Genomic DNA, 72,089 nt, shown 5'->3' on the forward strand with positions numbered 1-72,089 from the left:
GCTGGGGTGGATGTAGCCAGGGTGGGCATGGCCAGCTCGACATCACTTGTGTTGGGGGCACCTGTGGGGGCCCAGCACTCTGCCAGTGAAAACGGGTTCCTGAGCTCTGTTTCCGGCTGCGATGGCCTCCTGCAACTCTCTGCCAGCGAAAACAGAGCTCAGAAGGGTTGCACACGGCCCTGCCAGGCTCTGTTTTTACTGGCAGAGGTACTGTGAGTCAGTCCTTCGCTGTTTCCAGGGTGGCCCAACAGGCCAGATCTAAGCACCTTGTGCCCATAGGCCTGAGTTTGACACCCCTAGATTAGAAGACCTCTGAGGTCACTTCCAGCCCCATGATTCTATGAAATTCCAACTTGATCCAATTTGGTTTCATGCTAAACTAGGCTTCTTAAAGGTCTGTTTGGCAGAAAGATATCATATATAGGACGTACGGGCTGCTGCTTACCTAACTATCTCATACTATTTGTTAAAGGGTTATATTTTACTTTCCATTTTGCTGAATTAACAGTTATCCCTTCTTTTTGAACTGGCAAAAAATTATACCAGAATAAAATAGGCTGTCCTCATTGCCAATAGTTACTGTCCTTTTGGTCGCCCTCACAGATGAATGGTGCTTCCAGATTATACCCATATAGAGCAGATACTGTATTCAGCAAGCTAACTGGATAGTTCCTCTGTATTTGCAACACTCCATCTTCAACATGTGATCAACTGGTAGAGAAACCCCCCTCCCCAACTGCAACATCGGAGCAGGAATGGACAGGTTTGGATGCAGAAGTCTGTCAACTCTAGATTCTTTAACATGTCTCCCATACATTTTGTCATGGTCAAAGATAACCAAAGATAAAAAAAATAAAAGAATGTGGAGCCACAAGGAGAGGTGATTCAGAAGTAGCATTTATTTAGGATTTTGTCTTCCCTTCCCTTCCCATTGGAATTCATGGTTGGAATGTATTTCTATGCAACAACTACAGCACTATTCAGCCAGCAAATGGCAGTATTTACCAGTTTGGATCCGTAGTATATACCCTATGCTCTTTTGTTCTGAGTAGAGTTTCCCGTTTCCTGTTACAGTTAAGTAGTTGAGCAGTAAAGCACATAGTGACTGTACACTTTGTTTGCCCTGTGTGGTGCTTTATATAAACCGAATTTCTAACAAGAACAAATGCCAACTTCCAAATAGCGAATTACATGCGCTATTCAAGAGGCAGGGAAAGAATTGATCCAGTCAGTCTGCTGTGACTCTAGTCCAGCCTTGCACTGAAATAAAACATAGTACTGCTAGAGTAGTGGTTTAATACCATTGCACAGTTTTGATAGAGCACTGTACAGGATTGCTATGTTCAGTTCTCCAATGAGACCACAGTAGAATATAGTAGACAAGGCTAACTGGGGTTGAAAAGGCCTTTCTGCTCCCAACTGCTACTGGTCATCCAACAGTTTCATGTGGTCGTACAAAAGAAGAGTCATTTGTGCAAAGGCCTCAATACAGTAATAGCTTTCTGATGAAACATCAGACCTACAAAAGCTCTGCTTCACAAGATCATTTAAACTACTAAAGGGTATTGATACTTGGTTCAAGCAAGTGAAGCAAAGTTGTATCAATACCACACCCTTTGGAGTTAAATAATTTTGTGAAGTGGAACTTCAGTAGGTCTGGTGTTTCATGTGAAGGCTATCCCTGTATGGAGTCCTTTGTGCAGCTAGCTCTTCTCTTGAAAGCTGAACTGGACTAGAGATCTCCTGGATTTTTATACACCAGATTGTGGAATTGTGTAAGCACTATGTATTAACATGGCGAACATGTTTTCATCCCTGTGGACTGTAAAGTTGAAATGTTACTATTAGATGTATTTTTCCATGATGTTTCCAAGTTAGGGAGATTTGATTGATTTGTAGTTCAATTTTAGGTATATCAATCAATGAAATAAAAAAGATCTAGTATCTTGGTAGATACTAGATTGAGGGTTGGAGACCAGGACTAGTTCATATGAACTAGAGATGCAAAATTGAATTCAGCCAGAATTGAAATGCAGCCCACTCTGATCAGAAAGAGTCATAGTCTAGATCAGTGGTTCTCAACCTGTGGGTCGGGACCCCTTTGGGGGTCAAATGACCCTTTCACAGGGGTCGACAAAGACCACCGGAAAACACATCTTTTCGATGGTCTTAGGAAACGAGACACCAATTTTATGGTTGGGAGGTCATCACAACATGAGGAACTGTATTAAAGGGTCTCAGCATTGGGAAGGTTGAGAACCAATGGTTCTCAAGATAGTCATAGTCATAGACTATTTTTTTTTGTCAAGGGGCGCTGCTCTAGCTTAAATCAAATGAACAAGAGCAGCTTGAAGGCCTGTAACAGATAAAACATTTTCTATGCCGGCACCAATTGTTTGTGTATTAAGATTCTATTGGAAATTCAAATATCTTGAAATAGCAGCTTTGCTCTAACAAATACAATGAGATCTAAATTAAATTCAGTGTTAAGCTTTCCAAAAGCTGTGCTTCCTTTTTCTTTTTTATGTTTAGAAAGAAGATGTTATTAGCATATGTGTTTTAAAAGCCAACATGGAATAGACTATTGCAGCGATGACTAGCTGTGGGCCGAAATTCTAATAATGCAATCCACATGCGACCCCCCACGTGCCCTGCCCCCGCACATGTGTGCATGACCACCTTGTGTGTGCCCCACCCTGAGCATTTATGTGTGACCCCCCTGCACTTCCCCACCCCCTGCACATGCGTGCACATGTCCTGCATAAGCCCCACCCACAGTGCATGCGCGGCAGAGACTCGAAAACCAGCTGGCTAGTGGGAGGTGCATATGCATGCACGGTGGAGTTGAGCTGGGCTGACGGCTCGTCTGCCCGCAGAGAGGGCTCTGCATGCCACCTGTAGCACGCATGCCATAGGTTTGCCATCGCGGGACTACTGTAAAATAAATGAATTCAGCATAAAGTAGGCAGAATCTCTTTAGCAGTATGTAATAATGGAGAAAGGACAAAGCTTGGCACTTGTCAGTGATCTAAGTTGAGCACATTATTAATAAATAAGAGCTCCTGTTTTCCTCTGTGAAATGTTGGCTGGCATGGTTTCAAGTGTCAGGAAAGAAAACCTAGTTTATATGCAGATGAGCACTAGGACAAATGGTTTCCATGGAAGTAGAAGAGATAACGCTAAATGCTAAAGATTAATGCTAAAGATTAAATATGGCTGAGGTTAGAGAGGTGAAGGATTTGATTTAAGTAAGCTAACACAATAATTATAGAATATGCAGATCAGAACTTCTTATTCTATAGTTTGTATCCTTTCCAAATCTTGCAGTAATGGACCTGTTGAAAACTGCATCAAAATGTATACATTAAGAAAATCTGTGAACAAATGTGCACAAACTGGCGAAATGTGTGTAAGAAAAAAAGATAGATTATATAATTTTGTGTTCTAAATGCATGGGTTAAAGAAATGGGTATGTGTGAATGCATGGCTAGATTTAACAAATTAAACTGGAAAGAAAAAATTGATGACGATGAAACAATACTTCATGTACAAGAAATTGTCATGGACCAGATGTAGGTTGATTGATTCATCTCTGGGAAGAGCATCAAAGATGGTAACACTGAAATATCATTCTAACCACACAGTATAAAAGGGTTGAACACTTCTACATAAGAATGTTTAATTCTTTCTTAACATCCGTTTGATTAGCAAAAAAAGTAATAGATTGTAGTTTGACAAGTTTTTTTCCTTAATTGTTTACAGTTCAAGATGTGACTGGTAAACTCTGTTTTCAAAACAACTTATGTCAAATCAAAGTAATTATGTATGGTTTTACAGTGTTATAGTTCTATACAAAGATTGTAATACAAATATGAAAATATAAGTGCTTTTACATGTACACTTTTAATACTGTTTCTACGTTGTTGGTATCAGCTTTATCTTACTGTATATAAATAATGTGCATGGGGAAACTGACGAATAATATAGGTAACAGAAGTATGAAGCCGTTGTAATTCCATAGACCTATTTTATGTTTACACATCAGATGTAAGAATTCAGTAATCCTTGGAAGCTTTGATAAGTGTATAATTAGTAAGACTGATGTAAAACAACTTTGAGACTGTGTTTTGTCCACACAGTGAAGTGTTAAAATAGCTGTGGTTCTTCAGATTGCTACAAATGCTCCATGCCGCAAACACATGTGGAGACAAAATGGCAACCTACATGATGGGTTTACTCATGAATCATCAAACAAGTTAGACTACGGCTGTCAAACTCATGGCCTGCAGGCTGGATGTGTCACGCGCTGGCCATGCCCACACCCGATTTAGCGAAGGGGGAAAAGTCGCGATACGTTACATGATGATGCCATGATGCCATGAGTTTGATACCTCTGGGTTAGACAGTTTTGACAGGTATAAGTCATTTGGATCATGATAGTTTTGTCAAGATCATAATGACTCATACCAATATAGGAAAGATTAAAATCTGAAATAGATCACTGGTACTCTTCCTCTTTGGGGATAAAAGGTCTCTAAACCATGGACTGGTATTTTAAAAAAAGAATCTTATCTGAGACCTAGATAAATCATTGCCATTTGCATTGGCATGGCTTCAGAGCCTGACATGTTAAGAACAGATAACAGAGAGCAGTAGCAATAGCACTTAGGCTTATATACCGCTTCACAATGCTTTACAGCCCTCTCTAAGCGGTTTACAGAATCAGCCTATTGCCCCCAACAATCCGGGTCCTCATTTTACCCACCTCGGAAGGATGGAAGGCTGAGTCAACCTTGAGCCAGTTAGGACTGAACTCCTGGCAGTCAGCAGAATTAGCCTGCAGTACTACATTCTCACCAGTGCACCATCATGGCTCAAAGTTGCCTTGAGAGCAAGATTAAAGCAATATAAAATATGCATAAAATTGAAACCATTGGGCAATATTGGTGTCATATTAAACCATCCTCTGTTATCTGGCACAAATTTAAAATCACAGAAATTTCCAAATTGGAACCAGGAACCAGAAAAGGAATGGACAATGCATTAAGTTTGATCAATGCAGCTAAGCATCGTCATGCACATAGAGTGAGCATATTTTTAAAGCATGAACAAGGAACCAGTAAGCTGTAATTTTTACAGCCCTAGGATAACACTGATAATACAACCTATGGCAGTCATATATTTGAGGCCGGTTTCTGCTTGCACCAAGAATACGTATTGAGAGAGAGGTATCACATCACTTGCAAAAACGTATACCTGAAAAAATACCTGAAACGGTATAGGGTTTCCTGCCTAGGCAGGGGGTTGGACTAGAAGACCTCCAAGGTCCCTTCCAACTCTACTATTGTATTGTATTGTATTGTAAAAACTTCACCGTTGCTTGCATTTTGGTTCTAAAATAGATTTTTATACTCTACACTGCATAATATTCCCTTTGTTCCATTATGAATGAAACGCTTGCTTCTGAATACGATATTTATTGTGTTATTTACTGTATCTAGGAATTGCTGAAAGCCTGTCATTTATCTTCCCCCCCCCCCCTTTTTTGTTTATATTGAGCTCTTGTATGCAATATCGAAAGGTTAGCTGTACATAAATTTAAAAAAAAGTCAATTGCAGATGTAAGGTCAAGCTGAAAAGGGATCCAGATAAACTAGCCTGGAAAATTTGGATATTATAATCAGGAGATATCTGGACACGAGCAGATTAAAGATTATAGCAGGTGAGTGCAGGTAGTCCTTGATTTGCAACAGTTCATTCAGCGACCATTCAAAATTACAGCGGCACTGAAAAAAAATGACTTTTGACCATTTTTCACACTTAGGACAGTATCCCCAGGATCACATGATCAAAATTCAGATGCTTGCAAACAGCTCACATGTATGATGGTTGCAGTGTCCTGGGGTCATGTGATTGGCTGTTGCCACCTTCTGGGGAGCAAAGTCAATGGGGAAGCCAAATTCACTTAACAACTGGGTTACTAACTTAATAACTGCAATGATTCATTTAGCAACTGTTGCAAGAGAGGTCGTAAAATGGGGCAAAGCTCACTTAACAAAAGTTTCACTTAGCAGATTCAGTTATGGTTGTAACTCGAGGTCTACCTGTATAGCAAAGAAGCACGCCGGAGGAATGGATATTCTTTTTTTCTACATCAGTCTAGTATGTCCTACCATGCACATCCGTGGATTGCAACACTGTGAAAAAATGACTCATGTTTCATCAGCCATTCCTCCCCTTATCCATAAGCTTATTTGTGAAGTTTATATTAGAATTTTTTTTATAATGGGCTTCATATCCCTGCGGGAAGAGATTCAAATAATTCAACTCTCCCAAGACTTGATTTGCTCAGTAGGAATAAAGTTTGCCTTTATCCAACAGATTCTCTGTGGTTAGGAAGTGGGATGTTCTTAAATTGTCTCATGTTGTGGCTAAGACAATGTTTTTTTAAATTGCAGCATGTTGCACCAGAGGTGGTATTTTGCTGGTTCGCCCCAGTTTGGGCGAACCGGTAGTGGCGGCAGTGGGAGGCTCCGCCCACCTGCTCAGACATCATCATGGACCCTCTGCGCATGCGGAGAAGAGCCGTGCATGAGTGAAGCAAGCATGCACATGTGCGTGCTCCCAGTCTGAACCAGTAGCAAAGGTAAAAGGGTTTCATGCCTGAGCTGCACGCCATCAAAATACACAGAAGGTAGCAGTCCTTATGTCCTTATGTCCTTTGAAGCTCCTCTGATTAAAATGTACTGTGACACGGTTAGACGTAGGGAATCTTGCCAGCTCTTGAATAAGGCGCTCCTAGAGATGTAGCAACAGGAAAGTTTGTGCTTTCCAATTCCTGGCCATAAGCAGGTTGTGACCCCTTCGAGAATCACCATTTATAAATGCAGACAGTACTAAATCAAATGAGCTAGCACAGCTTTCTGTGCTTTTCATGCCATTCGTTCTCTACTAGTATGCTTCTGGCTCAGAAACTGGATGCATTTGAAAGCTAATTAAAGTCTCAGTTCTAGTGTTCTTCTACTGAAGGACAATAAAAGCTCTTGTAAACACTATTGGCCAGAATGAAGGTATTTTACAATATAGAGAGGCAACAGGATTATGAAGACCAGATCTCATTACAAGATGCTGAGTGGGGTGTTTGAAAGGGGTCCCTGGGTTGCTGGAGGTCCATCAATGACTTCAAGAAGAAAAATAAAAATGTTGCCGCAATGACAATGAAATATAAACCCCATTGTTAGCCTTGGTAGTGGTGGGCTAGTAATGAAATGTTCATTACAATATTGTGATGAGCCCATCCGTATCTATTTGCACGAGATGTTGCAAAACAATTACGAAATGCGTTGTGATGTCATGATACACATTTCATCCTTTTAGCATCATCACATTTATGACAGGCAACTGTGATGGTTTGTCACCCACATGAAATGAATATTCACAATAGCTAGCTATCTCGTGGTCCATTTTAATCAACACTATTGTCCAACAGTGAAGAACCTAAACCACGGGTGCCCAACCTTGGCAACTGTAAGACCTGTGGACTTCAATTCTCAGAGTTCCACAGTCAGCCATGCTGGCTGGAGAATTTTGGGAGTTGAGGACCACAGGTCTTAAAGTTGTCAAAGTTGGACACCCCTGGCTTAAACTATAGTAGTTGTTTATGTTGACCTTTGATTTGAGAAGGTCAAGATACAAGTTAAGATTCCCCAATCAGCTGGATAATAGTGGTGAAATTCAGCAGGTTCTGACAGGTTCTGGAGAACCGGTAGCGGAAATTTTGAGTAGTTTGGAGAACTGGCAAATACCACCTCTGGCTGGCCCCAGAGTGGGTTGGGAATGGGGATTTAGCAATATCCTTCCCCAGGAGTGGGGAGGGAATTAGGGATTTTGCAGCATCCTTCACACCTACCAAGCCATGCCCACAGAACCGGTAGTAAAAAAAAAATTGAATTTCACCACTGGTTGTAACCTCTGGAAGGGAGAGAGAGAGAGACTCCTCAAACTCAATCATAAAGAAGAATCATTTACAAGAAGAGAGACTGAAATGAGCCAAGAACTTGCCAAGTGGAATATGTGCCAAGCAAGCAATAAAGAGCATTGCTGGAGCTTTGATTAGAAAAAATCACTTTGACATGGCGGAGCTGCTAAGAACCCATCACGTTGCTTCTCCTATTCTCATGATGATTTGCAATAACATGAGAAAGGAATAAACTTTTATAATTTGTGACTTTTCATGAATATATTTTATGAACAGAAAAAAAGAGCCAAATTAGGTATAAAATTTGGAAAAAATGTGGGTTGTATGTATGAACCATGTTTGTTATAATTCACATCAAAATTCAACCTTGATTTCACATGTATTGGCATTTTTTCAGATCTACTTTGGTTTTCGCTGAGGGATACAGAAATTTTTACTTTCCTTGAAATCCATATGCAAATAAACTACCGGTAGCTAAATGAGATTGAAAATAGAAGTATTTTATATCAGATATGCAATCTAGTTGATGAACTTTTTTCATCTGGTTTACTACAATATTAAAATGAAAGGCATACTCCAAAATTCAACTAAAAGATAACTTGTAATGGCAGCCTAAATGGAAATTTGATATAATTCCTTTCTAGTAACTATTACTGAATACTTGGGATTTGCTTCAGAATAAAGATGCACTTGTGTGACCCCCTTGGATATTCAAACTATCATTCCAAAATATTTTTCATTTTAGTCCAAAAAATAATTATGAATTCTTAGAATGTATTTGTCTTCAGTTCTGTTGTCATATTTTAAGCTCAGATTTTTTTTTGTCTTAAGATAATGGCAGAAACATTATTTTTAGATTTAAAAAATGATCAGTTTCAAAACTCAGACAGAAAACTATACTTTTTAATGGCAGAGTTGTCCACTACTTCTTAGAAACTGTTCATTTTTTAATATGTCTACTTAGAAGCAGGTCCCACTGAATTCACCTCAGCTTATTTTTAGGTGAGAAGTTATAGTTTGTTAATCAACAGTGGTACCAACCCAGCTCTAAGTTAATTGCACTTAAAAACACAAATTTCAATGTGTTGATATTGAGAATAAGACTTTTTGAATTCAATAGGATGAATGCCTACAAAGATATGTATAGGACTGTGCTCTAGATTTTGTTATTGGTTGTGATGAGTGCAGATGGCTACAACTTGATTTATCATTAAGTTAGGTTAACTGCTGAGTCAAACTTCAAGTGACTTTAAATATGTTTTTGCACACAATATGCTTCTGTAAAAAGGCAAATTAAGAGAAAAATGGCGCTAGGGGAGGAAAATGGAAATAAACAATTAAAGAAGTAAGTATGTTTGTGTGGCCCTATCCTCACTACGTGGGGGATCTTGCCCAAGATCAGCCTCACATTGGGAGCAAAGTTGTAAATGCTTTCGCATCTTTTCTACCCTATCCTCCTAGAATTGTGGCAATCTGGCTATTCCAATTTTGTAGCTACACAAAACATTTTACAACAAGAAAATCAGAAATGTAATAGCTTCACAACTTCAAAGATTTTTCCACTCCTAAAAGTGTAAAGACTTTGAAGTTATGAAGCTATTACAAGCAATTGCATGCAATACTACTACTAAAAGTATTATTGAAAGTGGTAATTGTTGAAAATTGCCATCAAGGATGCATAGAAATACCGTACACACCGAGAGACAGACACACCTCTGAAAAAGTTTTCTTTCCTTTCTAGTTATGGTAATTTTTCCCCACTTTAAAGGCTTTTTTAAAAAAAGTACAGCACTGCCAACCAATATTTACCTTGCTAAACTAAAGCAAAGAACTCTTGCCATATGAAATGATGCCTTACCATCAATTGAGAATAATTAAGGGTGACTTATAATTAACCTGGAATAGCTCCTATTCCAGTCACAGCTTAAGAAATGAAAAAGAGATATTTAAATAAAGCTGGAGGTATGTACTGTATGCATGTACATGTAAATATATATTTAAATATATATATATTTAAAAGGCTCCATAACCATCATTACAAGTAGCTACCGCAAAGGCTGGATAAGCTTCATAAGCTGTGTAGGTTGCCAAATCTTGTCCTAGATTCACTGCTTGCTTAAGCTGGGTAGCTGCGACAGTGGCAGCTGTGTTAGCAATATATCCTGGAGAAAAATTCAGAAAGAAAACTTTTTTTACCAGAACGGTAGAGATTGACACAATCCTTTATGCATAATTTTAGTCTACAATAATATTCACACCAAAACATTGTTTTCAAAGCATGCTTTTAAAACCCAACGTATGGATGTGGCCATTCTTGGCTAATCAGTAAGGAAATAAATCATTACAGTATCAGGCTGGGATGTAAAAATTCAGATGCCCATTAGTTGGCAGCGAAGATCTTTTTCCGGCCGTTTAGTGGTCATCTGGATTTTTCCACCCTAGTTTGTCAGTCCTACCTACAACTCAGGCAAGAAATCCTCTTATCTTCGCTACCGGTTCAGTAGCGGGAGCGCATGCGCAGAAGGTCCTTGATGATGTCAGTGTGTGTGGGCGGAGCCTAGCACCACCACCACTACCAGTGGGGAACCGGTGTGAACCAGCAGAATGCCACCGCTACTGCAACTCCTACTTTATCTACAGCAGTGGTGGGTTCCTGCCGGATCGCACCGGATTGCGCGCTCCCTTTCGGCGCTAAACCCGGAAGTACGTTCTGGCCCCGCCCCTGGCAACGCGACGACGCTTGTCTGCGCTCCACCAGCTCGGCTGGGAACGGAGACGTTTCTCTGCTCAGCAATGTCTTCAGTGGAGTGGTGGCAGCCTGGCAGGCTGAGCCTGCGTCCCTTTCAGGCGCTCCGCTCCACTGAGGAAACGTCTCCGTTCCCAGCCGAGCTGGTGGAGCGCAGGCAAGCGTCGTCGCGTTGCCAGGGGCGGGGCCAGAACGTACTTCCGGGTTTAGCGCCGAAAGGGAGCGCGCGATCCGGTGCGATCCGGCAGGAACCCACCACTGATCTACAGCAATGTGCAATATTGAACTATGTTTGCTTACTAATTATGTTCCTCTGTAGTGATACACACAGTACTGTTATGCTTTTTCTTCAACAAGTCCCAGCACTTTTACTCAGCAATGCCAATATAATCCAATGCTATATGTGTATAGATAGCCCTCACTTACTGACTGCCCCATGTAGCAACTCAAACGGCATAGGGCAAGGGTGTCAAACTCAAGGCGCGTGGGCTGGATCTAACATGTGAGGTGCTTACATCTGGCCCATGGGGCTGCCCTGGAAACAGCAAAGGACCAGCCCATGGTGGCTCTGCCAGTGAAAAAGGAGCTCAGGAGGGCCGCGTGCGGCCTTCTAAGCTCCATTTTCGCTGGCAGACAGTTGCAGAAGGCTGTTGCAGTCAAAAAACGGAGCTCAGGAGGGCTTCATGCGGCCCTTGCAAGCTCCATTTTCTCTAGCAGAGGGTTGCAGGAGATTGTTGCAGCCCAAAACGGAGATCGGGAGCCCATTTTGATTGGGTCCCCACAGGCACTCCCAACACCCCCTCCACCGGTGCCCCTGAGGTTAAACACAACCCTGATGCAGCCCTCAATGAAATCAAGTTTGACACCCCTGGCAGGACTGACTGGTATGTATACTGTGTTTCCAGTAATGTAAGAGAGAGAGAGAGAGAGAGAGAGAGGGAGGGAGGGAGGGAGGGAGGGAGAGAGAGAGAGAGAGAGAGAGAGAGAGAGAGAGAGAGAGAGAGAGAGAGAGAGAGAGAGAGAGAGATATTAAGTGCATGTATATATTAAATAGTATAAATGGGTACAAAATAATAAGTATAAGGAATTTAGCAATTGGCTCTCTAACAGATTAACAGAGCTGGAAGGAACCTTGGAGGTCTTCTAGTCCAACCCCCCTGCCTAGGCAGGAAACCCTATACCATTTCAGACAAATGGCTATCTAACATCTTCTTAAAGACTTCCAGTGTTGGGGCATTCACAACTTCTGGAGGCAAGCTGTTCCACTGATTAATTGTTCTAACTGTCAGGAAGTTTCTCCTCAGTTCTAAGTTGCTTCTCTCCTTGATTAGTTTCCACCCATTGCTTCTTGTTCTACACTCAAGTGCCTTGGAGAATAGTTTGACTCCCTCTTTTTTCTGGCAACCCCTGAGATATTGGAACACTGCTATCATGTCTCCCCTGGTCCTTCTTTTCATTAAACTAGACATACCCAGTTCCTGCAACCGTTCTTCATATGTTTTAGTCTCCAGTCCCCTAATCATCTTTGTTGCTCTTCTCTGCACTCTTTCTAAAGTCTCAACATCTTTTTTATAGTGTGGTGACCAAAACCGGATGCAGTACTATTCTAGGTTGGTCTTACTAGGACTTTATAGAGAGATATTAGTACCTAACGTGACCTTGATTGTATCCCTCTGTTAATGCAATTTAGGATTGCATTGGCTTTTTTGGCTGCCGCAGTAGACTGCTAGCTCATATTTAGCTGGTTGTCCACTAAGACTCTAGGATCCCTCTTACGGTCACTGCTATTAAGCCTGGTTTCACCCAGTTTATATGTGTACTTTTGGTTTTTCTTACCTAAGTATCGGACTTTACATTACATTTCATTTTGTTAGGTAGGGCCTAGTGTTCAAGTCTGTCCAGATCCATCTTCTACGGCCATGATGGCGAACCTATGGCACGCATGCCACAGGTGGCACACAGAGCCTTCTCTGCGGGCACATGTACAGTCACCAGCTGGCCTTTGCAGGTGCCAGAGTGCCAGAAAACAGCCTGAAAATGCCCCCAAAACAGGCCATTTTCAGGCTATCTTTCAGCTGTTTTTTGGACCAAAAATGGCCTGGAAAATGGCCTGAAAACAGCCCCAAAATTGCCTGAAAGCAGCCCAAAAACTGCCTGAAAATGTCCTGAAAAACTGCCTGAAAACCAGCAAAAACAGGCATGCACATGCATTCCAGTTTGGGCACCCAGTGCCAAAAAGGTTCACCATCACTGTTCTAGGGTGTAATATAACCCTATATTACCTTGTTTTCTTTAACATAGTCAGCAAGGTAATTTTAATCCTACAGTAATTTTCTATGGATGCGTCTTCTCCATCAAATCATTCCAGGTTTTTAGATGGTAACATAAAGGACCAGATCCCAACATCTGGGACATCTGGGAGGGTTTAAAAAGTCATGATGGCAGCCTTGACTGTACAATGAGAGCTGTCATCTTGGCTTTTCACCTTCCCTGCCTCCCCCTACCACTGCTCAATAACTTTCTGAGGATTACAGGCAGTCCTCGACTTACAACAGTTCATTTAGTGACCAAAGTTACAACGGCACTGAAAAAAAGTGATATGACCATTTTTCACACTTATGGCTTTTGCAGTATGCCCATGGTCCCGTTGTTAAAATTTAGATGCTTGCCAACGGACTCATACTTATGACAGTTGCAGTGTCCCAGAGTCACGTGACCCCCCCCCCCCTTGTACGACCTTCTGATGAGCAAAGTCAACGGGGAAGCCATGTTACTATCTTAACCTTGGCAGGGATTCACTTAACAACGGTGGCAAGGAAGGTCATGGAGCAAAAGTCACTTAATAACTGTCTCGCTTAGCAAGAGAAATGTTGGGCTCAATTGTGGTTGTAAGTCGAGAACTACCTGTAGTTATATATTAGCATTAGAACTATCACTTTGTCCTGATTAATGTATCTATGGATCAGTGGTGGGGTCCGGATCCCGTTCTAACCAGTATGGCGGAAACGGGCCCAGCGTTGCCCACATGGACGTGCATGGCGTACACATGCATGCAGCGTGCACATGCGTTGTAGCTGCAAACAACGCTTCCCCAAGCCTCCGCAATGCTCCAGCTGCTCAGTGGAGCGTCGCGCAGGTGCTGTATGCCCCATGCGCGGAAGCGCCGAAAGCTTTAAACACAGTAAGGAGCTCGGGCGTGCAGGTGGGCCCTCCGGAGCACCATACCGGAATGGTATCCGGTGCTCTGGGCAGGCTCCAGTATGCCCCGTACTGGGGCATACCGCCCACAACCCACCACTGGTATCTATTTTTGTATATCTATGGCTGTAAGGCTGCAAGGGGTTGCTGTTCGGTGGCCCTGGTCCACAGCATGCCAGCAATCGAGCCACGTGAACAAGTGAAGCTGCATCCGTGGAATGTAGGCAGCATACAGCACCCGCCCCTCTGGTCTGCGGAAAACTCTTTCGCCATGAAACCAGCCCCTGGTGCCCAAAAGCTTGGTGGACATTGCTGTTGGGGGCTGCTATGTGTTTCTATACCTTGCATTCCCAAATAAGATTCCTCCCTCTCCCTAGTCCTAGCTAGCTTTCCAGTAATTGTGAAAAAAATTGTAACTGACTCAAAGCTTTGTGTTTATCCATGTTCCTCTGTTACATTTCTCAGGCTTTATTGAAATCATTAAATTCACTAATTCACTCCGAAAAAATAGTGCCCTAACACAGAAACCGTTGTTTGCATGTCAGCACTCAATTCTTATTTATGATCTGTGTAATTGTGTCTTACAAAACTGGAGAATGAGTGAATCAATTTACACCCCTCCCCCAAAACAACAACAACAAAAAAACCCCACACCCATACTTTGTAGGTGTTATTGCCACTGGTTGCCAAAATTTAAAGAAAAAAATGTGTGTGTGATAGCAAAAAGGCCATTTACTAGAATAACCCCAAAGTGTTAATTCAAGCGCTGAATTTCAGAGAGGTTGTATACATTCCCCTCCTCAAGACTTATTTTGATTACGTGCAGTTACTTCTATTTGTAGTTGAGTACGTAGCAGCTCAGCTAAGCTGTTAATTGGCAAAAGAAAGAGCGATTTTTAAAAACGGAACTATTGTAATGAGAAGTAGCTAAATTCTCGCAAAGGTGCAAGAATTCAATGTGACTGTGATTTTGCTACCTTTAAATACGTATTCTGACTGCAAACTTGTACCCATTCTTCTAAAAGCAAACTCCTTTAGAATTTTCTTATGAATAGACAATTTATAGTATCACATTTAGTTACCCTGAGAGGGGGAAATGTGTAGATTGTTACATTCCCCAAAAAGAAACTTTAGCATTCAGTTCTTTTCCTCATGCCCCACCATCCTGTAATATTCAGGAGTTACCAGCGTTTCAGGTGATTTTATGCAGGGGCTTCTTTGCTAAACTTTGTTAGTTTAATTTAAGTTAGTCCAATGCAAAACACAACCATTACATACCAGGAAATTGTACATTAGTGGCAGAGTTTTCTGCTCCTTCAGTGGGAATTCCCAATGTCTGAAGAGTATGTTCTGCTGCATATGTTTTGGCTTCGTCCACATATGCACTTAGCTTTGGTGGTGTGAAGGGATGCCTGTAAAATAATTTAATATCATCCTATATTAATCAATCATGCCAGCCAAAGAAGAGGATACAGATACCAGCTTGTCAATGATTTCACCATGAAATGTAAACATAATCTTTTATATTTTTATCTACACTTTTGAAATGTCACTAAGGAAAGGGAAAAAAATTTTTTTCCCCTGAAATGCATTGGATTTTAGTCAACATTGGCACTTTTGGTAAGTGTTTCTCTTCTCAGTGTTGGCTGCTTTCAAAGCCTTTTTACAATACAATACAATAGTAGAGTTGGAAGGGACCTTGGAGGTCTTCTAGTCCAACCCCCTGCCTAGGCAGGAAACCCTATACCGTTTCAGACAAATAGCTATCCGACATCTTCTTAAAGACTTCCAGTGTTGGGGCATTCACAACTTCTGGAGGCAAGCTGTTCCACTGATTAATTGTTCTCACTGTCAGGAAATTTCTCCTCAGTTCTAAGTTGCTTCTCTCCTTGATTAGTTTCCACCCATTGCTTCTTGTTCTACCCTCAGGTGCTTTGGAGAATAGTTTGACTCCCTCTTCTTTGTGGCAACCTTTTTGTTGTGGCTTTTTTGTGAATCTTTAATTTAACCAGAGAAAAGAGTTAGTGGGAACGGAATAGTATGTCAAAGCTTATTTTTCACCCACTGTGGCTTCTGCATCTGCTTTTAGAGTTCATTGTATGATATTTTAATCATAAATGTAGCATTTAGTGGGATTAGGAATTGCACCGAACAGTAAAATTAGATACAAAATAAGATGGTATGCCAGAATCCCAACCATGATGAGAAAAATTCCCCGTTTAGGTAGCAGTCTTAAACGAAGCCATTATTTCTACATAAATAGCCTTGGAGAACCCATATGGCTCAGTTTATTAGGCTACAAGGCACAGATACCAAACTATGCAGAATTAGTTTAGCATTGTAGGATTCTTGGCACACCGAGAAGCCATTTGGCTGTGTAGTTTTTAGATTTTATGGGGAACATATGGACCGCCAGATATCAGTGAAATGTAAGGTCCAAAATCCTTCATCTTTGGCCATGTTGGGCTATTAAAAAGCACATCCTCTTTGGTTTATGTTTAAATGTCATTTATATTCTTGTCTAGTCTTCTAAGCCTATATGTACCATGTTTCTCCGAAAATAAGACAGGGTCTTATTTTCTTTTGACCCCAAAATAAGCGCTTGGCCTTATTGTCAGGGAGGTCTTATTATTTTTGAGGTGCAGGAGGCAGCGAGCATGGTTACCTTATGGCTGTTGCTGTGTTGCAATATTTTTGGGTAGGGCTTATTTTTGGGGGAGGGTTTATTTTAGTGCATGCCCTCAAATGCCCAATGGGGCTTATTATCCGAGGAGGTCTTATTTTCAGGGAAACAGGGTATGTATGTACACAACACATTCTAGGTACATGTACGTGCATCAACGTTCCAAATTTCATTTTTATTTCTTTTGAAACCTAAACATCAAAAATCTTTGGTCTTTTTCATGGAATTTCAATATAGAGGCTACTGCAACTGCTTTCCTGCAGCCTTCTCATTCTTCTGCAATTTCAACAATAAGTATTGTTATGGCTTAGTTACAAAGCCCCACAACCCCAGTTAAGCCCTGTGGCTGTATTAGCTACTTACATTGTAGGATTTTGAGTGACAAGGGCAGGTATAGTGATTTTATATAAGAAGAGTTGTCTTTGGTTCTGTCCAACAGCAGAATAAAGTTGGTAAACAGGTTGTCCCCAGTTATTCTTCTGGCAGATTTCTTCTAATATCTATAATGATAAAATGAATGTAATGATATTTCCATATGTGCATAAGCATCTCTTATGGAGTGACAGTATGCAAATCACAGAAGTAGTGAGCAATAGACATTCCAGGCAAGAGATAATGGTAAAGGTAAAGATTTCCTTTGTCCAGTTGTATCCGACTCATCTCCATTTCTTAGCTGAGGGAGCCAGCATTGTCCAAAGACCTTGCCGTGGTCCATGTGGCCAGCATGATTCTACGTTGAGGCGTACTGAAGAGGTGCCTATTTATCAAATCACATTTGAATGCTTTCAAAGAATGGTGCAGTGGCCTAGAGGTGGAGCTCTTGCTTCATAATCAGGAGTCTGTGAGTTCAATCCTAGCTTGAAGCAGATATTTTTCTCTCTGGCCACAATGAGAATATATCTGCTGAACAAAGGTTCACATTGGCAACAGGAAGGGCATCCGGCCATGAAATGCTCTGCTAGCTCCATTCAGTTGCCCATACGCTACCCCGCAAGGAATTATGGGGTTGCTAAAAGATGATGATTCAAACAGCTAGGTGGGTAGGAGCTGGGGCAAATAACTGGAGCTGGCTGATGCTCAGGTTTTGAACTGGGCTGTCAGCTTTTCAGCTGACAAGGTCAGCATCATTAACCACTGTGCATCTTTAATCATTGTACTCCCTGTATATAAAATTATGGAGAAGTGTACTTGACACTATATTCTCCCATACTTTTCTATTTGTGCAAGCTATTCTTCTTCCAGGTCATCCATACATTGATTCATACATTGCTTTCCAGCTCTAATCAATTCTGATTCCTTCATATATTTGCTTGGAAATTCAAGCCTCAATCATTTTCTGGTCCAAACTATTTCAACCTGCTTCTCTTGTACTGATTATTCTCTTCTGTATTCCATGTACTTTCATTTAGGCCTTATTCATTCGGGGCCTCATTTTGTTTTATCACATATGTTTGCTAAGACCCCCATGCCCATCTCATTTCTCCTGATACACCCAAGATTCACTTCCATATAACAAAGGGGGTAGAAGCATGCATTTATTCCTAACCGTGTTAGCATTCCTTCCACACAGAAGTCTACATACTGTCTGCAGCCTATCAACCTTCTTTAAAATGTCTTCATCCATTTTCTCACCTTTAATCAATATTCTGTCAAGATAACCAACTTTGCCTATTTTATTTAATATAGCTTATTTATGTAGTGGCCCATCTCACAGTGAAGTGACTTTAGGTGGCTTACAATAAAACCAATGAAAACATTTTAAAAATACAGTTAAAATACATCACTTGCTTTAAAGACACTTCCTTAATTTTAAGAGATAGACTGGTGTGTTTAAGACTAGGAGGGGAAAGACTCAGGGGTGGGTTTTAAAAATCGCTGGGTTCTTAGCATGGCGTTGTGTGCACAGAAAACGGTGCATTTTCATAGATGACTTCCTATAATCCGACAGTAAATCCAGCATAATCTCATTGTGCCACAAGTTCATGAAGGCAGCTGTGAAAAAATATTACTAATGTAGGAATGTTGTTTTGTGTCAAAACTCCATGTAGTGAAATCAAATAGAGTAAACAACAATAACAACAAAAACAGCGCCCAGTCTGCAAAGATTTCTTATAGAAACGGGTTAGGCAGTGAACAAGAGCTGAACTGCTTCCTTTAGATCTGTTTTACCCACCTGTGGAGCAAGTTTAATTCCTTGTGGCTTTAAACTGACGTGGCTCATTGGCGTGAGCTCCATCCCCGGCAAAAGATCATAGAGTTTGTCCTCCCCTCTTTTTTCTCCTTTAAGCTGGTATCCGCGACCCAGGGCAGGGTTAGCCAAGTAGCCTCGACCGCCTACTCCTCTAATTCCAGCAGCCCCTACAGGTACATTCATGTAAATTTCTAGGAATGTAAGAAGGCATTGAACTGAATCAAATCACAGGAAAATCTTCCCGATTCTTACAGTATGGGAAGGCTTGATTGCACACGCAGGCTTAATGTGGAGTTTTGATGTGAGAATGAAAAGTCACCTTTTGCTGAGTCTCAAAGAGGCCAGGAGAAGAATCAAGTATCTGCAACATCAGGCAGCAGGTCTATAAACTATTTAGACCAGTGTCTATGGAGATTTTCAGTCATCCAGGTCTGTCTCAAAGGCACTTTTTTCAAGAGCCAACTGGACTTTCTGGTTTTTCTTTGAAGACATTTAGCTTCTCATCCAAGAAGGTTCTTCAGCTCTTTAGAACAGTGTTTATTTAGACCAGTGTTTCTCTATCATGCCAACTTTAACATGTGTGGATTTCAAGTCCCAGAATTCTCCAAGGGAATTATGGGAGTTGAAATCTATCTATCTTAAAGGTGACACCATTGAGATACAATCTGATGCATATTTCAAGAGAGCAAAATTCTGCAGAACACAGCAGAGTTTTAGTTACAAACCATTTGTGTGTGTGTGTATGTGTGTGTGTGTGTTTTCCAGCATAACTCTGGAATGCCTCAAGCAATTTCAACCAAAGTTGGTACACAGATGACTTACTCTCTGGAAACAAATATTGGGGGGGGGGAGACATCCCTAACACCCCTCGGTGTGTGTGTCGGTGTGTGTGCGTGTGTGTGTTCCAGCATAACTCTGGAATGCCTAGGCCGCTGAAATGAAAGGCAATGAATTATATCTATAATGTCAAATGACAGTACTTTTGACAATGATAGTGTGCATTTTGGATTCAAGTTCTGTTAGGATACAGCCTGTTGTGCCTTAAAATGGCTTCGCCTGTACAGCACAATGGAGTTGCCATGGTAATGGCTTCACAGTACTCCCCAAGGGGTTATTCATCCATTTATCTCTGGTAAGGGTGATTGGTTCTTAAACAAACAAAAAGCAAGGGGGCTCCCTCTGATAAGGGGGATTTGTTCTGGGCAACACCCGCTTATCAGCTAGTCTACTATAACACTGAGAGGTTCAGCTCCTGACATTAACATTTCTTTAGCTATGTTAATAGAATATACTTCATTAAGAAGTAGCAGTACACAAAGAACAAACTCTGTTTATTGCCTTTGAAATGAAGAGTGTTAATTCACAGCGATGTGCACAGCTACCAATAGGATTTTATTGTGAACCGGGTCCAGAAGGAATCCTGTGGGCTTCTTAAAAAAATTAGTATTTGGAAGTTCACTTCACGGATGTTGGGTTTCCTAGGTTTCTAGGAAACCTAGAAATCCACTAACAAAAAAAAAGACACAGAACTGGGAATTGCAAACCTCTGCAAGGATCAATCACAATATAATTTTATACATTGTACACTTTCTGCATTGCATTCTAATTATGTCACTATTCATGCAACACAGGCCTTCCCATTTTCCATTTCATTAAATGCCTGAAGAAGACTCAGTGACTGAATATCTTCTGCCTAGTTCTAAATCACTTTCTTCTCTTCTTTTTTTTCCTCTGCAGTTATTATTTTCAATTCTAATTCAGTTCTAGAAGCCAATTCTAAGAGGATTATCATTTATAGGTAAAGAGCAGGGGCTCCAAAGCCACAATTGCTATAGAGACAGGCATTTATTTTTTAAAAGAGGCTTTAAGGTTAAGCTTTTCAGTTTTAATGTATAATTTTGACACTATAGTTTCACCAACCTCATCCCAATCACACCTCGGAATTAATTCATTTCTGTAGGCATTTTAGGATGGTTCACACATCCATGGATATCACTTTTGATATTTCCTTGCTGAATTTATTAGTCTACGGAAAGAGCCGTGTCTGCTGAAAACTACTAAAAGGAGGCTCAGACAATCTCATTGTACACATGTTGTACTCTGACAATAAAGATTTGAATTGATTTGAATGCTGCACTTGTGAAGCCAATTATAGACAGAGTTGGTTTCACACTGTGGGCCCTTTTTAGTTCCTTAAGGTTTCCATCAAAGGCAAATCAGTAGTGCTCTTAGTTCAATACAGAACAGTCTGCTCCATTCCTTTATGTAAGAAAAGAGTCATGCTCTATCAAATGACCCAAATCTAAGAAGGAGCCCCGGTGGGGTAGTGGTTAAAATGCAGTATTGCAGGCAAACTCTGCCCACAACTTGGAGTTCAATCCTGATGCTGCTCAAGGTTGAGTCAGTCTTCTATTCTTCTGAGGCCAGTAAAATGAGGACCCAGAGCGCTGAGGGAAATACGCAAACAATGCTTCAACATTGCTTCCAGAGAGTGCTGGAAAAGGCCTAAATCAGGGGTGTCAAACACGATTTCATTGAGGGATGCATCAGGGTTGTGTTTGACTTGAGGGGCCGGGGTGGGTGTGGCCAGGCTGGGCATGGCCAGCTTGACATCACTCATATCGGGGGCACCTGTGGTGGCCCGAGTACTCTAGCAGCGAAAACGGGCTCTTGAGATCCATTTTCAGCTGCGATGGCCTCCTGCAACACTCTGCCAGTGAAAATGGAGCTTGGGGAGGGCCACACGTGGCCCTCGCAAGCTCTGTTTTCACTGGCAGAGGCACTGCCAGTCCTTTGCTGTTTCCAGAGCAGCACCACGGGCCAGATCTAAGCCCCCCACCAGTTGGAACCGGCCCCCGGGCCATGAGTTTGACACCCCTGGCCTAAATACAGTTGCTACTTGTTTGTAGAGTTGCAAAAGAATTCTGTTATGAATTCTTTTTTTTGAAAAAAAATGTTTTTATTTTTATTTCTCATACATACATTCAGAAATATACAGTCTATTATTAATACTGCGTGTTATTTTAAAACATTTATAACAATTCATTTCTCCTCCTAAGATTAAAGATATAATCGAGATTGCTTTCCTGCCATCCCATACACCCACCTAGTTTTGCAACTATCCTACTTCTTCTTCCCTCCCTTCTTCTCTTCTCTACCTTCTTCTTTCCTCCTCTCCTTCCCCTTTTCTTCTTCCCCTTCCTCTCCCCCACTGTTATGAATTCTTCATGGACTGGATTTTCATTCAATATCCCTGTAAGCAACATAACTTATATTCTGAATGATGAATAGGTTGACAATGAAAATAAATGATAAGGAAGAACCGGAGTACTTCAAGACATGGGGAAGACTTTATGATTGGCTAGCGAAAGGAAACTATAAAAGAAAGTAGGGAGAAGATATAGAACCTAGACGATGCACTGTTAAATGGAAAAGGGAGGGGGGGAGGGGAAAATAGAAAAGAAAATATTAAATATATAAGAATGTATTTAAGAGCGAAATATAAAGGTGGGGGGAAACATAGTTAGGGTAGATTAGCAAAGGTAATGGAATAAAAAATGATACCAAATTATATTTGGGTTTGGGGAAATACCATCCCAAGGAAATATAAACTGAGATCTGAGACACCTACAACAATAGAAAAAAAAGGAAGAGAGGAGGGGAGAATGAAAGGAAGACGGAGGAAAAAAGAAAGATGTAAGGAGAGGAGGATGGAAGGGAGAGGAAGAGAAGGAGAGAGGATAGGGAGGGGAAGAGGAAGAGTAGGAGTAGGAGAAAGGGAAGGGAAGAAAGAAGGTGAAGGAGAAGAGGAAGGAAGGAAGTAGAGAAGGGAGGAAGGGAGAAAAGAAAGGGAAAATAAGATGGTGTTACAACAGGAGGAAGGGATGGTAAATAAAGCAACCCAAACTGTATATTATAACCTATTAAATGAAATAATAAATGTATAAGAATGACAAATGTCAAGAATAATAATAATTATGTGAATGTATACTTAAAATGGTATGTAAGAGAACAAAAATAAAAAATTTCTAGAATAAAAACATACTCTGAATAAGCTTTTTAAATCAAATTTCAACCAGACATTTTAGCCTTCTCTCTATAATTTGTGCCTTTGTGCCTTCCAAATATACTGAACTGCAACCCTTATTGATTGGAAATCTGGGAGCTATACTCTAACATAGTTTAAATATACCAGATTGGAGAAAAGTCATAATCACATCACCTAAGATTCTTTTGGCCATATATTTCATTCATATACATGACAATTAGTCGGGCTAATTTTATTTTGAAGAGCAATGCAGGTTTCATTAAATATTTTTAATTAAAATGGGCAAGAGAACATGGCTATTTATTAAAGTGACCCATTCCATATCAGAAGAGACCTGTCCAAAAGAAAAATAATGCACCAAGTCCAACCAAGTAAGAAAAGTAAGAACACTGACATACTCCGCATTGCTCAATAGAATTACCTCTAATGGTTGAAGGTCTAATAATGCCTCTGTTGGTGAGATGACCTTTAGCAGCAGGGAAATGAAAGCCAGGAATGGCAGCATAGGCTTGTGGTGCATAGAAAACTGGAGCTCCTAGGTAAGCTGTGGCAGGATCGTAGACATGGCCAAAGGTGTAGGTAAATTCTGGCAACGCTGCTGCTCGTCCTCCTGTACCTCTGGTGTATCTAACATAGCTGTCTTTGTCAACCGGCTTTGCTAAGGTGACTTCAATGGGAGAGCCATCCAACACCTTGAAGATGGAAGAGGACACATGGAAGATATATGAGATATCATCTCTTCTTCTTCATCACCATCCTAGCCATTGTTTATCCACTGCAGGGTGAAGGCCTCTTCTGCATCTTTCCAACCAATACTTCTTGAGCTATATCTCATCCTATATGTATATGAGATATAGGATGAGAAAAATAAATAATTTATAAAATACTAACGAACCCATGAGCCACCGCGTCCTCTTAACGCTGAGCTTGTCGATCAGAAAGGTCAGCAGTTTAGTGGTTCGAATCCCTAGCGCCGCATAATGGAGTGAGCTCCCGTTACTTGTCCCAGCTTCTGCCAACCTAGCAGTTCGAAAGCACGTAAAAATGCAAGTAGAAAAATAGGAACCACCTTTGGTGGGAAGGTAAGAGCGTTCCGTGAGACTTCGGCATTTAGCCATGCTGGCCACATGACCACGGAGACGTCTTTAGGCAGCGTTGGCTCATCAGCTTTGAAACAGAGATGAGCAGCGCCCCCTAGAGTCAGGAACAACTAGCACATATGTGCGAGGGGAACCTTTATCTTTACCTTTAACTAACCCATACATGCACATCTATACCAATTGAGCCCAAGATTTTTTTTGCTAAGTGAGACGTTTGCTAATTTCTAATTAGCAACCTTTCTTGCCACCGTTGTGAAGTGCATCATGGCAATTGTTACATTAGTAACATGGTTGTTAAGTGAATTTGGCTCCCCCATTGACTTTGCCTGTCAGAAGCTCACAAAAGAAAATCACATGACAACGGGACACAGGAACGGTCGTAAATGTGAGTCAACTGCCAAGTGAATTTGGATCACATGACCATGGGGATGCTGCAATAGTTAAGTGTGAAAATGGTCATAAGTCACTTTTTTGTGTCACTGTAACTTCAAATAGTCATTAAACAAATTGTTATAAGTCAAGGATTACCTGTATTATAAATTTGGATTTACTGGCATAGAGTTTTGGTATCCCTGTATGAAAATTGTCTACACAAGTGGGGAAAACTTGCATAGATGTTTGAAGACCAGCAGGAGAGGTTTATCAAAACCAGGGGTGGGTTCCTGCCAGTTCTAACCTGTTCTATAGAATCCAAATACAAATCTACCGTGCCGTTTAGAACCGGTTCCAGCTCCCTCCCCCCGCCCATCCACCCATCATCAAGATGAAGAGCGAGAGGAGGAATTCTGGGAGTTGAAGTCCACAAGTCTTAAAGCTGTCAAGTTTGAACACCCCTGGGTTTTTTTTCTAAAGGGTTAGGGGTGCAAAGGTCTTGCAACTTGACAGCTTTAAGACCTGCGTGCTTCAAATGCCAGAGTTCCTGAGCCAACATGACTGGAGGAGGATTTCTGTGAGTTGAAGTCCACAATTCTTAAAGCTGTCAAGTTTGAACAACCCCGGGTTTTCTTTTTCTAAAGGGTTAGGGGTGCAAGAATCTTGTAACTTGACAGCTTTAAGACTTGCATGCTTCAAATGCCAGAGTTTCTGAGTCAACATTTTGATTGCTAAGCAAGAGAGTTGTTAAGTGAGTTTCACCACATTTTACAAGTTGGCCACGCCCACCCAGTCACATGACTGCCAAGCCACTCCCACTCGGTCACATGGCCAGCAAGCCACTCCCACAAAGCAGGTCACACCTACAGAAGAGGTCCTAAAAAAATTTGAAACCCACCACTGATCAAAACACACACACACACACACACACACACACCACTTGGTATTTTTGAAAGCAAATTGCGCACCATTAAAACTGACTAGTTTAGACTGGTATTTTGCTAGTTGAACATTTATGGGATTATAAATAATGCAGTTGCTTTTGGTTGACTCTGATGATTTATCCGGCAGTTCAAAATCCAATCAACAATGAACCACGTATTTCATAGCAGAAAAACTGCTGGAGTGCAAAATGAAGCCATTCCCTTCAAACTCTTTGCCAGGGCTTTTATAGGGCACATTATTTGATACACACATGCCTCCACCCTACCCCAATAGCAGCATCGCAGGTACTAGAACCAACATTGTCACTGCGTTAATTGTTTGCTAGCTGAACTGAATAGTTACTGAAGAGTTACTGCGCAGGTCATAGGTCCTTATCAGCAATGATTTACTGCGCATGCTTAACACCTTTCTAATACATCACACATTCCAGAGACTTCTTTTTTTTTGATCTTCTGTTCGTCTGCCAAGAAGGTGGGCGACAAACTGCTCTTGCCAAAATGTAACAATTAGATAGATTTGTTTATTTTCTTATTTCTTATTTTCATATTAAAAGTTTGTTTTAATTAGAACTTGTTACTGGATCTTACTTTCGCTTTCTTGAAGATATGCTGTTTGGAAAAGCCGTCGGTCTAAGACCTCATTAGCTCAGGGTGAAATTTCCCCTGACAAAAATTACGAATCATATTATGCAACATGCATGCAACTCTTGGACTGCCTTCCAGCAACTTCAGAACTAATCCATCATTACCTTCCCGTTTAAGATTTTCATGGCCTCCACCGCATCCTGTCGATTATTAAAGTGCACAAACGCATAGTCTCTAATTTTCTTCACCCGTTCCACTGAACCTGCAGAAGAGATATGGAGGATAAACGTCCTCATGTGCATATTTGTATAATAAAAGGCATAGCTTTATGCTTGGCTTTTAAGTTTAGATCTCACACTTTAATTTTAAATTATGGTTTCTGTGCTGCATTAAATCCGAGCAATATAAACCCCATGTCAGGCCTGCAGTCATATTCCTTTTAGGATCTTTGGCCTACCACACTTTCTATTATTTTTACTATGCTGTTTCATTAGTGGGGAATAGGGAGCGGGGAATAGTAAGGAGCAGAATGTGTTGTTGTCAAAATAAACCATTCCTTTTGAGAAGCCCAAGGTCATCTTTTGTCTTTGCACCTCTGCACCTGACCGAAAATAGATGGGTGGAAATGCCAGCATGGCAGAGGAAGATTGGACCATGTGATGGATTTGTGGGTGTGGGGGCAAGGTTTTGAACTTTCAACTGGGTGGAAACCCAGGAAGCTCTCAGATTCAGGTTTCCACAGTTTGTACCAACATGTCTCTCTTATTAAATTGGAACTTTGATGAAAACTATGCCTTGAACTCTGATTTAATTCTGGATGATGTTTGGAATGCTGACATTAACCCGAATCTGATGGTCTCTATTAGTTTAAAGGTATTGTAAAAATTTCTCCCCCTTTGGTGTATTTAGCAGTGGCTGCCTCCAGAAGGGGATTTCCTTCTGTGTGTCCTGTTCTGCATAGTAAGAAGCAGCATGCCATCAAGTGAATCCTGTTACAATTAGTCCTTGACTTACAACCATTTCTTTAGTGACCGTTCATAGTTACAATGGCACTGAAAAAGGTTACCTATGACCATTTTTCACACGACCATTGCAGCATCCCCTTTGTCACATGATCAAAATTTGAATGCTTGTTGGGGAGGAGGAGTCAATGAGACGACGTGCGATCTCAATGCTCTGAGATACTTTTGCTGCTGGGTGGTCCAAACGGACCTAAACCGTCCTGCAGAGACGGTGAACAGGAAGAATACGTCTTGCTGATCTCAGGGACATTGCATAGTCCCTGATCGATCCAAGAGAAGCTCTTCAAGCCAGCGACAAAAAATCCAGCCATTAGGCTGATGAAGTCGGGGCAGCTCCAAAACGGAAGGATACGGAAAGAGAAAGTGTTCCAGCTGGTGAGGAATTTTTACCGTTTTAAAAGAGACTGCCTATAAAAAACTTAAAACTAATTTAAATTGGAGAACAGAAGAAATAAGCAGTGGAATTAAATTTGGAATGGTTTTGGACCATTTTGGCTATGGAATTTATGCAAGCCTTTTAAAACGAATGGATTAAGTTTTCTTCTTCTATTTTTTTCTTTTAGTATTCTTTGTAACCTATGGACTAAAATTCTCCTCTTTCATTACTGTGGGTGTTCTTCTAACTCATTCAAGAATCGGACTTTTTTTAAAACTTGAAATACAAAAAAGATACAAAAAGTAACAAAGAAGATTGCAACAATAACACTACTACTTGGAGGCTTTAGGTTTGTGTATTGGAAATGAAACACTCTCACTTTTCTCACTGATTATCCTGGTTTGGCACTCCAAGGTCTCACTGCTTGTTTATAGAGAGTGATAAGAAGAAAAGCATACAGGTGTTCCTTTGAAGTATATTTTTAACCAGAGAAAGGTGAAAATAAAACGTTATTGTGAATCTATGCTTAATCTTGTTAAAACCTTCCAAGCTACAGCAGCAGTGTTTGTTAGCTGGAGATAATGGCACAATTTCAACAGCAGAAAGAAAATTTAAATCTGCAAAAGATATTCTCAGAAATACAGAAATTATCAAACACATATGAGAGGATAGAGAAGAAGTTGGAAGACTTAGAGTATTTAACAGTAAAATATGATGAAGAAGTTGGAGAGGTTTATCAAATGGAAAAAGTGGTGGTTAAAATCCTAAAAATCGAAGAGGAAAATGAATATAAAAAAATTAAAATTGCTGATATTTATGGCGATTGGTTTGTCTCTGAAAAGGGAAAGAGTGGAATACTGAAAGAGGAATTAAATGCAGGGGAAATCTACCCCAGATGACAAGATACAGAAGAAGAAAAAACAAAAGAATTTATGGATTTAAAGACAAAAATTTTATTAGCAATATCATTGATAACACTACTGACAATCAAAGATAAAATGATTAAGGAAACAGAAGAAAGGCATCGAAATTACATGAGAGATTTTATAAGCAAGGAGTTGCTAACAGGAGTCCATACAAAGTTGATTAAGGAGATGATTAGAGGACTGACACCACAAATGGCAGAAGATATGAGACTGTTTTGCTACTGGAAAGATACAGGTTGATAGATGAAGAGTATAATTTAAAACTAGTTAAACTTAGTGAAATTTAGTGATAATAGATATAGTTAAATAAATAATTGATAATGATAATAATGTATACAATGTGTGGTGCTTTGATAAGTAATAATTGGATATGAATATTGAATGGTACCCATGAAAGGAAGATTAGAAATACTTTTGGATTATATATAAAGGTTAATAAAAAAGAACTAAGTTAGATGCAGTTAAGTCTTGATCACTAGGGGGAAAATGTTATGATGCAGGATATAATTAAATAAAGGAGGGATAATGATAACAATGTATATACAGGTATGGGTACAACATAAGGAAACTCGATGTAAATTGTAAAAGTGATTTGGAAAGGAGGATTAGAAAACTTTGTTATTAAATATTATGGATGTTTAGCTAGAATAGGATATAAGGATCCAGTGTTATTGGAGGATTTTAGAAATAGTAAATGAAACGCCAGTAGGTGGTTATGTATTAAATCTTGGTATATTTTATGATGAAGGACGTTTAAACAATTATAGTCAAATGAAAATGGAGGTATGATGATGGTAACATGTATAAATATCTGAGTTAAAATACTTGAGTTAATATGAATTATGTTTGTTGACTGTGGAAGAGATGCACGAAAGCCTTTTTGTAACCAACTGATACACTTTCTATAGTATGTAAAGAAGGATGTGTTGTGTAAATTATTTAAAAAAAAATTGAACGCTTGTCAACTGACTCATATATGACAGTTGCATTGTCCCGGGGTCATATGGTCAACCTTTTGCGACCTTCTGACAAGTAAAGTCAATGAGGAAGACAGATTCACTTCAGAAATGTGTTGCTAGCTTCACTGCAGTGATCCACTTAACAATTTTGGCAGGAAAGGTCGTAACATGGGGTCACATTCACTCAACAACTAGTTAGTTAGCAGTGGAAAGTTTGGGCGTGGATTGTGGTCACAAATCGAGGACTACCTGGACATATAAATTATGTAAGCCATTTCTGTACATGTCACGGATGGGCAAGCTTTTTTCCTTGTGGAATTCCTACTTCTTGTTTTTGTTAAGGAAAAGTAGCTCACGGAGTTGTGACACAAGTGGAGTAAACTGATTGCAAATCTTTGACCTCTTTTTTCATTTTTTTTAAAAAAAGTTTTGGTCCGTGTTTAAAAATGAAAATGTCCAATAGGGATTGTTTCCCCCTGTAAACATCTCTGTCCAAATGCATAAATAATGCCGTTTTAGGAGAACTGTGGTCGTTCAACGGTTTTTCTAATGCCTTCATCCTTTGCAAGTCTTAAAAGGCTTGTAGCATCTTCAGTACAAATTCCCTAGTCAAAAATGTTCCACCTAGTCCATTTTGACATTTGGAGTCTGTGGATGCCCATGGAGACAAGCTTTGGCTGTCTTCATTGGCTTCAGTGACTCATAGTGATCTGAGACTTAAAGAAGGGCAGGACTTAATGTAAAAAGAAAATGCATTCTATCTATCTGATAAACATTTTAATAGTATACCACATTGTAGGATAAAAGGAAAAGAAACATGGTATGAGGATTTGAAGCTTTGCAGAAGGGTGATGAGAAGTGACTTCAATGGATACTTCAACGATGTGATCTTGATACTAGCCCAAAATTAAATATTAGCTCGATTAGATTAGGGGATTGGAGGATAAAACATATGAAGGGTTGCTGGAATTGGGTAAGTCTAGTAGTTTAATGAAAAAAAAAAGGACTAGAAGTGACATGATAACAGTATTCCAGTATCTAAGGGGTTGCCATAAAGAAGAAGGAGTCAATCTATTCTCCAAAGCACCTGCGGGTAGGACAAGAAGCAATGGGTGGAAACTAATCAAGGAGAGAAGCAACCTAGAACTAAGAAGAACTTTCCTACAGTTAGAACAAATGCCTCCAGAAGTTGTGAAAGCTCCCACACAAGTTTTTAAGAAGATATTGGGAAACCATTTGCCTGAAATGGTATAGGGTTTCTTGCCTGAGCAGGGGGTTGGGCTAGAAGACCTCCAAGGTCCCTTCCAACTCTGTTATTCTGTGATAGAATTAGCAAGTCATATAAATAAATAAAAATTACACTGAATAATTGTACATGCATCTTTGGGAAAACAAAAGTTAAAACCAAAATCTTTTGAGAAAAGCTATACATTTAAGCCAAATACATAGATTTTTAAACGAAAGTCTCTCTATATTTCTGCTTCTCTGTTTAGGCTCTGGGACTGTGAAGTTGCTAGATAATTTGTAGTCTGAATTTGCTGAAGCAAACAGCTGTGCTCCTTTTTAATGACCAAGTCCAACTGCTGGCCACTGATCAATATTTTATTAAATGGTTTAATGAGATTATTTTGGAGACTATCTTCTTTTAAAATGCCAGTTGAAGTAGTGGTCTTATTCCCCCAGAAAAATATAGTTTTTATCCATGCACCAATTAGATTAATTTGACTGTTAGTAGGTCTATTTAATACATTTAAAAGATTGTTTTAATGAAGCTTATGCAAATAGAGAAGTAGGTTACACCCCCCCACACATAATAATATACAAAAAACAGTAGGAAAAGAGTAAAAAAGCAAATAGATTTCTGGTTATACCATTCAAGTATTTACTGTTATTGGCGGCAGGAAAATATGCTGTTCCAGATGTAGTCTGAAGATTGCTGGTAGGCCAGGGGTGTCAACCTCGCGTCGTCATGGCAGCATCATATGATATTTTGCGACTCCGCCCCCTTCACTAAACTGGGTGGGGTCAGTGCACTACGCATCTGGCTCATGGCCACGAGTTTGACAGCCCTGTGGTAGGCGACGAAATGGAAGCAGGGCCATCCCAGGGGTGGCACCTGTTTTATACAACAGGTTGTGCCTGTTAGGATAGGCAATTGTTTTGCATCATTCACACAATATTAGGAGCCCATAAACAGTATTGCATTTGGAAATTTTTTCATCACTTTTGGGGTAATTTTTATTTCCAGAAAAACATCTAATAAAGGTGGAAAGAAGGACTCCTGTAGTTATACATGACAGCTTTCTGATAACGCTAGGAGCCCTTTATGTGAGAGAAACTTGAGTAGAAGCAAAAGATTTATTGATTTCTGACTTAGGTGGTTTAGAAATGTCAGAACTTTTCTGGCAAGTGATGGACAGGAGAGGTTAGAACTTGATGCAATCCATATATTGATCGCAATGAAGTTTAAATCTGCATCTGAGAATCTTTCAGCCATTCTTGTAGATGTCAGACAGCACAGTGTGCATAGATCTGAACTCTATATAACAATAGTCCAATGAATGAGCAAAAATCACCCAACATAACTACCTTATAATTACTGGCTTATTCTGTTGCTTTTTCTTTCCACCTTTTGAGTAACAACAAATTTCCAGGCAATTTACGCTTACCAGCTAAAATTGGCACTTCCCCCATATCTCCCTCACTTGTCTACTTTTATTCAAAAGGACTCTGGTGCCAGACATTCATTAAGAAATGCTTGAAAAGTATTGGCATCGGTTAAAAAATGATTTAAAAATTATATCAATATCTATTGGATTATACAATGGTGGAAGAGCAGGTAAAGGAAACCATGTTAGCATGGAGTTGGAATTTTGGTTACAGCATAGATTTGGACAATTGGCAATACCTATGCGAAAGAAATAGAAAGTTAACTTTAGCCACCTTGTATAAGGAAAACACATACAAGATGTTCTATAGGTGGCACATCCCACCCACAAGATTAGCTAAAATTAATAAAAACCTATCGCCACGATGTTGGAAATGTAATGCTGCACTAGGGACCTTCTACCATATGTGATGGGAGTGCAGGAAAGCTAGGGATTTTTGGCACCACATAAGAAAGTATTTGGAAGAGATGCTAAATCAAAGGATGGAGTTGAGGCCAGGATTATTTTCATTAGGGATCACAAAAGAAAAATATGGCAAAGGTGGACTATATTTAATGCTGCATATTTTAACAGCGGCAAGACTGACTTTTTGCACAAAAATGGAAAAATAAAGAGACTCCTCGGAACAAGAAATAATAAATAAGATACTGGCTTGCGCAGTAATAGACAGACTGAGTCTAGAGCTCAAAGACAAGAGTGAGACGGAATATCACGAAATCTGGGACAAATGGTACCGATGGTTAGAAATGAGGGGAAAAGGCCAGGAGAGAAAACCACAGACAAGTTAAGAATTGGAAAATATGGTATTAAGAGGTAGGAATTGGATATGTATTTGTATGGTTAGTAATTATATAAAAGAAAGGATCAACAAGTAATCTGTCTGACTACACATATATATGTAATGGGTATAAAATGTAATTATTATAAGATCTAATCACTATATGGAAACATTTATGCCAGAAATGTCACACTATATCCAATGTTTTTAATGTTTATCTAATTAAACACTTTTTTTAAAAAAAAAGAAAAGTATTGGCATTGGATCTTAAAAGTTTCAAATACTCTTAACTGTTGTGGCCCAGCAGGAGCCGTTGGAGCTGCCACCAGACTCTGACAGCGAGGGTCCCTATGAGTCGGCTCTGGAGGATGTGGAGGACCCTGGGCAGGGTTCTGACTCCGAGCAGGGATCAGAGAGGCTGGTCGGCCACCAGGAGGCGCCTGAGGCATGGAGCAGTGATGAAAGCCAAAGGGAGGGTGCTCCTGATGTCATGCCTTGGAGCAGTGGGGAGGAGTCATGGAACAGCGAGTCAGACATCAGCAGTGAGTTATTAATGCTCGTTACCGGCGCACTAAGCGGCGTCAGGAGCAATTGCGCAGTTACTGGAGGTAATTGCGCTCAGCTGATGATAATTAGACTCCTCTCCGGACTATAAAAGGACTGCTTGTGCACACGCCCTCTTGCAGAAGTCAACGCAGGAACTATTGTGGGAGTACAGTCTTGTGAGCATGGCAGGCTGGATAGCTGCTATTGCGTATCAGTGCCGGATGGTTCTGAAGGTCTAGTCGTGTTGGATTGCTGCCAAGGATCTGTCTGTCTGTACAATAAACCTCGTGAAGTATCTTTGGCTCGGAGTGTGTCTGTGTTGGCAGGGGAAGAGGGGGGTCAGAACACTTAACTGTTGAAAATTTGTGGATATTCTTTAAATGTGTGAATATAAGGAAATTCCTTACTTGATGCTTTTGAATTCACAACATTATATGACCATGTGGCCAGAACACTTTCGTGTTTCTAAACTCTGTGAATGCAGGCCTCAGAATTAGGTTGCTATGTAGATAGAGGTAATTACAGGGAACCAGGTTAAAATTTAAATGCAGATAACAGAGTTGAAAGAGAGCTTGGAGGTCATCAAGCAGGAGATTCTATATCATTTCAGACAAACGGGTGTCCAGTCTCTTCTTAAATCCTCCAGTGAGGGGGCACCCACAACTTCTGAAGGCAAGCTGTTCCACTGCTTGATTGCTTTCACTGTTAGGAAATTTCTTCTTAGTTCTAGGTTGCTTTCCTCCTTAATTAGTTTTCTGCTTTTTGGTGCTTTGGAAAATAGTTTGCCCCCCCTTCTTTGTGACAGCCCCTCAAATATTGGGATATCTTGTCTATCTTGTCTCCCCTAGTCCTTCTCACTAGAGTAGACACAACCAATTTCTGCAATCATTCTTCATATGTTTTAGCTTCCAGCCTCCTAATCATCTTTCTTGCTCTTCTCTGCACTCTTTCCAGAGTTTCAACATTTTTTGTATATCATGGTGAGCAGCATTGGATTCAGTATTCCATGTGTAGTCTTACTAAGGCTTTGTAAAGTGGTACTAATACTTCATGTGATCTTGATTCTATCCATCAATGAAGCCTCTAGCAATGCATCTTCTAGCAAAAGCATTGGCTTTTTTGGCGGCTGCTGCACATTGTTGGCTCCTATTTAATCCAAGTGGAGAAAAATGCTAAAAGAAAGACATACTTCCAAGGAAGCCTAAGAATGCGCATATATTGTGCAATCTGCAGTATTGAGTGCACTTATGGTTCACTCTTGTAAACTTCGGCTTTGTGGGGTGCACATGCTTCTGGGTGCAATTCAAGATGTGTGTTTTCAGATGTGAAGTCCACAAGGTAGGGAGTCAGTCAACTATCAATTATCTCTGATACTCTCTATCCATCTAGCTAGATGTTGCATCCCCAGGTCCCCTTAGTGAAACAGTGGTATCTGCTGAGTCCCAGGAAGCATCTGGTATCTGCCCTCCAGAAATATGGAGCCTCAATCCTGTTTTGGGGAAGTCCAGGAAATCCTACATCTTCCTTCAGGTTTTAATCCTTGATTGTTCATTATGGGCGTTCTATACCAGGGGTATCAAATTCAATTTCATTGAAGGCCGCATCAGGGTTGTGTTTGATCTGGGGGGGCCAGGGTGGATGTGGCCAGGGTGGGCATGGCCAGCTCAACGTCACTTCTGTCAGGGGCGCCTGTGGTGGCTTGAGCGCTTTGCCAGTGAAAACAGGCTCGCAAGCTCCATTTTCACTGGCAGAGGGTTGCAGGAGGCATGGCAGCCTAAAACGGTTTTCTCTGGCAGAAGCATTGTGGGCTGGTCCTTTGCTGTTTCCGGGGCGGCCCCATGGGCCAGATCTAAGTGCCTTGTGGGCCAGATCTAGCCCCCAGATCTTGAGTTTGATACCCCTGTTCTATTTGATCTGAGATTTTTTGGGGGTGTGTGGGGGAGGCTTGACTTATTTCTTTGGGTTTCTTTTGAATGGATTTTATAACTGGTTGTTTTTATTATGTTCACTATCCAGGGTTTCACTGTATATATGAGCAACCGTAAAAAAATGATTCACAAATAAAGCATTTGTTTTTTTGAAAGTGTATCTGCCCATACAAATTCTGTAGCATAAGGAGATTTCCAAATTGCTTGAAATCGCATGCCTCTGGCTATGCTATAGTTCAATCAGTGTGGACTGACTTTGATACTATCACTTATCACAGCATGACCTGGACCATAATTTTAAGGATTTGGGAAATGTACAATAATGCTTATTGAGTGACAGCTTGATTATCTATTCTTCTTGCAAGAAACTCAATACAATGCACTGGTTTTTTTTAATGCATACAACATGCCTATGAGGTTAGTTAGAGTAGGAGATTATCTGCGGTTGACATTTCCCAGTGAGGGAGATTTGAAAGAAGAAATCATGTACACCATTTCCTTGGTGATGTGGCTGGTTAATGAACTTCAGTTTTGCAAAGTGAAATTGTGGTTTGCTAGTCTTCAAGAACAGATTTATTTAAGAATTCTGAAATGCACCACTTAAAAATTGGTTTTGATGTTCATTTGAGCAAACACTACTGCTGCTTTAGATCAATTTTAAATCGTTAACTGCATTCCGAGCCTGTCTTAATCCAGATATCTTGGACTACCTATTACCCACAGTCAGTATGTTCAACTAAAGGTGTAATTTATTTCAAAGCAAATATTGTTTGTGGACAATAAATTGGTTTTTTTCTTACTTTTAATTTTTTTGACATTCGTGCAAATTAAAAATATTTCAATTGGAATTAGTGGTTTTTTTTTAGATAAATGGTGGATTAGTTTATTAAACCATTGAGCTTACTAAAATCTTGACATTTTTTTTACCTGGCTTAATGTTGTTGAATTCTTTTTCAATTGTTTCTTCATCAGTAGTTAACATAAGATTTCTCACGTAGAGGATTTTAACAGATGACATTGTATCTTCATCAACCTCAGCTTCTGGTTCTGCCCAATCTACAGCAATCGGATGCCCCCATAATTGTATCCGTCCTGCAATGTAATTGGAATGAAAATAAATGTAAAAAGTAATGGCATCTTTATGGAAGGAGGTAAGAACGTTTCTGTTGAAGAGATGCATTGGTAAACTGAATTTATCGTATTGTAAAAGATACTGTTGATTTTTAAAAAACCTTTCCTTATAGTTTACAGTTTAACCATCAATCTGAATCTTCCAGGAGTCCATACAGGACTTACAACCATTTGTTTCAAAATTATAAGAGCCATAGTAATGCAGTGATTTGAATGCAGTATTGGAGGCTAATTCTGCCGAATGACAGCGGTTTGATTCTCACCGGCATAAGGTTCACTCAACCTTCCATCCTCCTGAGGTTGGTAAAATGAGGACCCAGATTGTTGGGGGCAATATGCTGACATTGTAAATTGCCCAGAGAGTGCTGTAAAGCAAAATGGGGCAGTATATAAGCCTAAATGCTGTTGCTAAGTGCGGCAATGGCACTGAAAAAAGTGACTTATGGCCATTTTTCACACAATCATTGCGGCATCTCCATGCTCATTTGATCAAAATTTGGACTCTTCGAATGTATTTATGATGTGATCATTTTCTGAGACCTTCTGACAAGCAAAGTCAATGGGGAAGCCAGATTCACTTAACAACCATGTTACTAACTTAAACAACTTCACTGATTCACTTAACAACTGGGGTAAGAAACGTTGTAAAATGGAGCAAAACTCACTTAATGTCTCAATTAGCAACAGAAACTTTGGGCTCAACTGTGGTCGTAAGTCGAGAACTACCTGTAATATTGTTTGAAACAGTTCTGCTACTGTGACTCTTCACCTTGTGAAGCTTGGGAACTGGATTTTGATAGCATATTGCTATTCTAATTGGCTTCACATCTTACGTTAAAGCAGGCGTCAGCAACTCATGGCTCTGGAGCCGCATGTGTCATTTTCATCCCTCTGCTGCGGCTCCCTGTTGCCAGTCGGCTCCACAATTGATAGGGCTTTCGGGTGGGACACGTAGAGGAAAAAGGATGCCGCGCTAGGAAGAGACTATAGTGGGGGAACCGGACTTCCGGTCAGCTCTAGAATTGAATGGGAAGCTTCCAGTTAGGATCTTTGTGGTTCTTTGAGTGTTTAATGTTGCTGACTCCCGCATTAAAGGAAAGTGTGATTTCCTTGAATCAGATTTAGCATCCAGCTCTCCCTCATCACTGAGATACCAAAATTCAGTGGGAAAATGGGTGTGAATTTTGACAAGATGATTTCAAGCTGTTACCAGGGCTCGATGTTTTCAAGATTGGATGGGAAGAGTTAGTCTCAAAGAGGTTCCAAATCCGATTCTCACCCACATCTCAGTAACATCAATCACATAAACAAACTGAACAGTTAATCCCTTTTCCAACTGGTAGTTCCTGGACATCCTGCTGGGGATCTCCAAAGTATCAGAAGACTCTTTGGAGCTTCTGACCTTCCGAATGCCTGCCCATGTTTACAATATAGAGCGGTGTCATTCAACCTAAGCAATGTGAAAATGTGTGGACATCAACTCCCAGATTACCCAGTCTGGCTGGGGAATTCTGGGAATTAAAGTCCACACAATTTCAAGTTGCAAAGTTTGAGAAATGCTGGTATAGAATAAACTCAACCTTTCTAGTTTCTTAACCATTTTAATGGTTGTGAACGTATGGCTGTGAAGGTTGGCTATGAAGGTTGGACCATAAGAAAGGCTGAGCGCCAAAGAATGGAGGCCTTTGAACTATGGTGCTGGAGAAGATTCCTGTGAGTTCCTCAGACTGCAAGGTGATTAAACCGGTCAGTCCTAGAGGAGATCAACCCTGACTGCTCTTTAGAAGGCCAGATCCTGAAGATAAAACTCAAATATTTGGGCCACCTAATGAGAAGGAAGGACTCACTGGAGAAGAGCTTAATGCTGGGAAATATTGAGAGCAAAAGAAGAAGGGGACAACAGAGAATGAGGTGGCTGGATGGAGTAACTGAAGCAGTTGGTGTGAGCTTAAATGGACTCCATTTAAGGTAGAGGACAGGAAAGCCTGAAGGAACATTGTCCATGGGGTCATGATGGGTCAGACATGACTTCGCAACTAGCAACAACAATAATCATTTTAATAATGCTTGTCCTGTCCTTAGTGTCTATTCTGGTCAACTTCTCAGTTCTCTTAAAACCCACACAGACTTTACACCCTTTGTCAGAGGCAGTCAAAGATGCAAAACAGCTAGCAAGCTGCCAGGCCATATTGAAAAGAGGGAAGGAGGGTCAGAGGTTTTCCACTGTTGAAAATGGGGGATTCTTTTTTCCTGCCTCAGGTGGCAAAATAATTTGATCAGTGGGGAGAGTTCTGCACACTGAGGAGGAAGATAAGGGAATAAGGATAACTTTGTGACCCCTGTCTCATGTTTCTTGCATGAAAAGCTTGACAAAAGCCTTAAGAACTGGAGATCAATCTTTGGGGTTTTTAGTTTTAAAGTACCATATTTTTCAGACTAAAAGAGTGTGGAAATGTTGGTGCGTCTTATACACCAAATACAGCTATTTTTGGCCTCCTGAAGCCTCTCCCCACATCCCATTTTTGTGAAAAACGGCTGGTTTTGCCTTCCCCCACCCCTCCAGAAGCATTCTGCAGGCTTCAGCAGGGCTGGGGGAAGGGAAAATTGCCTCCCCCCAGCCCTGCTGAAGCTTGCAGAGTGTTCCTGGGGGCCGGGGAGGACAAAAACCTTTTTTCCCGACTTCCTCTTTGAAATCTTGGTGCATCTTATACACAGGTGTATCTTATAGTTTGAAAAATACGGTAACTACTGGTATTGGGGATAAGCCCTCAGACCCCTTAGTAAAATCAATAAGTAACTTGTAATTTGCTGCTTTTTCATTACCCCTCCCTCCCAATTGCAGCTTGAGGTTGGTTTGGCTACATGTTAGGGAATTTTTTGGGTCCTACCTGGGAGCAGTTTTCGTCTTGCCATAGCTGCTGCTCGATGGCTTCCATATTCCACAAATGCAAATCCCCGGTTTTTTGCTTTATCGGCTGCACTGGGGTACACAATGACATCGATCACACCTTCGGTCACTTTCCGCATCTCGGCTAAAATTTCTTCCCTCTTCTTGGCTTTTGGAATTCCTCCCACGAATAAGCGGCAGTTGTCCACACTGGCACAAACGCCGAGTAACCGACCGTCCCTGTGTGAAAAGAGAATTTCATTGGGTGGAGTGAAACTCCTTGGAAAATCCTGGCTGGGAATATGATGTAGAACCTATGTTGTTTTGCAAATGATGTGAGTAACACAAATAATCAAATGATCAGTAAATGTCTATGGAGATTCTCAGTGTTTTTTTTCCCAAAAGGCAACTGGACTTTGTTTTTTTTTCTTTGAAAACGTTTCACTTCTCATCCAAGAAGCTTCTTCAGTTCTGAACTAAACTTCAATTTTTAGAACTGAAGAAGCTTCTGGGATGAGAAGTGAAATGTTTTCAAGGAAAAAAAACACACAAGAAAGTCCAGTTGGAAAAAGCACTGGGACAAGGGATCAATAGTTTACCAAATGCTTCATTAACAGTACAATGAGGCTTTTGTGGGAGAAATGACTATTTTAGCTCTAGCGTAATGAACACCTATTCATGGATAAATGGATAAATGGCAAGGGAAAGTTTTACACAGATGCTTATTTCATTTCTTCTTTGTTAAATTAAAGGAATTTCTAGATTGATGGTTCATAGTGCTATCACTAGGAGACATCTAGGAGTATAATTCCAACATCCTCTCTTTAAATGTATTTCTTGTGTAAATTTTAAAAAAGTGGAATTAATGGTAGGTAACATAAGAAGGTTGAAAAGGTAAGTTTTACCCTCTTCAGGCAAGCAATTGCACAGGAAAACCAGAGCTGGTTTTGATTCTTCAGTACCAAAATGGTGTATCCAATAAAGTGTTACTTTTGGGAATTCAAAGTACCTGAGAGTGTTTCTTTTTTTTTGGGGGGGGGGGGGGAATTCACTAGCTGGACAGTTGACAATCGTTCTCTGTCTAAAATTATTAAAATTAGGTAGGCAACAAAATGTTAAATTCTAGAGTATGAAAAAAGTCTTTGAGGTCAACCTCTACCTTGGCTTCTCAAAATCTCTTTCTCACAAATATTAGTTCCTCCCAGCCACGTGCATATTGTTTTCAGGACTTGATCTGGAGATTTTAATTTATTGATCCTTGTTGTAAATTTGTTCATTTGTATGTTGTTTTAGAAATGAAGATGATGTGGCTTTGCTAATACTGACTTCAATATAAGTTGCATGCTTCTCACAAATCAGTTTATATAACAGAAATGTGGTATAAGAGAAATTAAGTTCAAAAATGTGGTTTCAGCTGAGGTGTGTTCAGTCAATTCTTACTTTTTTTGTGAGAAAATAACAAATTACTGAGAGGAAACAGGAATGAGGAAAGACATGTGAAATGAATACTAACTCCAACTGTTGTTTATATATTTGGAATTCTGTAAAATATTTGGAATTTTACCTAATATTTGGTAAATATTACCTAATATTTGGAATTCTGTAAAATAATTGGAATTTTTACCTAATATTTGGTAAATATTGCTTAATATTTGGAATTCTATAAAAGTCTTATATTTTTATCATTCTCAGCAGCAAGTTGTAGGAAGGCATCAGACTTACAAAGTCCTATTTGAAGAAAAATATGGTCTCGTTTCATCCATCCATTTTTTTATAGATGTTGCTTTATTTTGTGTTGCCTTGTTTCCAGGTAAAATACCAACCCATTAAATAGAAATGAGCCAAGTCAGCTTACCGAATTTCATAATTGTTCAGTTGCTTGATTGCATTCTTTGCCTCTTGTTTGTTACAGAATGTTACAAAGGCATATCCTCTGTTATTTCCATTGAAATCCATCATCATCCTCATCTCATAGATTCTACCAATCTGGAAAAGTCAAGCACAAAGTTCCTTAGGTTTTTGGTTCTTTTTAAAGAAAAGGAATTATTGCCTGCATAATAGTTTATCAAGGTGTGTTGTCCTCACAATTCTGAGTGCATGCCTGTTTCATTTTAGGACAAGTTACCTTACAATAAACTTTATTTGAGATCTGTTTTCTGACTCACGTATACATTTGAAACAAACAAACAATCAAACAAACCAACAAACCCAAGAGGCATATGCTGAAGCTCCAGGAAGTTAGTAAAGATCTTTATTAGCAAATTCCAATTATAATAGACTTGTTTCAGGAAACCTCTGCGTTTCTTAAACATTTTTCTCTCTCAAGTTTCTTTCCCACTTTTAAAAATTACGAATGACCCCAAAATAACTTTTGTTTGTGTGGGTTGTATTATTTGACATTTATTATATTAAAAATTATTACTAACCCTTTTGTTGCTGCTATTACTTATCATGGTTGGTAGGATTTTAATGTGGTATTATTTTTCTATGTAGGCTGGCAAATAATTTTGATTTTTGAGGGCTCCTGAAAAAATGCGGGACCACCCCCTTAAGAAACCTTAGAAACACTGATTCAAATCTACCCGGTTTCCCTGAAAATAAGGCCTCCCCAGATAATAAGCCCAATTGGGCTTTTGAGCGCATGCACTAAAATAAGCCCTCACCTGAAAATAAGCCCTCCCCAAAATATTGCAACACAGCAGCAGCCATGAGGTGACCACACTCACTGTTTCTTGCACCTCAGAAATAATAAGACCTCCCTGAAAATATTTCGGGAGTCAAAAGAAAATAAGACCCTGTCTTATTTTCAGGGAAACATGGTAAGAAACAGTTATTTAAATTTAAGTCATATTATCTTGAATGAATATGTTTCTTCTTGGTTTTTAATTTAAGTTGTAATAATAAATTAATGAAATCAATACTAAATTTTCATTATGAATATGCTATAAAATGTATGGTAATATTATTACAGTGAATTGTATGCATTGAGAAAAATACTTCAGGACAAATATGGCAGAAAAATAGCTCCCTAGTCAAGGCAGTACAAGTAAAAGGGTTTTTTTTGTATTTAGACTTTTAGACTTAGAATAACTTTATTGTCATTTTGAATGTACACTAATTGGCATATATTAAAATGAAATTTTTGTTGCATATGAATGTGGGAAAATATTACTATTATTCTTCTCTTCCTTACTAGCATCTATCTCTTCCAACTTATTACTCTAACCATGTTGCTTGTATCTTTCAATTTATATTGTTTTTATTTGTTTCCTAATACAATTTGATAGCTTATTAGTAACCTTGACTATCACTAAGTGTATCTTTTTATACTTGATGAATATATTTTATTCTCCTTAGGTACACTGAGAGTATATACACCAAAGACAAATTCCTTGTGTGTCCAATCATACTTGACCAATAAAGAATTCTATTCTACTCTACAAGCTGAGGATAGCCATTTAAAGTTGGTTATGGATGAAATGACATATAAGCCTAAGGAAAATAAATAGACAGGTGGCTGCTTTTGTTTACTTAGCCCTCACTGAGGCATTGAGTATACTCTGAAGAATAATTTTCTATCTTCCAATTGCTATCTTCCAAATGTGTTTGATTTCAATTCCCGTATACCCTAGCCAGCAGTGGCCAATGGCCATGGTGGTTAAAATTATTGGGGTGGAAATTCAATACAGACCAGTTACAACGACACTGAAAAAACTGACTTATGACCGTTTTTCACATTTATGACTGTTGCAGCATCCCTGTGGTCACCTGATCAAAATTCGGATGCCTGGAAACCGGCACATATTTATGACTGTTGCAGTGTCCCAGGGTCATGGGATCATTATACTTATTACAAAGAATCCCAAAATTATGGATTTTTAGTTATTTCCGATATGTTTCCTTAGTTGGATCTGCATTGATGAGCACCATTTTAGTTAGAAATTAACAGTTTCTAAATGAATGTGGATTAGTCAATGTCATACTTTAACCCCTTCAAGAGTTTCTAAAGGCTTTGGGAGTAATATAGGTAAGCTACAGAATAGTAGACATATTTGTCTAAGAACAGAACTAAATCTACTATTCACAATAGAATCCCTTATGGCACCAGGCTCAAAATTTTGGGCTTGGACAATCTGTGGTATGTCAATCTTAGACTTGGACAATCTGTGCTACTCCTGTGGTATGATCTAAGCACAGTACAAAAAATTGTCTGTTACAACATCTTACCTGTCAACAACTTCTTCAGCTTCAACCTCAATAATACATGGGCAAACAATCAATACAAGTTCAAGGTAAACCGCTCCAAACTCAATTGCAGAAAATACGACTTCAGCAACAGAGTGGTCAACGCCTGGAATGTTCTACCTGATTCCGTTGTTAGATCCTCAAACCCGCAAAACTTTAACCTTAAACTGTCTACCGTGTACCTCACCCCATTCCCAAGAGGTCCATAAGGGGTGTGCATAAGCCTACCAGCATGCCTACCATCCCTGTCCTACTGTCCCCATTTATTTGTATTCATTTCCTTTGTTCATGTCCATGTTCATATTTATACCTGCTATCTTATACATGTTTGACAAACAAACAAACAAACAAACAAAATCCTGTGTCATCTTGAAGATTGTTGTGTCTCCAGAACGATACTTAGAAATGATAGAGGCTGCCACAAAGATATTTGAGTAAAATCACATTAAAGATTACACATGGACTTACAAAACGGGATGCTTAACTGGGAATTGCAAATTGGCTACCTCCAGTCAATATTTAAAAGTGGGTTATTTGTTGTGCAATTATTAAAAGTGAATGAAACAGAGACAGAGCAGTGCTGTGTAAACCATGGATACATTGAAGATTTACACCTGGCAACCCACTGCTCTGGAGAGCCCAACAAGGTTTTGACTATGACCTATGAGATGTTAGAAAATGTAACATTTGAGTTGCTGTGGTAGAGCCTCTGTCTCACATGCAGTGCTGTTCTAGAGAAAAAAAATATCCGAAGAAATGTGTTGAATCCACAAAAATACATTCTGATCTTTCTCCTGAGAAGTCCAGACACAGGAACCACAGAGAAATGTTCATTTAACTTTACTTGCTTTAAGTACGAGTCCTGCCAATAACTTCATTCCTTTGAATATTGAAGAAAAGAAAACCTACTAAATTATATTATTACTTTTTCACATAATGGAATAAGTTCATCTTCAAAGAGATCTCGGGGAAGTTTTCCAACGAAAATCTCACAGCCTCGTTCTGGGGGTGGTCCATTCCAATCTGGTGGTGGCCCTCCATATTTTCGTTGACCATTTTCCTTAATGAAAGAAAAACAAAATTTTTGAATTGTATGGATTTCAACATTGCTTATATCCCTAGTCATATCACTGAATTGTCTTCCTTAAACTTTTTCACTTAAACTTTCTCCTCCTTTTATTTGCTTCTGGTCCTGTCCTGACTCCATTAGATTTGTTTTAGAATCTCTGTTTACCTCTCAAGTGAATAAGGAACTTACCTAGTCATGAGGAAAGAGCATATAAAGATGGCTGGAATTGTGCAAGAATGAAGACAAACTTGGTTCATTTTGTATTTCATTGTCTCATTTAAATTGCAAATATATACTTTCTGAATCATTATGGTAAATTAAATGTTTATATCAGTGGTGGGATTCAATTTTTTTTACTACTGGTTCTGTGGGCATGGCTTGGTGGGCGTGGTGTGGCTTGGTGGGCATGGCTTGGTGGGCGTAGCAGGGGAAGGACACTGCAAAATCTCCATTTCCTCCCCACTCCAGGGGAAGGATACTGCAAAATCTCCATTTCCTCCCCACTCCAGGGAAAGGATACTGCAAAATCCCAATTTCCTCCTGATCAGCTGGGACTTGTGATGCAGAGAATAGATGGGGGTGGGGCTGGTCAGAGGTGGTATTTACCGATTCTCCAAACTATTCAAAATCTCCACTAGCGGTTCTCCAGAACTGGTCAGAACCTGCTGAATACCATCTCTGGTGTGTATGTGAGAGAGTGCATGTTTGTGTCTCTCTGTGTATATATTTGTCCCTTATTGTGTTAGGTTGCAATTCATTACTAGAAGAAGCTGTATGTATATTATGTAAAAAGCAAACATATTAGTCCATGCATACAGTATATTTAGGAGAAATGTGCATGAGAACACATTCAATTTGTATGTGTGTGTAGTTTAAAGCCATGAATCTGCATGGAAAGTAAGAGAATGAACAACTGATTGGAAAAAACCTAAGACCAATCGTCAATGACCTAATTGTCCCTCTGCTGAATCCTCAGTTCACATTGATATGTCAAATGCAGGGCTAAAATGTGAATTGGCAGTTCACAGAAACATCCCTGGTAGCAAGGTTATCAGAATGGAAGTCACTGGCACTGGAAAACTTATGTATCATTAGATCCTCATTAAAAAACAAAAGATATTACTTAGGAGAGAACCTCTGGTGAAAGCCTTTGGGAAGTGGAGTAGACATCAATCTCTTTGTTTTACTTTCAAATTAGCAACCTAAAAGTTATATTTAGGTGACAGGGAATTTCCTACCTGAATCAAACTATATCCTGTGCGCTGAATTAAAGTGCGTAGGGCAGCTTCTTTCTGTGTGCCGGTCAATCCATCCCCGGATTTTTTATTTGATTCCATTGTGTGTGATTACCACCAAAAAATCAGGTTAATTAGGAGTACTCACTGCAATCAAATTTAAGATAAATTAAGTAAATTAAAATAGTTCTGTAAAGGAAATTTCCATCACAGCAATGAGGAAGGTCTGTATAGGAATCACGCAGAGTAATTAGAAAACAGAACTGGAAATCCAACACCTTCAGAAAGGACAGAGAATCAGGCTGAGAATCTTCTCATTCCAGATTTGTGAGGACTTTGAGGCACGAAATTGTTCAGATGGTCCACTCCAAAATAATGTATAAAGCAGCGGCTTCCACCCTTTGGGCATCAGGGACTCGTTCTTTGGAGAGAGGCTTTTCTGCAGACCAGAGGGGACGTGGTTTTACATATTGCCTACATCATGAATATGGGGCTTCACTTGTTTGCACAGCCCAGTCTCTGGCATGCCGCATTCCAGTGCTGGTCCATGGACTGAGAGGTGGGGACCTTTGATATAAAGCTTTTATATGAAGCAATGCCTGTCTTTAGCTTGTGTTATTTGAAATGTCCTCTATTCCTTTAAATCAGGGTGTCAAACTCAAGGCCTGGGGGCCAGATATGGCCCACGAGTTGTTTAAATCTGGCCTGCGGGGCTGCCCTGGAAAAGGCAAAGGACCTGCCTGCAGTGCCTTTGCCAGTGAAAGCAGAACTCGGGAGGGCCATGCGCCGCTCTCCCAAGCTCCATTTTCATTGACAAAGTGTTGCAGGAGGCCATTGCGGCCAAAAATGGAGCTTGCAAAGGCTGCAGATGATCCTCTTGAGCTCCATTTTTGCTGGCAGAGGGTTGCAGGAAGCTGTTGCAGCCGAAAATGGAGCTTGGGAGCCCATTTTTGCTGGCAAAGCACTTGGGCCACTACAAGTGCCCCTGAGACCAGTGACATCAAGCTGGCCACACCCACCCCAGCCATGCTCCCTCCAGGTCAAATACAGCCCTAATGCGGGCCTCTATGAAATCGAGTTTGACGCCCCTGCTTTAAATGATTTTCAAACATCTCTGAGTGAATCTTATCACTCTTTTGTGGCCAATGTTTCTTACCCACTTCAATATTATGGATCACTATACTTAACCAGACCCTGTTTGTCCTTCAAGGTAGTCTAGACAAGAAGCACCAACCACGAATACTATCTTTATCATAAAATTACAGTAACAGAATCTTGCAAGACTGAAAGCACTTCTCCCCCTCCCTTTACTTTACTCTCCAAAAAACTAGGAAGAGTTTCTTCTGATGTTCTTCCCGTGCCTCTTTTTCTTTTGTAGGCTATGATACCTTTTGTGGTATCCTGGGAAAGCCAAGGGAAATCACCAAAACCATAAAAAAAGCAAAAGTTTGAATATTTTGGACATGTGATGTGACATTCAGAAAAATACAGCATACTTCACTTAATCCTCCAAGGAAAGATTGAAGGCAAAGAAGAACATCATGGCTTCAAAATCTAAGGGACTGGTTTGGACAAAACTCAACAGCACTTTTTCGTGCAGCTGTTGATAAAAATAGGATTGACAACATGATTGCCAATGTCCAATGATGGATATGGCACAAGAAGAAGAAGGTATCTTTTGTGGGACAGCTCCTTCCCCTACCTCTCAAGGTTATTCTCACAGATCATTATTGACCCCAAGCCTCTTTGTCTGTTGCAGGCCTGAATATTGACAAAGTAAACATTATCATCATTATCCACCCTTATGGTAGGATGAAAAATTATGGTTTATGAGATCTATCAAAATGTAGATACCAGGAGTTAAGCTTGATTTCAGAGAAATTTCATATGTATGGGAACTTCATTTCAAGTCATTTCACTTTGCTACGCATGTAAACATGATATTTTAAAAAGTACCTTAAATTATGTATGAAATATACCTTGTTTTTTAAATATTTAGATTGTTGCTGAAGAAAGAATTTCCATTCTAATACCCATGGAAGAACTCACTACACAAAAACCAAATATACGCTTGCTAGGAATATCAGGATAAGATTCAGCCATCCAGTTCAGGTCATCTTCAGAAATTCAGTGAATATATAAAATGGGGAGGGGATTGAATATTTTCCTTATATACATTTTTCTTACGTGTTCAGCAAGTGTCACATGAATTTACTTTTTTTATGAATAATATTATTTGACTCTTTGTAGGTTCTCGACATTATTAATAATAATTAAAGGTCTTTTAAAATAGGCCTTTTAACTGTTGCACCCCAAAAATACAAGAACCTCTAGGAGTAGAAAATGAAGTTAGATTGGCACTCTGATCACTACCAAACTGGAAGAATACATGGATTGGCAGAAATATGGAAAGCAATAGAAGAAGAAGTACAGATTCTATTCGAAAATGCCAACAAAGCTGGACAGTCACACATTGGCCAACAGGTTGGAAAAGTCTACTTACCAATAGCAAAGGTAGTAGACTTAACAGAGTATGAAAACTATTGTCCAATATCCTTAACGTCACACACTAGCAACTACTTGTTAGATCAGAACAAAACAGGTTAGAAACCTGCATGGAAGGAGAAATGTCATTTCAAAAAGCCAAGGAACACAATGTATTATTGGTTTTTTGTGTTACAATCAACAGAAGTGAAAGTTGGTCTTTGAAGAAGCAGGCTAACAAAGTATATGGAAACTTTTGAACTTTGGTGCTGAAGACGACTCCTGAGAATACCACAGACAGCCAAGAAAACAAACTAACAGATACATTCAATAAATTAAGCCAGATGACTTACAAAGGACCAGAATCAAATTATCATAGTTTAGATAATCTAACTCAGATGTTATGAGATGACCTAGCTCTCTAGAGAAAGCAACAAGGCTGGGAATGATGAAAGAAAGAGAAGAAAGGAATAACCAGTTGTTGGACCTGAAGGATCATCTTCAAGATGTTTCTGTGGGGTTGATAAGAGTTGATGCTGCCTTTATGGCTCATCATCATCATCATCACCATCATCATCAATCATCATCATCCAAATACTTATTTAGTACTTGAACATTTTGATCTACTCCACGCCAGGTTATAAAAATAGTTCTTAGCACAAAATTATTGGTCAAAAATGCTCTTTAGTAAAAATCTTCAAGTAGTAAATATTTCATATCAGCCAAAGAGATGTTCCTAGCTCAGATCAAGAGATTGATATTTGTCTTTTTTGTACATAATATTATTACAAAGTTTAAACAAGATAAAAATGAAAACAAACTGATATAAAGTAAGAAAAAAGAAAAAGAAGAATTGGCACTAGGCACCTGACAGCAGTGTTGAAAAATCCTAGTTATTCAACATGTATGCAAAGCCAGAAATTTAGAAGGGATTTCTTATTGAAGATGACTTTCAGAATTCTGTCCAAGGCTAAATTATCAAGCATACAGTATCATATTATGAGTGGGAAGATCAAAGGATTCAGCTTGAGAGCCACTGATGAATGGATTCAAAAGCATTCCTTTCTTAATATTCTCCATTCTTTATCTAATATTCTAACATTATCTAATATTCCTAATAACCCGTATTCCTTAATAATCTTCCACAGCACGTCGGTGGATTTTGAATCTTTTAACAAACATTAAATAAAAGTTAATTGATATTTTCCGAATAATACTGAAAGAAATCGTCATGAATGGAGAGGGGGGGAAATCAAATCATTGTTGGATAAACCACTTCTGTAATAATTCATACTGCTGAAGAAAAATGCTGAAATCTCGTACTGCATAAAAAAGTGTGGTACTATAAACCCAAACGGAAAGTAGAAGCTACTCAGAGCACTGAATATATCACTAGGGAATGAGATTTGATCAAGCCACTTGAAAGCATAGAATGTCTTTATTTGCCTCATTGCTGTAATATTTAAAAAAAATCTCTTTCCTCAGCTTGAAAACTCTCGTGAGGACCACTCCCTTCATCTATTTCCAAACAGAAAGGCAATATTTTTATTGCAAAATTGAATTTGGATCAGTTACCAGGACCAGAAATGTACTCTTCCAAGCTTTCAGATTGGAGTCCATCCTCAGGGAATTTCTCTACTGGAATATGTGATTTGGGCTGTTCTGTGAGTTGTGTTTATGTGGTGCCTTCCTATTGGCTGATGGGTGTGTTGATGGCTGGTGATTGGCTGTTGTTTCCTTGTGTGGCCAACCACTAGCTCCAAAGTATTTGATAAACTGGTGGTAATTCACCACTCCTGTTAACTGACAAAGGGTCCGTTTCTTGGACTTCAATCACTTCCCTGGCTATCTTTGTGCCTGCAATACTGCAACACTACTTCATAGTGCTTTACAACCCCTCTCTGAGTGGTTTACAGAGTCAGCATATTTTCCCCCAACAATCGGGACCCTCATTTTACTGACCTCCGAAGGATGGGAGGCCGAGTCAAGCTTGAGCTGGTGAGAATGGAGCTGCTGGCAGTCGGCAGAATTAGCCTGCAATGCTGCATTCTAACCACTGCACCACCATGGTTCTTGATAGTATGGACTAAATATTCTTTTTATTGAGGTCTTGATTTTTCAGTGATCAACAAAACAGTATTTTTTCCGCAGAAGTTGATTCATGCTTTATGAATAACAGAACAACAGAGTTGGAAGGGACCTTGGAACTCTTCTAGTCCACAGGTCCCCAACCTGCAATCTGTGGACTGGTCCACGGCATGCCAGAAACCAGTCCACGCAAACAACTGAAGCTCCATCCACCGGATTCAGGCAGCACACAAAACCACGTCACCTCTGGTCTGTGGAAAAACGTCTCTCCACGGAACTGGTCCCTGGTGCCCAAGAGGTTGAAGAGTGCTGTTCTAATCTAACCCTCTGTTCAAGCAGGAGACACTATACCAGTGATGGCTTTTTGTCGTTGCGTGCTGAAAGTGCACGCCCACATGTGCAATAGCATACATGAGCCCCCCATGCTCCCCCTGCCCCTGTGCACATGACCTCCCCTGCACCCCATTTTGGGCACAACCCCCCATCCTCCCCCTGCCTCTGCACATGCGTGAGCATTTCCCACATCCACCCTGCGCATGCACTGCAGAGATCCAAAAATTAGCTGGCCAACGGGAGGTGCGCATGCATGCGCAGAGGAGCTGAGCTGAGGTGACAGCTTTTGTGCCTGCAGAGAGGACTCTGTGTGCCACCTGTGAGATGGGTGCCATAGGCACTATACCATCCTGGACAAATGGCTGCCTAATCCCTTCTTAAACATCAGTTTCTTTTTCCAGTTGTATTGCAAAATGTTTCCTAGCGTGCGCACGATAGTAACTGCAAGTCTACAGAGTCTAATATAGGCTTTATACAATGCTGCCCATAGTTTGTACTGTCCCTTCCCTGTCATCAACCTTGTTGTGTACCGAGCCAGTCCACCAGTAGGTGGCGCTGTGTAGACCTTCTTTCATTGGCCCATACATCCGGCGGGAGAATCCTGGTTACCCTATTGGTGCCCCGACTGATGGCGTTGTATAAATTGCTGTCAGCCAGGGATTGTGTATCTCGGTTGTAGTCAGTTACTGTTCCTTTTAAATAAAGATTACCGTCCTGCAGCCTTCTTGTACTTCTTGCCTTGGAACACAAAAAACCTGGCAGTTGACTTTTCAGATATGATGTAACTTTTACCTGCTTTTGCGAATTACGACTTCTGAATGTAGTTTTCACCCCTTCTCCAACCTTGGCCATAAAAGCTTTGTTTTCCAACTGCGCTCTTATTCAGAAAGCGGGGAGGGGGGGGGAAGCCTCTTTTGATTTATTGATTAGCACACTGGTTTGAAAATGCTGCAAAAGGGCATCGTGGCATTTCTCAAAGCGTAGAATGTGTAGAAGGTACTATAAGTAGTGAATGGATTTCCAACCTGATGAACCCCCTTTTTAAAATATTCACTGTTGTATTTACTTTGGAAAGTGTTATATTTGGCTTCACAGGTGGCTCACCATTGCATTTCGCACCTGTTCAGCATTGCATTCAGCCTCACCTGAGCAGAGCACCTGTCTGCCATTCATTAAAGGAAGCCGCCCAACCACTGGTTTTTATTTTTAGGTTTCTGGTCTAAAAGGATATTATGATGTCCATCACTTTCCTCTAAATTGCCAAGTGGAGAAAGAGGGAGAAGTGAACGACTGTCCCGATAATATTTGTCTCAGAATTCTCAAGTTATTTTTCTGAGGCCATCTTCTTAATCATTTTTAATCTGCATGCCATTTTTATAACCAGTGTCCATTAAAATATACACATTTATCTTTAAACACCCGAAACCTAGATTTTTATTCTTTCACAAGTCCGTCTTGCTTTGATTAATTTGAATCTATAGATGAGGTGCTTACAAATTTTATATACTAATGCTGCAAGGTAGGTGTCAGTAATTCCTTTAAATGGGAGAAATGTTTAATAAAAAAAAAAAATAGACCAGAACCACTGTGCTTATTTATTTCATCATTGGGAGGATTAATAATTGGTTATCTGCACAAATTTTAAAAATAGGCACCGATTTGCTTGCACGTATTCCAAATTGAGATATACGTTCACTAGAAAACTTGCTCTTCCTAATCAAGCTGAATTCAGTCAGTTTCCAAATGGCTGACTTGATTCCTGAACCAAATTATATAGTTGAGCCTCATGTTTGATAATGAGTAATCAATGAACTTTGCTTTCTGCTCCATGGTGGGTTTTTTGACACAGGTTTCTCTGCACCTTCCTCCCCCCACAAAACTAAACAAGGCAGAGCTGAGAGAACTGGCAGAAAAATAGTGGTAGGCTTTGCATTCTAGCAGAATCACTGTATGTGTGATTCAGTGGTGGTTTTCTTTTTTCTTTTACTACTGGTTCGCTTGTGCGCACACGACACTTCTGTGCATGTGTAGAAATGTCCGGATGGGTAGCCAGAGCCTCCCGCCAGGGTTACTATCAGTTCACCCGATCCGGGCTGAACTCGGAGCAACCCACCTCTGGTGTGATTCTGCAGGAAGGAAATTCTCATTTCATAATTGTTTTTTCAACTTGTCTTTCAAAACATATAAAGGACAATTGATGGAATTGGATATGTCTAAGTTGATGAAAAGAAGGACTAGGGGAGACATGATAGCAGTGTCCCGATATCTCAGGGGCTGCCACAAAGAAGAGGGAGTCAAGCTATTCTCCAAAGCACCTGAGGGCAGAACGAGAAGCAATGGGTGGAAACAAATCAAGGAGAGGATCAAGCAAGAACTAAGGAGAAATTTCCTGACAGTTAGAACAATTAACCAGTGGAACAATTTGCCTCCAGAAGTTGTAAATGCTGCAACGCTGGAAGTTTTAAAAAGAGATTGGATAACCATTTGTCTGAAATGCTATAAGGTTTCCTTCCTAAGCAGGGGGTTGGATTAGAGAACCTGCAAGGTCCCTTCTAACTCTGTTATTCTATTCTATTCTATTCTATTCTATTCTATTCTATTCTATTCTATTCTATTCTATTCTATTCTATTCTATTCCATCCTATTCTATTCCATTCCCTGAAATCACCTGCTCCATTTTGGCATTATTTCTAGCAGCAGGGCTGGAATATAGGGAGTTTTTATTTAGGGATCATTTGCAGTTATGATGGTGATGAAATAACTTTATGACTAATCCTCATGTTGATTATCTTTATAGATCTCTACAGCAAAGAAAAACTGAAGCAAGATCATAAATGCAGTCACAGTTTCACTGTTGCTGGCCTCAATTGTGGTTACTAAACAAGAACTACCTACATTTCCGAGCTCTAACTAGAAATTTCATTGTTCATATATGCAAACTAGGTCATGTTGTAAACTTCAATGAAGCAGACGAAACGTTTATGAAGGTTCTCAGTATCCAGGTTATGGTTGTCCCCCAGGTGCTTTTTCAACTGGACTTTGTTTTTCCTTGAAGGCATTTTGCTTCTCATCCAAGACTAGATGACTGTAAGGAATATGAATCTTTCCATCCTTCACCATTTAGTCAAAACTGAAGAAGCTTCTTGGATGAGAAGCAAAATATCTTCAAGGAAATACAAAATCCAGTTGCCTTTTGAAAAAAGCACCTTTGGGACAAGCAGATGAGACTATTGTAGGCAAAACTATTTGTCCATACCATCAAGTATAATTTTGAGAACCTTTCTGAAAGTAGATCAGTGAAGATCTTTCCAATTCTACACATGGAAGGCTCACCTCTGTTGGTGGACATTTCTGGAAGGGCTTCTGAACATTGCAAGGAATCAAATGGCAGTCCCACAAAACCTGCACATTTTTGGAGACAATCTAATAGGCTATAGGATTATATCCTTACTGTAAGATTGTAGAAGACTGTAGGGGGAAAGTATCTTTGCTTCTAACGTGTGGAGAGGGATCTCAGTTCATAATAAGTATTATCTGCTATCAGAATACTGCAGAGATCTTATTTCTTAATTCTATTATGGCATGGAACTATCAGTACCATTTCAAAAAGAAAATAACTATATTGGTCAGTTAAGTTTGCATCTTATTTCCATTCCCAATCAAAAAGCAGTTTCAAAGCATAGGTCTTTTGATCTAGACCAGGGGTAGTCAACCTTTTTATACCTTCCGCCCACTTTTGTATCTCTGTTAGTAGTAAAATTTTCTAACCGCCCACCGGTTCCATAGTAATGGTGATTTATAAAGTAGGGAAGTAACTTTACTTTATAAAATTTATAAAACAGAGTTACAGCAAACCCCTACCGCCCACCATGAAAGCTGGAATGCCCACTAGTGGGCGGTAGGGACCAGGTGGACTACCACTAATCTAGACTTTTAAATCTTCCTTTCAAATATAGTTTTGATGTAGACATAAACACTTTATAGAAAACAAGAGGTTTTTTTTTAAAAAAAAGAAATAGAATAGAAACAGTCTCTAGAAAGCCATTCAATTTCATTTGCTAAAAATGAACATGTTTTAAGCAGCAGTGGGAAATCAGATAATCTTGAGCAATAAGTCTGAATGACATTGCAAATTTAGCATTTTTGGATCAGCAAGAGAAAGAGGCGCCTTACAGACTCTCTTCAATCCTCTGAAGAATAATTTCCCTAAATCCAATAGCGGGAGCCTTTTTAATGAACAAACAACCACTCAACATCTTACAAAAACTGTCTTTTCAAAGAGAGTAGTATTTCCCAATTTTGACAGCTTTAAGATGTGTGAGTGCCAACTCTGGGGATTTGCTGTTTGGGGAATTCTGGGAGTTGAAGTCCATATATCTTAAAGCTGCAGAGGCTGAGAAATACTGAAATAGAGAGTAAGGCTAATTTTTCATGCTGTATATTTCTATATAGGACTCCAATCTTGGCTCGCTTTGAAGGGCTCCAATCTTGGCACACTACTTGAAGGAAAGAAATCCTTCAAAGTCTATGTTGCCAGATTTAATTAGTTCTTCTATATACATTATTTTAATATATATTTGAGAGCCAGTTTGGTGTATTGGTTAAGGCACCAGGCCGGAAAAATACTGTGAGTGCCAGTCCCAACTTAGCCATGCATGCAGCTGGGTCAGGAACTCACCTCACAGGGTTGTTGCTATGCAGAAAATAGGAGGGAGATGTGTTGGATATGTTCATCACCCTGAGTTATTTGTAAAAATAGTAAAAGGAGGAGTACAGATTAAAAGGGACATGGTGGCTAAGATGCTGAGCTTGTCGATCAGAAAGGTCAGCAGTTCAGCAGTTCAAATCCCTAGTGCCGCGTAACAGAGTGAGCTCTCATTACTTGTCCCAGCTTCTGCCAAGCTGTTCGAAAGCACGTAAAAATGCAAGTAGAAAAATAGGAGTCACCTTTGGTGGGAAGGTAACAGCGTTCTGTGTGCTTTCGGTGTTTAGTCATTATTATTTATTTATTTGATTTGATTTCTAGACCGCCCCCTCTCCCCGAAGGGACTCGGTCATGCCAGCCACATGACCACAGAGACATCTTCGGAGAGCGCTGGCTCTTTGGCTTTGAAATGGAGATGAGCACCGCGCTCTAGAGCCAGAAGCGACTAGTACGCATGTGCGGGAGAGCCTTTAACTTTACCTTACGGATTAATTATTTAAACATTAAGTGCTATTTAATGTATGGCTTTCACAATATGATATGTTCTTTTGTGGAGGACTGTTTCACGCAGTTCTTGAATTCTTGACTTAAAGAGAATGGGATATAGTTGTTTATGTTGCTTATTTGCTTATTTTTATCTTGCCCTTTCTCTACGAAGCTTAGATATCTTCTCCCTTCCATATAAAGTCTAAAGTAAATTTCAAGACTGCAAACAGACAGCCTTTTTGATCTATAGCCACCACTCTGTTGAGCACAGTGTTATATACCAATATGAAACACCGTCCAAAATAAAAATTTGAAAATGATGCCTCTTAAATTCTGTGTTATTCAGATATTCAATTTGTTCTGAACTTAACTTTTGATTGCTTGGAAACCACTTGAAGTTACAATGGACCCCAAAAGGTACTTATGACCTGGTTCCAAAGTTCAGATAGCTGTCCCCCATGGTCACTTGACTGCATTTTGGGTGCTCAGCAATTTACAACATTTTAAGCACTAAAACTAGTGCTTACTTTTGGTTTTTGGCAAAAAAAAAAGGCCTCATAGTGAACAATGGGGTTTGCTTAATGGCCACCACAAAAAGAAATAATTGTCAACTCGCATCTGTTGGAAACTTGACAATAATAATATCAGGTTGGCCATGTAATAACCTGTTTTACAACCATCATGGCTTATGACTGCTCCATTTTGATTACAAGTTGAAAACTACCAGTAGTTCCTTCTGATGGGCAGTGGGTAGATTTTAGTTGACAGTAACAGGAAGAGGTTTTTTAAGGACATTGTTAAAGTAATTGTGAACATAACAGAGTTTTCTTATTGTTATTTTCTTGTAAAAACAATTATGCTGTGATATTGTGCAATAATAGGACCCATATGCTAAATAAATAAATAAATACAATAATAGGAAATATTTAAATATATATTTTATTTACTCTAACATCCTGATCCCTGAAATTCTTGCCTAGGAGCATGGAGCTGGTTAACAACACAGTCTAATTCTGATTGCTACTTCTAGCTACTTTCCACCACTTTGTTGAGAGTGTTTACAAAATTCACTTTCATACACTAAGTAAGTCTATCTTCACCCCTCCCTCCCCTCCGACATCCCACTGCCATCTTTGCTGACACATTTGTCTTCCTCTTCATTGCAAAGAACAAAAAACCTGGAATTTCTTAATCTGATGGAAAGGCAGGTTGCGACTGGATTACTTTCCCACCATCTGTGCCTTGCCTTCTGGGGTTGCCTGTTAGCAGCACTCTCTTGAAGCTTAGTTACTGTTTACATGAAGATAAGAAAAAAATGATGTTTGTCTTTTGCGGATCAATAGAGCAACTCAATGGAAAACACTGCGTTACCAGAGACACCTAAAACAAAGCCATATTTCAATGGTAAAAGCCCTGCATTTGAAAACAACATGGAACTACTGAATGAAGAGCAAAAAATACTACAGTTTACAGTTCCAGGCACTTTGATTTTCATGCGATGTTCTTTTCAAAAGGGCCAAAATATCAAATTTTAAAAAATGAACTCAAAGCAACAACCAATAGCTGTTTTTTTTAAAGGGCTAAGCATGACATGGTAAATGAGTTTGACGGTAATATTATAATGTAATGTAGGTGAGACAAGAAACAATTCATAGTATATAAAGCAACGTTAATACAAAATATATGAATTCTTTCACCACATTCTCACATACAAATATATAGCAAGTACTTCAGAGGTGGGTTGCACTCGGTTCAGCCCGGATCGGGAGAACTGGTAGTGGTGGCAGTGGGAGGCTCCACCCACCCACCCCAACGCTTCTGCGCATGCACAGAAGCATTGCGCGCATGAGCGCCCAAGCGCACCCGAATTGGTTGTAAAAAAATTGGCAACTGACCACTGAAGTACGTGCAATTATTATTACAATGGTGCTGCCTACATTGCGTAAATATTTTATTGCCTTTTAATCCTTACCTTCAAACATAAACAGGATAATACCATTGTCAAAAAGTGACTTTTTCTCATTTGGTGGAAAACACCCTTATGATTTATTTAGACAATAAATGGCTTTGGCTGAACAATGACATGAATTTATGGTGCATTGCCATGATCTGCCTGCTATAATTCTCCCAGGAATATGAAGCATTCATATTTTGGAAGAGTATTATCTTACATAGAAACAACACACGACGAATAGGCTACCTCAGTTTGGGTGTAACTGTGCACAGTGAGGACCCTGCTGTCTATTGTGCCATTGAGAACCCTGGAAAATTGGGTTGTACAGTATATTGGGTGGAGAAGCTCCATGAATAGAGGAAAGTTCTATGTGGACAGTGTTAAGAACAAGGATAGGGAGGCAACCTACAAAGTTTACTATCTTCCATTTTCTCACATACAAAATTTTATATTTTAAAAATGAAGGAGGAGAACATCAGTACAGATACATTGGCTGCGATTGAACTACTTTACATTAAATACCGACATGTAAATTATTTAATGTGCACTCTTTCTATCTCATTGTTATTACCGTTCAGTGACACTTAGCTAAGTATTTCAAAATCTGAAAACACCTCTGTCGATCCCCCCCCTTTCAAAAAATCTATCCGTGCAAAACGATCTAAACCTAAACTTTAAATAAACAGATGAGCTTCTATTTGAAAACATATGTATTGAAATGAAAAGCTGTTTTGTAAAGGACAAATGAAGACACATATAATGATTAGCCACAGCAAGCTGTGCTTCAGCAAATCTAAAATTAATTGTTAGAATGGGAACAACTAGAACTTTTCTTTTTAAAAGCCTGTTTTAAATAAATGAAAGCAATATATTGTTTGCTGGTTGTTTCATTTCTGTTTGCATAAACCTGTCATAAATGTTTCTTTCTGCTGATAGAAAGGTAGAAATGCAACAATCCAACCAGTTAAATAGCAAAAAGGTAGCTATCTACTAACTGAATCCCATGACTCTCTCAGCAACTACCCTCCTTGAAAATGAGGGAAAACAACATTGAATTGCCTGTGATACTAACTTTACAGAACAATACATGGGGAAATTCCCATTTCAGTTGTGGCTGATAATAATCTTAGGAGCTACAGACTCCAAAAATTGGATTTTGACATTTGAAAGCTTTTTAGTTCAGAAAACACTAATATTAAAATCTTCTTTACAGATTCTAGTAACAGACAGCACAACCCATTGATCAACTCAAATGCTATATACTGACCATCCCCGTCTATGGTGGAAAATTGCATACATCATACCTGAGCAATTTCAGAGACCACCACCTGGAAAAGTTCTCCTTGATTATGTCGAACTTGCAACGTGTCACTCTGGTTATTCTCTAATCATTATACCAAGCTCCAAAGGTTCAGCAAACCCCCTAGTTGGTTTACAGTTCTATAAGTTAAACTTTAACTGGCCTATCTCTCTGCTCTGTGCAGCCCTTTGACCAGATAGCTAGGTCACTGCTGCTCATTGTCTACAAAATCTGTTTACAAAATCCACAAGTCCCAAGTCAATAGTGGACCTGAATAAATGTCTATGAGGTGAGAAGAATATTATTTTAAAATTGGTCAGCTAGATTACCTGGGAAAATGTTCAGGTACAGAACTTTACTCCAACCTAATTTTATCTTATCAGTAGAATAGCTCCCTGCAGACTATCTTCAGAGTTTCAGGAAAACCTCTGCGGCTAGATCTTTATAATGTCTACTTTGTAAACTCAATTTTATCCTAGGTAACAATTTGGAGTAAGGCATATATTGGCATATGGTGAGGAGGCATTTGCCAGTGTTGGCAGATAAGGAACTGAAATATAAACAGAAGTACATCATTTCAAAAGAAAAATTAATCTAGTTATAACCAAAAATATTTTTACACCAGTATAAAATTTTTCACTGTAAATTCTATACTCTATACACAGTCTAGCGAATCAACTTTTGCATAAGAAAAAAATCCAGCAATTCTCCAATGATCAGCAGATCATTGGAATAGTAGTACATCATTAGTAGAACTATGCAGAATCCTTAAAAGAAACACTTCATAACACATGGGCCGTTTCACATACAGTAGGAGTTCACATAGAACTACAAATACGCTACTGAAGCAACTACCCAGCTCTGGATTGAGATAAAGATGGAGCTGCTTTAATGAGTTTTCCAAGAGAGATGCCTTATACACGCTCCCAAACATTATGAAGCACTTCTTCCAAAAGATTTGTGGAGCCTTGATAATTACTATTGGTAAAATCAAGATTCCTTCCTTCTTTTTTAAAAGCGTTGCTATTTCTCCCATGAGAAGCAGACTACTTCTCTTTCTGTGTCTACTTCTCTGCCTCTCTCTCTCTCCTTGATTTCTCTCTCATTATCTATCTATCTATCTATCTATCATCTATCTATCTATCTATCCATCCATCCATCCAGGGGTGGGTTCTGGCAGCCGCTATTGCCAGTTCGGTCGTGGTCACACAGCACATACGCACATGCACTTTACTATAAAAATATTATGGCGGCATACAATATGGCGGCACCTACAGTGCTGCCAGGAGAACCGGTTCAGGAGTGTTGCAGGCCTGGGTCACTGCCAGTTCCAGCGACCCAGGCCCCCAAACCATGACTGGTTTGGTCAAACCGGGTCAAACTGGTAGGAACCCACCAATACATCTATCTATCTGAAAATTTGGTAAAGCTTTTCCCCTAGGGGAAAAACCTTAACATCAATATCACAGTTCTAAATATTAATATTTTAAATAAATACAAGACAAATCATAATCCTTCCCAGACTACTTGAACTCCATTTAAATCTTTAGCAAGGTTATGTTTTCTGTAGGTCTATGAAATATATGTCTATTAAATTATAAACCTGTTTTGATATCTGCTATTCATTGAACTAATTATTTTAAAAAGTAAGAAATGGCTCTTAAGTTCAAAAATAATACTAATGTAGTTATTCAAATGAATATCCACCAATGCATGTCTATGTTTTACGTTAGAGAAGTGGGAAAATATGATATGGAATTTATGATTGCACACATCCACACCTATAACCCTCAAAAAGTAATCAAAGGAAAAATAAATATACTGTACATACCAATTATTAATCAGGAATCCACAACTTTTGAGGAAATGTGAGAGCATTTGGCATATCTGGGGGTTCATGCAAAATAACTGTTGTAGGACTTGCCCATTTGCAAATGGCAGTGGACCTAAAAGATAATAATTAATTAGATTTATTGCCATTCTCTCCAACTTACCCTTCCATAGGAAACTATTGTGTTGGGGTGGGGGGTTGAAAAAGGCAAGGTGGCACCTATGACTACATGAGTGAAGCACTGGTTTTACATGTCCTCTTCATCCAATACACATAAAAATATTGTGTCTAACTTATAGCTATTGGATTGGATTAAGGATTTCCTTTTCAATGAATCAAAAGTAATTTGTTTCCTAGCACTAATATTTGTCATCTCCTCATACTGACTCTTCCAACAAATACAGTCCCAGTGCTCACACAAATACACACACAACATGCAAACACAAACACACACAAAACATGCAAACACACACACACACACACAAAAACACACACACAATGTTATTGCAGTAACAGAAACCAGGCTAAACACATTGCTGTCTTTAATAAACTGGCTATGCTATGGAGATGCCCATCTAATGTTTTTAATTTCAGCATGATGAACAAGACCAATTAGAGAAGGTGTGTCCAACCTTGGGAATTTTAAGATCTGTGGCTAGAATTCACTGGCCAGCATGGTCCACAAGTCTTAAAGTTGCCAAGATTGGAGACTCCTGATTTAGAATGTGAGCAAAGCAGTATTTTCTTCTTTGTCTCGTTCTTAATATGCTGTCCCTCTTCTTTTAAAGCTGTTTTTGTCTTGAATATCTTTACCTTGCTTAGAGGCTTGGTGAGATGGTTGATCTCTTTGGAACAGAACAGAATGGGTGGAACTTCAATTTTTCAATTGCAGCCACTGCCACCTTGATTTATTTTTACTACTTCCATCTTGGATAGCCATTTTTTCTGCATATGTAGGGATATCTCAAAATACCCAAAGTCATATTATCATTTTTTATTTTCTAACAAACGTTTGGGGATCAATTTAGGCTCGGAGGCATTTTTGGAAATAAAAGTAACAACAAAGGCTGCTCTGTTGGTACATGCCAGCATCCCCCACCTTTTTAAAAAAATTATATGGCTTTTAAAAACGTAAACTTTTAGGTAGGAGGAAATGCCTGGTAATTGCCATTGGGAAATTTAGTAATCAGTAGCAGTATCTTGGAATAAAGGCTTATCATCTAGTTTCTATTTCAGCTGTTTCAGAGAAATAGGCTATTTCTGTAGGGATATTAGATAATGGAAACTCCAAGAGCTCAGCATCTATTTTTGTTCTCAGACAGGAATCTAATTTCTTTTGTTTGTGTCTCATATTATGCTTTCTAAACAGGACACAGTCTTAATTAGTTATCAGGACACAGGGTTCATACATTCTTCCTTAGAGCAAGATGATTTAAAATGAGAGATTCTCAGACTTTTCAAGAAGGATGAACATCAACATCAATATCGACATGGGGTTCATAAGCATAACCACAGACACAAATCATGTGCCGGTGATTGCAGAGGTGCTGAGATGGCCAGAACTTCAAGAACTGGTTCAGCACTACTATAACTTTAAATGGTTGCTGAACGAACATTCATTAACTAAGGACCCTCTGTATTTAAAAGATACTAGCCGATAACCTGGGGTTGCCCGGGTATTTATTTATAGGGGGAAAATCAGAAGTGGGTTGCTGCTGGTTTGGCCCAGATCGGGCAAACCGATAGTAGCAATGGCGGGAGGCAATACCCACCCGCCTGGACACTTCTGCATATGCACAGAAGTGGCGCGCGAACCAATAGTAAAAAAAATTGGCAACCCACCTCTGGGGAAAATGTCTGGACCAGACATAATTTCTAATGTTGGATTTTCCCCTTTAACAGAGGGAGCCCCCTTGTGGGGTACTGTGAAGCAGTTACCATGGCAGCTCCACTGCACTGTACAGTAGAAACCGGTACAGCAGTATGGCACAATAGGCTGTACCTTAACAGAACACACACACCGAGGGGTGTTAGGGGTGTCTTGCCCCCACAGTATTTTTCTCCAGAGAATAAGTCATCTGTGTACCAAGTTTGGTTGAAATTGCTCAAGGCATTCCAGAGTTATGCTGGAACACACACACACACACACACACAAACACACACACACACGGATTCACTTATTAACTGGACTGAATTTGGACTGAAGCCTGGAAACCCGCTGACTGATTTTGTGTAATTAACTAAAATCTATGTGAGAAAGAACATCTGGAACTTTGCAAATATTTTTATTTACTTATTTATTTGTGTTTTATTCATTTATTCCCGGGGGTGGGGGGGCAGGGGTTGTCTGGCATCTTACACTGATGCTATTTGTTTCATTGGCTCATTTTACTTTTGCAATCATATAGAAGACAGATAATAATAGGTAAATTAATATTTTGGGCCTATAGCCACTAGGTTTTTTTATAAGCCTAGTCAGATGACCATGAAGATAAAATGTTATGGATTACAGGTAGTCTTTCACTTAGGACCACAACTGAGCCCACAATTTCTATGCTAAGCGAAACATTTGCTAAGTGAGCTTTGCCCATTTTACGGCCTTTCTTGCCACAGTTGTTAAATGAATCACTGCAGTTGTTAAGTTAGTAACATGGTTGTTAAATAAATCTGGCTTCCCCATTGACTTTGCTTGTCAGGAAGTCACAAAAGGTGATCACATGACCCCGGGACACAGCAACCATCATAAATATGAGTCAGTTGCCAAGCATCCGAATTTTGATCACATGACCATGGGGATGCTGCAATGGTTGTAAGTGTGAAAAACGGTCATAAGTCACTTTTTCCAATGACATTGTAACTCTGAGCATTCAGTAAATGAACTTGTAAATTCAGGACTACCTATACAAGATTATAGTTCTTATATGGTCTTACACTGTGGGTAACAAATTCAGGCACTGAATTTTGAAATAAACTCTGCAATAAGAGGAACCTACAATTAAAAATCTGCATATCCAGGACAAATACAGATAGTTCTCAGCACAGTTTGCTTAGAACAGGGGTCAGCAACCCGCAGCTCTGGAGCTGCATGTGGCTCTTTTATCCCTCTGCTGCGGCTTCCTGTCACCAGTCGGTTCCACAACTGATTAGACTTTTGGTTAGGACAGGTAGAGGAAAAAGGGACACCGTGCTAGGAGGAGATTCTATGGTGGGGGAACCTGACTTCCGGTCAGCAGAGGAAAAAGGACACCGTGCTAGGAGGTGACTCTATGGTGGGAGAACCTGACTTCCAGTCGACTCCAGAATTGAATGGGGGGCTTCCGGTTAGGACCTTTGTGGCTCTTTGACTGTTTAAGTTTGCTGACCCCTGGCTTAGAAAGAACAAAAAGAACTGTGGTAATACAAGTCTAGAGTCTCTTCCCAAAGGTGCTTTTTCAAGAGGCAACTGCACTATGTGGTTTTTCTTCTAAGACGTTTTGCTTCTCATCTAAGAAACTTCTTCAGCTCTTCTTGGATGAGAAGCGAAACTTCTTCAAAGAAAAACCAGAAAGTCCAGTTGCCTCTGGAAAAAGTACCTTTAGGACAATCATGACCTGGATGACTGAGAATCTCCATAGACATCTAAAGTCACTTGGATAATGTCTGTATGACAACAAATTGGGTCTCCTTCACTTCTTTTTGTGAGGAGAAAGTCTACCTTAATGACTAGCCAGGAAGAGTCATGATAGCAATCCACTTGTTCTCTTGGAGCCTGGCCATTGTTGAAGGATATCTTTTTGCTGTGCTGGACGGCTTATTTGAATATATTTATCTTTGACCCACATGGCTCCCCCTAATAAGACACAATCTAATCTTCTTGGATGAAGAAGCAGGAAACAGGACAGAAAAAGGAAAGAAAAAAGAGAAGATTGGTGGCAAAAAAATGTCAAGTTCAAGATTCCATTTTGAAGCATAATCTTCAGGTCATTCCTTCTGAATTTGGGCTACTTGTCCAAGCATTCATTACATAAGTGGAACTTATATAGGATTTTGACTATTATTAACATTTTCACTTACAACAATCTGATTATTGGACTAATATTGGTAGAACTGTCACCAAACTGATTCTTCTTATCAAAAGGAAGGAAAGGAAGGAAGGAAGAAAAGAAGGAAGGAAGGGAAAGGAAAGGAAAGGAAGGAAGGAAGGAAGGAAGGAAGAAAGAATCAGCTCAGGCATTACCATCTGCAGTGCTCCTATTTAAACATCCAGTCAGATTTCAAGGTAAATCTTCATCCTTCAGTAACCATCTAGCATTCTATGACTACCCACAATAACAAATTCTCATTAGGTTAATTTTGAGAGGAGCATTCGTAAAGTTTTCTTCCAGTTTCCTGCAAGACTGCTTATTATTCCAGCTCCTTGGAGGGGAAAAAAGCTATTTGTGCACAGGATGAAGAAGACTTGTATTGTGCAGTTTGGTTAAGATCCTCCTTGATTGATACCATTTGTTTAGGTTTATCGACTTGTAATTAGTGATGCAGTGGAGTATGAAAACAAGGCAATCTTCTAAAAATTGCCCGTGTCTTTCTCGCTAAATTCAGTGGAACAAGCTTCTGAACAAATGTACAACGCCAGATGTGCATTGCACAGCTAGAAACAGACATGTGATTATTCTCTCCCTCGATTATTACATGCAAAATTTGATAATTATTGTATGACTTGTAGAGAAAAATATTATGATGAAAGCAAAATAAAATTGTTTACTTTTTCATCAGTTTCAGTAAGCCAGGGATGTCAAACTCAATTTCATTGAGAGCTGCATCAGGGTTGTGTTTGACCTTGGGGGGCCGGGGTGGGCGTGGCCAGGGTCATCACTCATGTTGGGACACCTATGGCGGTCCGAGCGCTCTGCCACCAAAAACGGGCTCCCGAGCTCTGTTTTCAGCTGTGGTGGCCTCCGGTAACCCTCTGAAAATGGAGCTCGGGAAGGCCGTATAGTGATAAGCCACCTGGGAAAGCCAAGGGAAACCATCAAAACCATTAAAAAGAAAAAGTTAAAATTGTGGACATATGATGCAACACTTGGAAAAATATATCATACTCCACTTAATCCTCCAGAGAAAGATGGAAGGCAAAGAGGTCCAGGTAGAAGAAGAACATTATGGCTTCAAAATCTAAGGGACTGGTTTGGATAAAACCCAGCAGCACTTTTTCTTGTGGCTGTTGATAAAAATAGGATTGCCAATGTGATCGCCAACATCCGATGACGGAAATGGCAGAAGAAGAAGAAGAAGAAGAAGAAGAAGAAGAAGAAGAAGAAGAAGAAGAAGAAGAAGAAGAAGAAGAAATGTTTGTGATTGATTTATCCAATTTCTTGAGGATATTCCTGGAAAAAGAAAATACAGATTCTTGAGTTATGCAAGTTTTATCTGTTCAATTTTATCCATTACTTTTAGTAATCTGCTTATTGTAGGATTAAAGGTTACACATTTTTATGGTATTGAACCAAATATTATTGTACAGACCATCTGGAAGTCTTGGTCTTTTGATAGAAGCAAGCCATCCATAAGGTGATGTGATTTGAAATTGTCTATGATCCAGGTTCAACAACTTGTTCAGGAGAATGACTGATTTGTTATTTTGGATTTAGCTTCATTGTAAAAAAAATGTCTTTGAGGCAAAAGCAGTGATAATTATTTTTAGATATGTTCTTGTGTTGTTAGTATAGCAATTATTTGAGATAATATATGCCAAGGCATGGAACAGTTCACCTCTTATGTGGCCAGGGTGGTACTATTTTAATACTTTCAATTCAACCTCATTATTTGCTTTTAATTTTTCCATCAATTTAGGTGACACTGAAATACTATTGAATCTTCATAACATCAAAAGCTTGTTCTATCCTTTTAATGCAAATTCTAGAATTATTGGTAGTTTGCTTCCACTGCATGGTATAGCCTAAGGATGCCTGGAAAATGCTACTATTTTGAAATGTTGACTTGTAAAGCAAAATCATTTAAAAAGGAGCCATACTTAGATCTTCAAACTTTCCTTGTTTTTTAAAAATGTTATTTTTAAAAAAACAAGCCACATCTTTATTTTTTCCAATCCTTTCCTCAACGTCTTAAAAATAGTGATAATTCAATCATTGAATAAACTTTTTGTGTTCATTCAAAATCTCATTTCCTATAAAATCTATCTAGAAAATAGTTTTTAGAAGGATTTAGGAATCTGGTTCTAAAAGATATTTTAGAATTTGATAGCCAAAACCATTGAGCAATAATTTTTGTTTCCCCCACTAATTAAATGTTTAATTATAGCCAAGAAATGCATATGTATGTGTACATCCATAGACACTACATTTGAATTTATTTTTCTTTAACATTTTTTTATTATTAAATTTATATTGCTGCCTATTCTCCCATGGCGACTCAAGGCAGTTTACAGAATATAAAAACCACATCTAAAAACTGTAAAACTAATTTAAAAATCTAATAAATTAATGTAATAAAATCACCCCCACCTCCCGCCCCAGCGACAGCCGATCACACGAGCCATTTAATGGGCTCCACCCTGCTCTGGGTTCCCAGGCCTGCTGGCAGAACCAGATCTTCAGTGCCTTCCTGAAGAGAATTAGAGAATTAGATTCTAATGTCTGGGGGAATGATGTTCCAGAGAGAGGGAGCCACCACGGAGAAGACCCTTCTTCTGGGTACAACCGGGTGTATCTCCCTGGGAGATGGGACCAGCAACATTCCCTGTAGATCCCCTGGAACAGAACAAAAAACTCCAGATGGGTCAACAAAGCATGGTTAAAAAACGGCAGGTCAAAATGGCAGGTGTGACAAGGTAATTGAAACCAGCCTGGCCATACATGCCAGCCAACTGATCATCAGGCGTGCATGTGCACTAGAACCCGGAAGTTCGGCTTTTCTGAAGTGCTGCCCCAACGAGCATGCATGCACACATATGATGTTCCCATGTGACCTTTTTGGCACTTGGTGCCAAATACACTGATTTAGTGTGTTAAGAACTGAAATGCATTGGTATTATGAAGAAGAGTTGACAGGCATGGTAAACAGAAAAACTGACCATCAAGATTCTAACAGGAGACTGAACAGCTGAGTGGTTGCAGTGGGCGATGGTTGCAGTGGGCGATGGTGCCAAGCTCTACTAAAGCTTCGAGTTATATTTCAATTCCAGACTGTCTCTATAGAACTACAGGAATAATTTATCTTTCAGTCTGTATGCCTAGGGTTCATTTAGTTTCTGATTGACCAAGCCTTGGGGGATGGTGGTGCCTTATTCTCTAACAAGCAAGATCTGGAGTCTTTCATTGCTAGCTTCTGCTTGCAATTATCTCCCCTGACCCTCAGGCATGCCATGAGTTCTTCAAATCCAAATTTTGAATAAGAAGTGAGAGTTGTCCACTTTGCTTTTCCCCTTCAGTTATTGATGACAAGAATAAAACCTACCCAATAGTTGATTGCCCATTGCTGGTGAGGAAACATAAATGGCATTTATGCATTTTGGGATTAAATTTGTGGCTTCTTCTTCCTGTCTTTCTGAATTTATTAAGATACTTTGTGCATGAGCTAGTGGTCCTGAAACTGAATGGCTTTCTTTATTTACATACAATACAATACAATAGCAGAATTGGAAGGGACCTTGGAGGTCTTCTAGTCCAACCCCCTGCCCAGGCAGGAAATCCTATACCGTTTCAGACAAATGGCTATCCAACATCTTCTTAAAGACTTCCAGTGTTGGGGCATTCACAACTTCTGGAGGCAAGCTGTTCCACTGATTAATTGTTCTAACTGTCAGGAAGTTTCTCCTCAGTTCTAAGTTGCTTCTCTCCTTGATTAGTTTCCACCCATTGCTTCTTGTTCTACTCTCAGGTACCTTGGAAAATAGTTGGACTCCCTCTTCTTTGTGGCCACCCCTGAGATATTGGAACATTGCTATCATGTCTCCCCTAGTCCTTCTTTCTATTGAACTAGACATACCCAGTTCCTGCAACCATTCTTCATATGTTTTAGTCTCCAGTCCCCTAATCATCTTTGTTGCTCTTCTCTGCACTCTTTCTAGAGTCTCCACATCTTTTCTACATCGTGGCGACCAGAACTGACTGCAGTATTCCAAGTGTGGCCTTACCAAGGCATTATAAAGTGGTATTAACACTTCACGGGATCTTGATTCTATCCCTCTGTTGATGCAGCCTAGAACTGTGTTGGCTTTTTTGGCAGCTGCTGCATACTGCTGGCCATTATGTCCACACATAATGGACATCTCTGAGATTGGAATCACCAGTTTGTACCTCAAGCCTCACAGTGCTTGTCACTGGCTGAAGGTTTTGGTTCTGGCTGTGAGAAGGTGTGGGAGGTCATCCTTTCCTGCATGAGAAATAAGAATTTTCTTTTCCAGATGCACATGAAAACTGAGGAAATTGGGATTATCACTGGGGACAGACAATACATATGCATAGAAACAGAGATGGGTTGCTAATTCTTTTACTACCAGTTCGGAAGCGCTCCTGTGCTTGCTCCCTTGTGACAGAAGCGTTCGAGCAGGTGGGAGGAGCCTCCCGCTGCCGCTACTACCAGTTCAGCCAATCCGGGCCCAACTGGCAGCAACCCACCTCTGCGTATAACATGTACGTAAATACCTATACATACAGTACATATTTATATAAATTCCCTAAGCAAGGGAAGAGAACCTACAACATGATGATGATGATGATGATGATGATGATGATGATGATGAAGAAGAAGAAGAAGAAGAAGAAGAAGAAGAAGAAGAAGAAGAAGAAGAAGAAGAAGAAGAAGAAGAAGAAGAAGAAGAAGAAGAAGAAGAAGAAGAAGAAAAATTAATTTTGTTATGATGACTCTCTCCGGTAGATTGTCAGAGCTTGCAAATTTTTTTAAAAAACAGAATAAAAACAATTCTAAACAAGGAAGAAAACAGACACACTGAAATAAAAACAGTCTAACAATAGAAAGACAACAAGGGCCCCACAAACAAATTGACCTCAGCTCTGGGAACCAAGCCAGGTCTTAAGAGCTTTCTGAACCCCAGGAGAGTGAGTGACTTTCTGATGCTTCCATGATTAAAAACTAAAAATTGCTCATATTTCAGAAAACGCCGTGCCCATTATTTTTTGAAACCTTAATCATCCTTTTTGATCGTGGGAGATACTTAAGCTATGGACTTCGTGATTTCCATAAGGATAATTTAACACAAAATTAACTCTTACAGCATTTTGCCTTGAGCTTCACTACCCTTTTCATAGCGGCCTAGTGCCTCTGGGCTCCTCTTCTGTGCTTAATTCCACAACAAGGGGTTCACCACAGGGGTGGGTTCCTGCCGGCATTACTACCGGTCCAGTGCTCTGCGCTCATTTCCACTTACAAAAGTCTGCACATGCGCATACCATTAAAAAGGGGGGGAATTACATTTTTTCAATGAAGATTGTTCTGTGCATGTGCAGAACAGAAAATAAAGATGGCGGCACCCAGAATAGAACCAGTACGGTCACGTGTCCGGCCGAGTTACTACTATTTGGCCAAACTGGTCCAAACTGGCTAGAACCCACCTCTGGTTCACCAATAAGACACCTAAGCTTTTCTAGCTCAGCTATGGAAAAACTTAAACAGCAAAACTTGATGTACGCAACCTTTGTCACTTCAGCTGTGACACCATTATAGATTACAGGGAATTTTTCTAGGTGGTACCACTTGTTACTGTGTTTCCAGGAAAATAAGACAGGGTCTTATTTTCTTTTGCCCCCCCCCCCCGAAATTAGTGCTTGGCTTTATTTTTGGGGAGGTCTTATTATTTTTGAGGTGCAGGAGGAGGTGAGCATGGTCACCTCATGGCTGCTGCTGTGTTGCAATATTTTCGGGGAGGGCTTATTTTCAGGGGAAGGCTTATTTTACTGCATGCGCTCTAAAGCCCGATTGGGCTTATTATCTGGGGTGGTCTTATTTTCAGAGAAACAATATGGCAAAACAAAAGATGATGGTACAGGAAAGGATCACCAGCCACGATTGATTTCTGGTCAGTTATCAGGAGAACAGAGCGGTTCATTCCAATCAACTTTACAACAGCTATGAGCAAGGAGAACACAAACAAGAAACTGAGAACGTTTCGGAGATGGTGAAGTTGGCTATGTATAAATCCATTTCCATTAGCATGAATATTTAAACTTTCGTTCTTTCTGATTGGGTGGTAACCATTCTATATAAAGATGAATGGCATTTTAAAAAGTAGTCATTCGTATTATTCAACCCATCTTAGCATTTGGCAACATATGATCCACTTGTCTATGGAGATTTTCAGTCATCCAGATCATGGTTGCCCCAAAGGTGCTTTTCCAAAATCCAGTTCTCTTTGGAAAAGCATCTTTGAGATATGAACCACTGATTGACACTTGAATGGAGATCATTGGAGGATATCAGGGCTTTTGGCTGAAGTTGGAGACTGGAAAACACACTGAAAGAAATCAATATCAAACCTCTTTCATAAACTTCTAAGAAAATTGCAAAATTGCTTCCCTTTATAGTCAAAAATCAATTACCATGCCATGTTCACTCTATAGAAATGCTAAGCTTGTATTTTCTTCTTTTTGTAGACATAGGGAAATTCCCATGAGGTTGTTGAAGGAAGGAAGGAAGGAAGGAAGGAAGGAAGGAAGGAAGGAAGGAAGGAAGGAGAACTGAATTATCATGGAACTGATGGGAAGAAGCTAAGCCAGCTAAGAGAAGAGAGCTACATACAAGCAAATATTTTTTTCTTTATTAGAAATAATTGTCCAAAAATAATAGAATTAGTATTGAAATTGGAATTGGAATTAAAAGATGTATAGTTTTAACGAACCTACTGAAATTAACTATGACTAATTTCATGACTAACTCCAGGACAAGTTTCATTGATTTGATTGAGTCTGCTCTAAGTTTAACCAAATCTGGATCTAACCCATTATATAAAGCAAGCTGTCATCTTCTTTCAGCTACTTTTGAAGTCTACATGTATTTAATCTGTGGTTGTGCCTTATTCCTCTGATCTACTCCCAAAAGTATTTCTAACTCATAGGTTGATTTTATAATTAAAAAACAAACTTTATACTTATATTCTGATTTTAACCACCTTTACCATAACTACAGTTTGCTTAAAGGGAATAAGACCTGAAAAGAGAGTTTTCCAACTATATTTTTCAATTCTTTCACTTGATTGCAAAATGAAAATGAGAGAAGCTTGGGAAATAACCATCTTGAAGCAGATCCCCCAAAAAATTAGGGAAAAAAGGAAAAATTATT

At 39.6% G+C, this 72,089-nt stretch overlaps 1 protein-coding gene and 1 long non-coding RNA gene across 3 annotated transcripts; both read right to left on the minus strand.

Moving 5' to 3' along the window:
* Positions 1-4,552: 4,552 nt before the first annotated feature.
* LOC309393067 lies at positions 4,553-7,393 on the minus strand. The gene is made up of 2 exons (XR_014175528.1): positions 6,953-7,393; positions 4,553-6,910 (listed from the first exon to the last, which is right to left on the minus strand). It is a non-coding gene; the product is annotated as an uncharacterized lncRNA (long non-coding RNA).
* A 1,895-nt stretch (positions 7,394-9,288) lies between these two features.
* On the minus strand, positions 9,289-59,110 carry A1CF (APOBEC1 complementation factor). Of its 2 annotated transcripts, none has more exons than XM_081955695.1 (12): positions 58,971-59,110; positions 45,620-45,763; positions 44,238-44,372; positions 40,923-41,053; positions 39,069-39,307; positions 35,977-36,141; positions 26,010-26,107; positions 23,266-23,536; positions 18,779-18,963; positions 16,969-17,105; positions 15,201-15,334; positions 9,289-10,140 (listed from the first exon to the last, which is right to left on the minus strand). In XM_081955695.1, the coding sequence occupies exons 2-12, from the start codon at positions 45,716-45,718 to the stop codon at positions 9,992-9,994; spliced, it is 1,743 nt and encodes a 580-aa protein (XP_081811821.1). In that variant the 5' UTR covers positions 45,719-45,763; positions 58,971-59,110; the 3' UTR covers positions 9,289-9,991. The 2 variants fall into 2 exon arrangements, with proteins under 2 accessions (XP_081811821.1, XP_081811820.1); XM_081955694.1 differs by having other exon boundaries at positions 18,779-18,987.
* Between the last annotated feature and the right edge of the window lie 12,979 nt (positions 59,111-72,089).

The sequence above is a fragment of the Natrix helvetica genome (genome assembly GCF_964273705.1).
Source record: "Natrix helvetica genome assembly, chromosome: 5".
Classification (NCBI taxonomy): Eukaryota; Metazoa; Chordata; class Lepidosauria; order Squamata; family Natricidae; genus Natrix; species Natrix helvetica.

Coding starts and splice junctions, on each gene's coding strand:
- A1CF (XM_081955694.1), bottom strand. CDS start 45,718: ATGGAATCAAATAAAAAATCCGGGGATGGATTGACCGGCACACAGAAA. Junction 41,054..44,237: donor TTATTCCATTATGTGAAAAA/GTAATAATATAA, acceptor TGACTTTTCCAG/ATTGGTAGAATCTATGAGAT. Junction 17,106..18,778: donor GAATTAAACTTGCTCCACAG/GTGGGTAAAACA, acceptor TTATCATTATAG/ATATTAGAAGAAATCTGCCA.